The sequence below is a fragment of the Theropithecus gelada genome, chromosome 4 (genome assembly GCF_003255815.1).
Source record: "Theropithecus gelada isolate Dixy chromosome 4, Tgel_1.0, whole genome shotgun sequence".
Classification (NCBI taxonomy): domain Eukaryota; kingdom Metazoa; phylum Chordata; class Mammalia; order Primates; family Cercopithecidae; genus Theropithecus; species Theropithecus gelada.
The window spans coordinates 39,240,672-39,310,620 of NC_037671.1; the positions used below are offsets into that span (position 1 = coordinate 39,240,672).

At 50.2% G+C, this 69,949-nt stretch overlaps 2 protein-coding genes across 4 annotated transcripts; one reads left to right on the forward strand and one right to left on the reverse strand.

Annotated features, from left to right (window-relative positions):
• Nucleotides 1–12,194: 12,194 nt before the first annotated feature.
• Nucleotides 12,195–28,724, forward strand: PI16 (peptidase inhibitor 16). 2 transcript variants are annotated; one of them, XM_025384459.1, is made up of 9 exons: nucleotides 12,297–12,336; nucleotides 14,947–15,004; nucleotides 18,554–18,805; nucleotides 23,033–23,254; nucleotides 25,312–25,421; nucleotides 25,747–25,835; nucleotides 26,804–27,502; nucleotides 27,714–27,863; nucleotides 28,277–28,724. In XM_025384459.1, exons 2-8 carry the CDS (start codon nucleotides 15,002–15,004, stop codon nucleotides 27,833–27,835), a joined length of 1,497 nt encoding a protein of 498 aa, XP_025240244.1. In that variant the 5' UTR covers nucleotides 12,297–12,336; nucleotides 14,947–15,001; the 3' UTR covers nucleotides 27,836–27,863; nucleotides 28,277–28,724. The 2 variants fall into 2 exon arrangements, with proteins under 2 accessions (XP_025240245.1, XP_025240244.1); XM_025384460.1 differs by lacking the exon at nucleotides 14,947–15,004 and having other exon boundaries at nucleotides 12,195–12,336; nucleotides 27,714–27,853.
• Nucleotides 28,725–32,269: 3,545 nt separating this feature from the next.
• On the reverse strand, nucleotides 32,270–50,678 carry MTCH1 (mitochondrial carrier 1). 2 transcript variants are annotated; one of them, XM_025384462.1, is made up of 12 exons: nucleotides 49,981–50,678; nucleotides 45,764–45,848; nucleotides 42,635–42,741; nucleotides 42,214–42,291; nucleotides 41,769–41,826; nucleotides 41,344–41,395; nucleotides 39,741–39,800; nucleotides 36,784–36,877; nucleotides 34,765–34,812; nucleotides 34,524–34,591; nucleotides 34,164–34,239; nucleotides 32,270–33,103 (listed from the first exon to the last, which is right to left on the reverse strand). In XM_025384462.1, the coding sequence occupies exons 1-12, from the start codon at nucleotides 50,299–50,301 to the stop codon at nucleotides 33,032–33,034; spliced, it is 1,119 nt and encodes a 372-aa protein (XP_025240247.1). In that variant the 5' UTR covers nucleotides 50,302–50,678; the 3' UTR covers nucleotides 32,270–33,031. The 2 variants fall into 2 exon arrangements, with proteins under 2 accessions (XP_025240247.1, XP_025240246.1); XM_025384461.1 differs by having other exon boundaries at nucleotides 36,733–36,877.
• Between the last annotated feature and the right edge of the window lie 19,271 nt (nucleotides 50,679–69,949).

Consider the following 69,949-nt stretch of genomic DNA (forward strand, 5'->3'; position numbering starts at 1 on the left):
GTCTTTTTGGTTTTTTTTAAACAAGATCTCACTCTGTTGTTCATGCCAGCCTCAAAGAATCCTCCAGCCTTAGTTTCTCAAGTAGCTGGGACTTCATTTTATTTTATTTTTATTTATTTTGTTGAGGTAGAATCACACTTTGTCGCCTAGGCTGGAGTGCAGTGACGCAGTCTCAACTCACTGCAGCTTCCGCCGCCTGGGTTTGAGTGATTCTCATGCCTCAGTCTCCTGAGTAGCTGGGATTACAGGCAAACACCATCGCACCTGGCTAATTTTTGTATTGTTAGTAGAGATGGGGTTTCACCCTGTTGGCCAGGCTGGTCTCAAACTCCTGAGCTCAAGTAATCTGCCCCCATCAGCCTCCCAAAGTGCTGGGATTATAGGCATGAGTCACCCCACCCGGCCTTCATTTTATATTTAAACTGATTTTGTGGCTCACCACCAGTATTTTTGCCATTGCTTCTTCATTTCTGAGTTGTCATTTTTAAACTGTTGATTGAGAGCCAGCCACAGTGGCTCATGCCTATAATCCCAGCACTTTGGGAGGTCTGGGCGGGCAGATCATTTGAGTTCAGGAGTTCAAGACGAACCTGGCCAACGTGGCGAAACCCTGTCTCTACAAAAATACAAAAAATAGCTGGGCATGATGGTGGGCGCCTGTAATCCCAGCTACTTGGGAGACTGAGGCAGGAGAATAGCTTGAACATAGGAGACAAGTTGCAGAGAGCAGAGATCACACCACTGCACTCCAGCCTGGGCAACAGAGCAAGACTCCGTCTCAATAAACAAACAAACGAACAAACTCTTGATTGACTGAATTGCACCATTAAGAATGACTCAGTGATGGCTCACGAATTCTGTATTTTCTGCGTTAGGGAATGTTTCTGTGGTCTTTATAGTTGCGTACACCTTGGCTGAGTAAATATTCTTGCATGACACCTTCTTTTGCTCAGAATTTGGATACATTTCTCCATTGTCATCTGGCATTGACTGTTGGTAGGGACAATACTGACGCCAGCCAAAGAATCCCCTCTAAGAGGATATCCTCTATCGAGATATTCCCTTGGCTTTTTCTTTCTTTTCTTCCTTTCTCTTTCTCTTTTTAAATCTATATGTCTGAATAATTCTTTCTTGTTCTTTATCAGTTTTTCCTGGAACAAAGTGTGCTTTTTAGAGTTGCAATTCTATTCTTCATTCTAGGGAAGATGTCTTGTATTTTCTTTATGAATACTTTTCTTTTCCATGTGTTAGTTTTTCTGTTTTAAATTCTATTTTTATTCTTTTTTTTTCATTGTTTTGATCTTTTTTATACCTTTCATAGCTATCTCTCTTTTTAATGCATGTCTTCTTTCTTTTCATTCACCATGATTATCTGAGGCCTTTCCTCGGTATCAGATTGATTTTTAGCCATATCTGTTCCTTTTCTTGCTATTTCTCATGTATGAGTTTTGAAGAAGTGCTATCAGTTTCTTTCCTTGTTATTTCATCTGTTTCAGCTTTGAGTGCCTACTTTCTTGAATTCATGTTGGTTTTACATTTTTCTATAGCTCAGACTACTACTGGGAATTTTTTTTTCCTGTTCCTTGGATTACATTTTCTTCTGGACTTGGCTCTCATCAATCACATGCATGTTCCTTCCTTTCACTGTTTTCCTTTCATATGTTTGTGTATCTGCCATGTCATTTCTTTTATATGTCTCATGCTTCTGGCTCTGGCCAGACGTTTTGTTTGCTTCTGTAAAATATGGGTACATTCCTAATTCAACAAAAGTATCTGTAGCCACTACTTAGATTTAACAAATGTTAACATTTTACTGTATTTTAAAAGTATTGCGACCGGGCGCAGTGGCTCAAGCCTGTAATCCCAGCACTTTGGGAGGCCGAGACGGGTGGATCACGAGGTCAGGAGATCGAGACCATCCTGGCTAACACGGTGAAACCCCATCTCTACTAAAAAATACAAAAAACTAGCCAGGCGAGGTGGCAGGCGCCTGTAGTCCCAGCTACTCAGGAGGCTGAGGCAGGAGAATAGCGTAAACCCGGGAGGTGGAGCTTGCAGTGAGCTGAGATCCCGCCACTGCACCCCAGCCTGGGCGACAGCGCAAGACTCTGTCTCAAAAAAAAAAAAAAAAAAAAAAAGTATTGCTTTAGGCAACCCATTGAGTACTTGCCATGAAACGCCCCCCCCCCCCCCTGCCCCGCCCCGCCCCGCCCCATTTTTACTCTTTTGTAACTGAGGCATCTCCTCAGCAGGTAAACAACTGAAACTGTACTTCCCTTCCTGACCTCCAGTTGACTTTCCCTTTCTTCACTCTGTCCTAATCAGCAGGTAAGATTTTCTTCACTGCCTACCATTTTCTATCTTCACTTGTTTTTTGTTTTTTGTTTTTAAATGATTTTGTGGCTCACCACCAGTATTTTTGCCATCACTTCTTCATTTCTGAGTTGTGGTTTTTAAACTCTTGATTGAGGGCCAGCCATGGTGGCTCATATCTGTTCATTAAAAAAAGAAAAATCCTTATTTTTCACCCCCACTAAGGAAAATTACCGAGAACCAAGTTAGCAAAAACCTAGCAAATAGGCTGGGCTCGGTGGCTCACGCCTGTAATCCCAGCACTTTGGGAGGCTGAGGCAGGCGGATCACCTGAGGCTGGGAGTTTGAGACCAGCCTGTCCAACATGGAGAAACCCCATCTCTACTGAAAATACAAAATTAGCCAGGTGTGGTGGTGCATGCCTGTAATCCCAGATATTCGGGAGGCTGAGGCCAGAGAATTGTGTGAACCTGGGAGGCAGAGTTTGTGGTGAGCCGAGATCGTGCCATTGCACTCCAGCCTGGGTAACAAGAGCGAAACTCCTTCTCAAAAGAAAAAAAAAAAAAAAAAAAAAAAGCCTAGCAAATATAAGAAACACAGCACTAATCTAAAAACCAACTCAATAACCCCTTCCTTTTCAGCCACTCAGGCACATACCCAGACACAGGGCCACTTACCCTTCAGGAGCCCACCCACCAACGTGGAGGCCTGGGGACTTAGGGACCAGAGGCCTCAGTACAAATCCTAGCTCTGGCTTACCAGGTGAGTGACTTCGGAGGGTTCTGCCAATCCCTCTGCTCCTTGGTTTCCTCACCCCTAAATCAATGCAGCAAATAAATGCCATTTTCAAGGGGTCAGCACAAAGATACCCAAGACAGTGTGTGCAAAGTGCCCAGCTGTGTCCCAGCACAGAGCAGGTACTTGACGCCAGGCTGCTGTCCACTTTCCCTTTTTTTTTTTTTTTTTTTTTTGAGATGGAGTCTCGCTCTGTCACCCAGGCTGGAGTGCAGTGGTGCGATCTCAGCTCACTGCAAGCTCCACCTTCCGGGTTCACGCCATTCTCCTGCCTCAGCCTCCCGAGTAACTGAGACTACAGGTGCCCGCCACCACACCCAGCTAATTTTTTGTATTTTTAGTAGACAGGGTTTCACTGTGTTGGCCAGGATGGTCTTGATCTCCTGACCTCGTGATCTGCCCACCTCGGCCTCTCAAAATGCTAGGATTACAGGCATGAACCACGGCGCCCAGACAAATACCCTTTCCCTCTTATCAGCCTACATCCCCCAGTGTTTGCTTCTGCCCTCCTCTGTGGACAGCCCTCCTCCAAGCCACCAATGGCAGAGCTGGACTAGACCCAGAAGATTCTCTGACCACCCCTTCCTTCCTTATGAATAGGGAAGAAGCTGAGGCCCATAGCTGGTGGCTGAATGAGGAGCAGAACTCACCCAGTTCTCCTCAGTGTGTGGAAACACCGTCCGTGTCTGCTATCTGACCCCCTCATAGTTCTCTCCTTGCCCCATTCCATCCTGAAGCCTCTGTTCAGGATGATATACTCTCTGGATATCATCCAGAGGATATCCAGTCTCCCCACAGCCCCAAGCTTAACTCTTATCCTCTTTGCTGATGACTCCCAGCATTCAATGCTTTTCTTCACCTGTCTGGCCTAGGTTTGAGGGGTGAGGACAAAGCTCATTCGTTCGGTTGCGCCCATGCCTAGTTCCTTCTAGGGGCTGGGCCCTGAGGTACTCTTCGGAGGTGCTCTGTTTCCCTCCTGCCCTCTTGTTCCCTCAGGCAGCTCACAGGAGTGGAGACAGCCACATTCTCCTTCCACCAACACAGATCCCTTTTTGGCTGAGGACAAAACTGAGGCTGTACAGCCCTGACTGCATGCTCAGGAGGCCTCGGGGAGAACTATCCTGGCCCAGAAGATACTGCTCAGCTCCCAGCCACCCCACACCCTCTGTGCTTGCCAGTCTCTAGGCATCCCAAGTCCAGAGCAGAGCAAAGCGTCAAGGGCTGTGTGTGTTGGGCTCTTGTCCAGATGTCCAACTTTGGGCCAGGAAGGAAGATGGTCCTGGCCCCCTAAGGTTTTATAATCTTGTTGAGACACAGGGGCAAGTGTAAGGTGCATTGTAAGAACTACACATTGGGAAGTAAGATGCTGTCTAAGAATTAAACCATAAAACAATACAAAATGAATCAGAACAGAGATATACAAAGTCACCTTAAGATATGATTTCCAGATTCAAGTGGTCAGAATGGAGCTACAGCACAGAGGAATGTTAAAGATGATGCCCATCAGGGCCAGGCGCAGTGGCTCATGCCTGTACTCCCAGCACTTTGGGAGGGCGAGGCAGGCAGATCACAAGGTCAGGAGATCGAGACCATCCTGGCTAACACGGTGAAACCCCGTCTGTATTAAAAATACAAAAAATTAGCCGGGTGTGGTGGCGGGCACCTGTAGTCCCAGCTACTCAGAGGGCTGAGGCAGGAGAATGGTGTGAAACCGGGAGGCGGAGCTTGCAGTGAGCTGAGATCGTGCCACTGCACTCCAGCCTGGGTGACAGAGTGAGACTCCGTCTCAAAAAAAAAAAAAGCCGGTGCCCATCAGAAGAGGGGGACAGTAGCCACCAATGGAAGCTCAGAAAGGGGAAACCTCATGGACAGAGGCTGGCAGTGGCCATCTGATCAGGAGACAGTGCCCCTGGGTGGCTGGCATTAGTGTCCTGGCCCTGGCCAGGCCTACTCTTGTTGCATGGATGGTGTCACAGGTGGCGATGCCTCAGATTCTATAGCAAGCCTCAAATTCAACAAGCTTCAGATTCTATAGCAAGCAGCACTTTCCTCTGCCTTCCTGCTCACTAGGCAACCTTCTAATAAATTGGTATTTTGTCTGTTTGGGCTGCTATAACAAAATTCCGTAAACTAATTACTTATAAACAACATAAACTTATTTCTCACAGTTCTGGAGGCCAGAGATCCAGGCACCAGCGGATGCAATGTCTGGTGAGGGCCTGCGTTCTGGTTCATAGATGGCAGTGTCCTCACTGTGTCCCAACATGGCAGAAGGGGAGGGGCAGCTCTCCGGGGTCTCTTTTATAAGGGCACAAATCTCATCTATAGGGGCTCTGCCCTCATGACCTAATCACCTCCCAGTGGCCCCTCGTCTTAGTACCATCACCTTGGAGATGGGGTTTCAACATACGAATTCTGGAGGGAAGCAAACATTTAGACTATAGCAGTTGGCTTCCCGCGTAGTGTGCCTCTGGGAAAGAAGTGTCATCTGCACCCTGACATTCCTGCGCATGGAGTCAGTCTCTTGCTTGGTGGTGCTGACAGGATCACGCACCTCCAGGCTCTCGGCAGTGATCCTGTGATGTAAGGGCCGGTCCTGCACTGGGGTTGATCTTCCCACCTCCAGGCCCCCTTTTCAGGTCTCCTGGAAACCAGCCACGCCCAGCCCCCCACTCCTGTTGAACCCTAGCCATAATCCCAACCCTGATCTTCTCTGGATTCCAAAGCTTCATCCATGCTGAGCTGCAAGGGGAATGCAGAGAGCTGGAAACTGGGGCAGACTGGAGTTGCCAGCCAAGGCCGGGCTGTGAGCTGCATGGAGCAGATGCTGTGGCCATCCTGCCCCGGCTCTAGTCCCAGCCCCAGACCAGGGCCGGCACCTGGTAGGCTCTTCATGGGTGCTTCCTGAATGAATGCTGCAGAATGAAAATCTACCCCAGAGGAGGCCAGGCCTGAGCTGGGCCCTGAAGGATCTGAGTGGATTGAAGTAGGTGGAGGAGGGGCAGGAAGCGAAACATTCCAGAATGAGGGCATGGGGCTTCCCGTCACAAATGAAGGCACAGAGGTAGGAAAAGTAGGATGTGTGCAGAGCACCAGAAGGAGGTTGGCTCAGTGGAGGCTGAGGGAGGATGCTGGGAAACACAGGGAGTCATAAGGTAGGACCCGATGGTGGGGGCCCGAGGCCAAGCAAAGGGCTGAGGTCTGATGCTTCGGGCAATGGGAGCCGTGCTGGGTTCCTGAGCGGGAAAGGCACAGGATGAAAGTGATATTCCAGAGTCATCACCCCAGCTGCCTGGGCTGACGAGTGCCAGGGGAGGAGTGGGTGTGGGGTCGGGGGTGGTGGCACAAGAGACCTGGGCTGGGCAGACACCTAGGAGGCTGCTGAGTCACCTGGGCATGGGGTCATGGGACCGACCACCGTCGGGGGAAATGAAGATATTAGGAGAGGCGCATGGAGACATATACAAAAAGATCGTTGCAGCATCATTTGTATCAGCAAAAAACAAAAAACAAAAAAACAGAAACAAAGAAAAGAGCCCCATGTCCATCAGTAGGAAAATGGATAAATAGACGGCCGTATATTGAGACGATGGACCACACAGCAGGGAGAATGAATGGTGTACATCTGCATGCCTTGACATCAACAAATCTCAAAAATGAAGAAAAGGAAAAAAAACAAGGTTTAGAAGTATCTAGGCTGTGCTGTTCAGTGTGGTAGCCACTAGCTACATGTGGCTATTTAAAGTTTAACAAAATTCAAAAGGCAATTCTTCAGTCACACTAGCTACATTTCAAGTGCTCAAAAGCCATGTGCCGTCTGTGGGTCTGTGGCTGCTACACTGGACGGCACAGACAGAGAACATTTCCAGCATCACAGAGAGTTCTGTTGGACAGCACTGATGTTTTGAAACATGCAAAGCAACATTACATAATGTATATGGATACGGAAGAGGCTCACAGAGTTTCCACGAACAGGTGTCACCTCAGTTGGCTGTGGAGCTGACAGGAGGGAGGTGCTGAGGGGTTGTCAGGGTGATGGGAACAAGGGAGGCAAGGCTGTAGCTCCGAATACAAAAAGGCAGAGGCAGCTCAACAATCCAGGAAGTGCCACCGTGAGGGGGATGGGAGACGCTTCTAGTCTCTGTAAGGATCCCAGACATAAGCCCTGTAATGACAGCAAAGACTAGCCTTTAGGGGGGCCATTCCCAAATTGTTCCCCTCATGGTTACTTCCCAACAAGGCTGGACAAAAGGAGTCTTGGGAAGGGTCAGACCTGCCCAGGTGGTTGGTGCATGACAAGCTGCAGACCTCACATCTAGGGCTTGCCTCAAAGTGAGGGCTAAGGAGAAGGGCAGAGAAGCGGGAGCAGAGAAACCAGAGCAGGAGCAATACCACAATTCACGAGAGAGGGAAAAGAAAAGGAGGCAGGGTGGGCGCAGCTGTCTCAGAAATACAGGTGTGAGGCCGGGCATGGTGGCTCACACCTGTAATCCTAGCACTTTGGGAGCCCTAGGTGGGAGAATCACTTAAGCCCAGGAGTTCCAGATCAATCTGCAAAACCCCATCTCTTCAAAAAATACAAAAATTGGTTGAGTGTGGTACACACCTGTAGTCCCAGCCATTTGGGAGGCTCAGGCAGGAGAATTGCTTGAGCCGGGGAGGACAAGGCTGCAGTGAGCTGAGACTGCATGAAAGCACTTCAGCCCAGGTGACAGCACAAAATTCTGTCAAAAGAACAAACCGAAGAAAGAAAGAGAGAGAAAGAAAAAAAGAGAAACCAGAGAGAATGAAAGAGTGAGAGAGAAAGAGGAGAAAAAGAAGGAAAGAATGAAAGAGAAAGGGAGGAAGGAAGGAAAAGAAGAAAGAGAAAGAGAGAGAGAAAGAAAGAGAAAGAAGAAAGAAAAAAGGAAGGAAGGAAAAGAAAGAGAAAGAAAAAGAAAGAGAAAGAAAGAAAGAAAAAGGAAAGAGAAAGGAAAGGAAAAGAAAGAAAGAGAAAGAAAGAAAAAGAAACAAAGGAAGAAAGGAGTGAGGGAGGGAGGGAGGGAAGGGAGGGAAGGAGAAGGGGAAGGACAAAAGGACAAGACAGGTGTGAAAACCCGAGAGGGAAGTAGTTTCCAGGTGAGGGGTCAGCCTGGGTGTAAGGGAAGAAGCACCTGCCTAGTGGGTGTAAGGAATGGAGGGCTGGCACTTTCTTCTCCATGACCCCCTTGCTCAGAACGACCTATTTTCAGCATTTTGTGCAGACTGGCTTCCATCCATGGCCCTTAGGCATTGTTCTCTGATGCTATCTGAGGCACTTGTCTGTCCTTTAAAATAGTCTCTGCATTTTTCAAATGACTGCTACCACTGGTTTGGAGTTTGCTGTGATAGAACCAAAGGAAAATCTCTTAGTGACTCCACTGTTGCCGTGCGGTCAAGCATCTGGGACTGGAAACGCCGGGTTGCTCGGGTGGTTTGCATTCAGTGCTGCTGACCTTTGGTTTCCGTGAGAACACAGAATGTGGCCAACCAGCAATGTGGTCTGACCTTGATGCCTAAATTCTAACGAAAGAGCAAGTTGAACTACCATGGTGAGAATGGAAACTAAGAACATTCTATCCAAAATGTTTGAAAAAGCCTTTTGACCAAAGGTGAGTGACTCAGAGTTTCTGTAAGACCCTGAAATGGGTGATAACATCATGTCTAACCTTGGGAATTGGCTGAGTAAATCTCAGTACAGCTGCTCTATGGAAGGTTTGCAAACCTTGTAAGTGGTGGTTATAAAGATATGGAGCAAGTTGGAGAAATTATTTATAATAAATTATCTGGGGAAAAAAGTCAGGACCCAATATGGTGCAGGTGCGGTTATTTCATTAAGGTAAGAAGACGCTAAGACTGCTTCTCAAACCACCAGCGGTGATTGATTGACCAGTTTGATTTTGTAAAATTTCCAGTCCATCTCAAATGTAAAGTTTTATAAAATATCATAAAAATAAATGATTAAATGCATATCCATCAAAGGACTTGTATCTAAAATAGGTAAAGAACTCTCTCTCAAAACTCAACAGAAAAAAATCCAAACAGAACTAGAAGACATGAACAGATACTCCACCAAAGAAGATATGTGGGTTGCAGAAAACACAGGAAAAGATATTCAATATCATTACCCATTAGGAAAATGAATGTCCATTTCCTAGTTTGTGTACTGTATTATTGTTATATAAGATGTCACCATTGGAAGAATCTGGGTAAAGGGCTCATGGGATTTTAGGTACTTTTTTCATGATTTTCTGTGAGTCTATTATTATCTCAAAATAAAAAGTTATCGGGCCAGGCTTAGTGGCTCACGCCTGTAATCCCAGCACTTTGGGAGGCCAAGACAGTGCAGGTGCAGATCACCTGAGGTCAGGAGTTCGAGAACAGCCTGGCCAACATGGTGAAACTCCGTCTCTACTAAAAACACAAAAATTAGCTGGGTGTGGTGATACATCCCTGTAATCCTAGCTACTTGGGAGGCTGAGGCAGGAGAATCACTTGAACCTGGGAGGTGGAGGTGGCAGTGAGCAGAGATTGTGCCACTGCACTCTAGCCTGGGTGACAGAGCGAGACCCTGTCTCAAAAAATATAATAAAATAAAATAAATAAAAAATAAAAATGAAAAGTGGATACACGAAATACAAGCCCAACTTTTAAATCATAGATTCAACAGGCAGAAAACAACCATGTTACAATTAGAAACTGTAAGAGTTTCTAAACATTCACTCCCATTTTCTGGGCCTGTCATACTGAAAACCAGTGGTGAATCCCCGGCAGACCAGCACCGGGCCGTGGACCACACTTTGAGTGGCTATGGACCACCTGCTCAAAGACTAGAAGCAAATGCCAGAAGTGGAATTATTTTTTTTCCTCTTTGGCTTATTTTTTTATGACGGAGTTATACTGCTGTTCGAAATAAAACGATTTAAAATATACAGAAAGAATAATACAGAAGAAAATCTATTTTCCCCAAGTCTGGATTTATGGATAAAACACACCATCTACCCTGATGCTGTCTTCTCTTGCTCCCTCTCACCCTCACCTAACTTCACCTCCTCCATTCCTCTCTCTCCTCCACCTGCTTGCCTTAACCTCTCTCTTTTCCTAGTGGCAGGTCCCTGGCTCTGGTCCCACCACTTTGTCACTGCTCCAGATCCTCCCCGACCTATACTGGGGAAATCACCTTACCTTTCTGAGCGTCAGTTTCCTTATGCAGGTGACAGTGAGACCCACCTCGGAGAGCCATCCTGTGAGGAGTGGGTGAGGTCACTCAGGTGGGAGAAGCTCTGTGAGCCAGGTATACGTGTGCACACGCAGAGTGGACTCTGTCTGCACACCTGGGTCCCCACATGCGTTGGCTGGCTCTGGTCAGCCTCCCAGTCTTCATTCCCATCTCACCCTCCCGTCTCAGGCAAGCCAGGTGTCTCTGCCTCCACATAAATGCCCTTCCCAGGAGGCCTCCCCAGCCCACATCTTGGCACCACTTACACCTGTGCCCCTGCCCCTCAGAGTGGGGTGTGTCCTCACTTCCTAGGAGCTCCCCCAGGCCAAGGCAGCTCCTCCCCAGGGGAAAGGCCAAGTCAGGTTGCTGTATTTGTTTTTCTTTGCTATAGCCTCAAGCTATGAAAACTTTTCCACCTGTGGGCGGAAGATATATAGTAACGAATACAGTAAGTTCTCACTTAAGTTGCTGAGAGATTCTTGGAAACTGCAACTTTAAGAGAAAACCAATTTTACCTTAGGCTAATTGATATAAATGAATAGAATTCCTGTGATATATTTCTGGTGACAAAAACATCACCAGACTTCTAAAGATCAAACACTTCTAATATTAAACACTGAAATGAATGTGAGCTATATATACATTTAAGAAAAACTAAGAAAAACAAGATAATTAGGCCAGGTGCACTGACTTAAGCCTATAATCCCAGCACTTTGGGAGGCCCAGGAGGGAAGATCAACTGAGGTCAGGAGTTCAAGACCGGCCTGGCCATCTTGGTGAAACCTCATCTCTACTAAAAATACAGAAGTTAGCTGGGTGTGGTGGCAGGCACCTGTAATCCCAGCTACTCAGGAGGCTGAGGCACAAGAATCACTAGAACCCGGGAGGTGGAGATTGCAGTGAGCTGAGATCGTGCCACTGCACTCCAGCCTGGGCGACAGAGCAACACACCATCTCAAAAAAAAAAAAAAAGAAAGAAAGAAAGGAGAAAGAGAGAAAGAAAGACAGAAAGAAAGACAGAAAGGAAGGAAGGAAGAAAAGAAAGAAAGAAAGAAAAGAAAGAAAGAAAGAAAGGAAGGAAGGAAGGAAGGAAGGAAGGAAGGAAGGAAGGAAGGAGGAAAGAAAGGAAGAAAGAAAGACAGGAAAGAGAAAGAAAGGAAGGAAAGAGAAAGAAAGAAAGGCAGGTAAGGTAATTATTTACCCAATTATTCCAGTTCAGGGTCGTGGGTGGCTGGAGCCCATTCTGGCAGCTCAGGACGCCAGGTGGGAACCGACACTGGACAGGTCACGGTGCTCACACACCCATACTCACTCGCACTGGGACCATGCAGACTCGCCAATGAGCCTAGCGTGCACAGCTTTGGGATGTGGGACAAAGCCCATGCAGATGTGGGGAGAATGCAAACACCACGCAGACAGTGGCCCCTGCAGGAATCGAATTTTTTTCTTACCAATGTCATGACGAAAAGACATGGAACGAAATGACGTTATTCAAGGACCTGCTGTATGTGAATACTGGCTAACTCAATGAGCACTTACTATGTTCCGGGGGTGATCACAGGCCCTAACCATGTACTAACTCATTTAATGCTCACAACCATCCTAGGAGGTAGGTTCTGTTCCCCAGTGTACAGATGTGGAAACAGGCCAGTGAACAGAGAAATCACCTGCCCCAGGCCACCCAGCCGGTAAGCCCCACACTCTCGTCCACAACACTGCCCATGGTTGCTGGTGGATTTCCTGCTCTTGTTCACCCAGCTCAGCGCTTGGCACAGTGAGAAGCTCTGTAAGTGTTTGTTGAGTGAACGAATGCTGCCCATTGTCCTGCACCTGCAGAGCTGTTTTCCCTGCTATTGAAGGGGCATGACTGGAGGCAGAGGCCACAGAGGTGACCACACCAGGGCAACCTGTAGTACCAGCACCTGGTTCCAGCCGGGGAGCATCTGAGAACTGTGTCCTTCCACTCCTGAGTCCAGCACTTCCCAGGTCAGGTCAGCACTTTAACTCCTTAGGAAGTCTGTGTTTATTTTATTTTATTCATTTTAATTTTTTAAAGTTTTTAGAAATAGAGAAAGGGTCTCACTTCGTTGCCCAGGCTGGTCTCGAAATTCTGGGCTCAAGCCATCGCCCACCTCTACCTTCCAAAGTGCTGGGATTACAAGCCTGAGCCACCACACTCAGCCCTGTGTTTCTTTTTCTTTCTTCCCTTCCTCCCTTCCTTCTTTCCTTCCCTTCTTCTCTCCTTCCTTCCCTCCTTCCTTCCTCCCTCTCTCCCTCCCTCCCTTCTTGTCTCCCTTTCTCTCTCTCTCTCTCCCCTTCCTTCCCGCCCTCCCTTTCTTCCTTCCTTTCTTTCTTTTTTTTGTTTTTGAGATAGAGTCTCGCTCTGTCACCTAGGCTGGAGTGCAGTGGTGAGATCTCGGCTCACTGCAACCTCCGCCTCCTGGATTCAAGCGATTCTCCTGCCTCAGCTTCCCGAGTAGCTGGGACTACAGGTGTGCGCCACTATGCCCAGCTAATTTTTGTATTTTTAGTAGACACAGGGTTTCACCATGTTGGTTGGCCAGGATGGTCTTGATCTCTTGACCTCGTGTCCTCCCCCAAAGTACTGGGACTACAGGTGTGAGCCACCGCGCTCGGCCTTCTTTTCTTTCTCTCTCACTCCTCTCTTCTCTCTTCTCTCTCTCTCTCTCTCTCCCTTTCTTTCTTTCTTCTCACTGGAGTCTTGCTCTGTCGCCCAGGCTGGAATGCAGTGGTGTAATCTCTGCAACCTCCGCCTCCCGGGTTCAAGTGATTCTCCTGCCTCAGCCTGCTGAGTAACTGGGCCCACAGGCACACACCACCACGCCTGGCTAATTTTTGTATTTTTTGTGAAGACGGGGTTTCGTCATGTTGGCCAGGCTAGTTTCCAATTCCTGACCTCAGGTGATCCGCCCACCTTGGCCTCCCAAAGTGCTAGGATTACAGGCATGAGCCACCGCGCCTGGCCACTAAGTCCCCTTATTTCTATCTCAAGCCCAAGTTGTCAGGAACTCACTGAGTTCTCCCATCTATGGAGGAAAGAGATCCATCTCATGGTTCTGCCACCTGAACACCCTGGGACAGCTGCCCAGGGGTCTGGGCTGTAGTCTAATCTGGTCAGTCTTCTTTCCTCCACTCGGATTTTTCTCAAATAACGTCCCTTTCTTCCCAGACTCACTCATTTTCCTGAATTCTTCTGATTCTCTTCCACACCTTGTTCCCCTCTACCCCCAAGTCTTTCTTCTCCCCTTTTCAGCTACCCATTTATTTCCATATTCATTGTAAATACAGTTATTCGAAGTCTTTTCCAGATTGTTCTATTATCTCAAGTTTCGGGAACAGAAATTCTCCTATTGTGATGTATGCTGTCTGTCTGTTGCTCATGGTGACTCAGTTCCTGATGCGTTTGATACTTTCTGATTGTGAGCTAAAGTCGGAATTTTTTTTTTTTTCTCATGGTGGCTCAAGTGGCCTGAGTTGTGAAGGCTCCCTCCAGACACGATTTTTCCTTTGTCACTGTACTCCGGGCCAATTTAAGAATTCCTGTTTTTGTGGTGATAGTCGTTACTGTGGTAAAATATAGAACATAAAATTTACCATCTTACCCATGTTTAAGTGTCCAGTTCAGTGGTATTAAGTATGAATATTCAAAGTGTTGTCACCATCACCACCATCCATCAACAGAACTTGTTCCTCTTCCGAAACCAAACCTCTACACCCACTAAACACTAACTCCCCATTCTCTCCTTCCTCTAGCCCCTGGCAATCACCATTCTATTTTCTGTCTCTATAAATTTGCCTACTCTAGGTACTGCATGTAAGTGGGATCATGTAAGATTTGTTCTTTCCTGTCTGGCTTAGTTCACTTAGCCTAATGTCTTCAAAGTTCATCCATGTTGTAATATGTGTCAGAATTTCCTTCCTTTTTAAGACAAAATAATAGTCCATTGTATATGTGATCGTACATTTTGTGTATACTACTCTATTCATTCATTCATTGATGAACATTTGGGTTGTTTCCGCCTTTTGGCTATTGTGACTAATGCTACTATCAACACTGGTGTAGAAATATATTTGTTTGAGTCTCTGCTTTTTTTTTTTTTTTTTTTTTTAGACGGAGTTTCGCTCTTGTTGCCCAGGCTGAAGTGCAATGGCACAATCTCGGCTCACCGCAACCTCCGCCTGCTGGGTTCAAGCGACTCTCCTGCCTCAGCCTCCCGAGTAGCTGGGATTACAGGCATGCGTCACCACGCCCAGCTAATTTTGTGTTTTTAGTAAATCCATGTTGGTCAGGCTGGTCTCGAACTCCCAACCTCAGGCGATCTGCCCGCCTCGGGTTCCCAAAATGCTGGGATTACAGGTGTGAGCCACCGCGCCTGGTTGAGTCTTTTGGGTATATACCCAGAAGTGAAATTTCTACCTCATATAGTAACTCTGTGTTTAATTTTTTGAGACACCATCACACTGTCTTCCACAGTGGCTGTACCTTTTATATTCCCAGAAGCAATGTACGAGGGTTTCAATTTCTCCATATCCTTGTCAACACTTGCTATTTTCTGTTTTGTTTTGTTTCTTAATAATAGCCATCCTAATGAGTGTGAAGTGGTATTTCACTGTGGTTTGATTTGCATTTCCCTAATGGTAAGTGATGTTGATCATCTTTTCATGTGCTAATTGGCCACTTGTATATCTTCTTTGGAGAAATGTCTTTCAACAATGAATAACTGCATGAATAATTGAAAAAGTAAACAGTGAATTTTCAAGTCCTTTGCCTATTTAATCAATTTTTTTTTTTCTTGAGACAGGCTCTCCCACTATTGCCCAGGATGGAGTGCAGTGGTGGGATCTCGGCTCTCTGCAGACTTGACCTCCTGGGCCAAAGCAATTTTCCCACCTCAGCCTCCCTAGTAGCTGGGACTACAGGTGCATGCCACCATGCCCAGCTGATTTTTGTATTTTTTGTAGAGATGAGGTTTCACCTTGTTGCCCAGGCTGATCTTGAACTCCTGGTCTCAAGCGATCGGCCCGCCTCAGCCTCCCAAACTGCTGGGATTACAAAGTGCTGAGCCACTGAATCAACTTCAAATTGTTTTTGTTGTTGTTGTTTTAAAATATATTTTATATTTTAAAAATATATCCTATATATTGGCCAGGTGTGGTGGTTCATGCCTATAATCCCAGCACTTTGGGAGGCCGAGGTGGGCAGATCACTTGAGGTCAGGAGTTCAAGACCAGCCTTGCCAACATGGCAAAACCCTGTCTCTACTAAAAATACAAAACTTAGCCAGGTGTGGTGGCGCACATCTGCAGTCTCAGCTACTTGGAAGGCTGAGGTGGGAGAACCACTTGAACCCGGGAGGCAGAGGTTGCAGTAGCCAAGATCGCGTGACTGCACTCCAACCTGGGTGACAGAGCGAGACCCTGTCTCAAAAACAACAACAAAAAACAAAATATATGTCCTAGATATTAATCCCTTATCAGATACATGATTTGCAAATATTTTTTCCCATTTCTTGGGAAATTGTGTCCTTTTTTTTTTTTTTTTTTTGAGTCTCTGTCATCCAGGCTGGAATGCAGTGGCTGGATCTCGGCTCACTGCAACCTCTGCCTCCCAGGTTCAAGCAATTCTCCTGCCTCAGCCTCCCGAGTAGCTGGGCTTACAGGTGCCCACCACCACACCCAGCTAATTTTTGTATACATAGTAGAGATGGGGTTTCACCATGTTGGCCCAGCTGGTCTCGAACTCTTGACCTCAAGTGATTCACCCACCTTGGCCTCTCGAAGTGCTGGGATTACAGGCGTGAGCCACCACGCTCGGCCCCTGAAAGTTCTTAATTTTAATGAAGTCCAGTTTATTTTTTGTTTTGTTGCCTATACTTTTGGTGTCATATCCAAGAAATCCTTGCCACCTCCAATGCCAGGAAGTCCCTCTTATATTTTCTTCTAAGAGTTTTGTAGTTTTAGCTTTTATGTTTCTGTCTTTAATCCATTTTGGAGTTAATATTTTACTATACTTAAGGTAAAGATTCTACTTCATTATTTTGCATGTGGAAGTCCAGTTTTCTAAGTCTTCTTGAAAAGACTTGCCTTTCCCTCACTGAATGGTCTTGGGACCCTTGTCTAAAATCATTTGACCATTTGTGTAAGAGTTTATTTCTGGGCTATTCTATTCCATTAGTCTAAATGTCTGTCTTTATACTAATACCACACTATTTTAATTATTGTAGATTTGTGGTTACATATTAAAATCAGGAACTGTAAGACTTCCAATTTTGTTCTTTTTCAAGATTGTTTTGACTATTTGGGGTCCTTTGAGATTCCATATAAATTTTAGGATGGGTTTTTCTGTTTCTATAAAAATATTATGATTTGCATTTCAATAGGGATTGCATTGAATCTGTAGATTGCATCAGGCAACATTGACACCTTAGCAATATCAAGTCTTCTAAACCATGAATATAGGATGTCTTTCCATTTATTTGTGTCTTCTTTCACTTTGGCAACATTTTGTGATTTTCAGTGTACAAGTCTTTTGCTTCCTTGGTTAAGTTTATTGCTAAGGGCCAGGCGCAGTGGCTTACACCTGTAATCCCAGCACTTTGGGAGGCCGAGGCAGACGGATCACGAGGTCAAGAGATCAAGACCATCTGGCCAACATGGTGAAACCCCGTCTCTACTAAAAATACAAAAATTAGCTGGGCATATTGGCAGGCACCTGTAGTCCCAGCTACTCAGGAGGCTGAAGCAGGAGAATCACCTGAACCCGGAAGGTGGAGGTTGCAGTGAGCCGAGATTGCGCCACTGCAGTCCAGCCTGGGCAACACAGCCAGACCCCATCTCAAAAAAAAAAAAAAGTTTATTGGTAATACTTTTATTCTTTTTCATTGCTTTTATAAATGAAATTGTTTTCTTAGTTTCCTTTTTGGATTTTTCATTATTAGTGTATAGAAACAACTAATTTCTATGTGTTAATTTTGTATCCTGCAACTTTGCTGACTTTATTAATTCTAATAAGTGTGTGTGTGTGTGTGTTTGTGTGTGTGTGTGTAATCCATCTTGGTTTTATTTTTACTTTTACTTGGAGACTCAGGCAGGGACAGGTTTTCTTGTCATCTTCCAAAGCCAGTGGGTAGGCTTTTTCTAGGTTCCTATTCATTGAGGAAGCAGGCTTCAAGGATCCCAGCTGTCTTCAAGAGTACTGGTTTCAGCTTCCTGCTTCATGAAGGCCAAGGCCTAGGTCAAGGCCCCTGCAAGGTCAAGGTCATTATAATGCCAGCACCTGGCTGCTAAGCCTATTTCCCTTCCAATACCCTCCCCTCAGAGCTCCTGGTGCATCAGCTCGTTCAACCTCCTGCTTTTCTGCTCTCTCGATTTAAGAAACAGACACATTATATTTCTACATATTCAGAGCACAGGAGTCCCAGCATCCCACTTCCAAATGAGCATGTCAAGCACCTGCATTCAGAGAGGACACGTGGAAGCCAAAATTTTGCCATAGTGAAAGGCCTTATTCCCGAATACAGGTAGAGTGGGGAAGACCTTGGCCCCTTCCCACACAGGCAAGAGTGTTGCCTCCCCATGGGGCTGGTAGCCTGCTAAGGCCCAAGCCACATGGGTGGGTTGTCTACTGTTACTGAGGGCCTACTCTGTGCTATATACCATACTAGGTGCTTTACATACATTATATGTCATTGAATCTTCCCTCCAGTCCTATGAGGTAGGTACTATTATTGTCGCTGATTCACTTGAGAAAGCTGCCAAAACACAGATAACAAGGGGCAGAACCAGGATTCTGATTCAGGTTGGCTCAGCCTTTTATCAAATACATGTGGTCTTCCTCTGTCCTTTCAAAAGCCTATAGCTTCCTCATCTTGTCCACTCCTCTGCGGGTAGGGTCTGTGGTTTCCTTTCTCTTATCTATCCTCAACACACAGTGGGTGTGACCTGGGTGCAACCAGTCACAGCTCTGCAGAGGTTACTATGATTTTGCCCCTGAAGGATCTGTCCACAACTTAGGAACTCTAACAGCTTTTGGCCTGAGCCCCCGTTACCGAGAGAAAGGAGCTTTTTGCCAAGGACTCCAAGGGGAGTGCACTTGATGCTGGTCGGGACCCAAGGCACCCAGCCCTCCTTGAGACATTGTGTGAGTCGGGCTGGGCCTCAGACACAGCCCCCACTGCCCCACCCCAGCCAGGGTGGTGCTTGTGTGGGAAGGACTTTAAATCCAGCTGCCAGACCCCTGCACGGGAGAAGGAGAGACGGCTGGCCACCATGCACGGCTCCTGCAGTTTCCTGATGCTTCTGCTGCCGCTGCTGCTACTGCTGGTGGCCACCACAGGCCCCGCTGGAGCCCTCACAGATGAGGAGAAACGTCTGATGCTGGAGCTGCACAACCTCTACCGGGCCCAGGTATCCCCACCGGCCTCAGACATGCTGCACATGGTAAGTGTGGCCACGGCACTTGCTGGCTGGGATAGAAGGGGTGCTGGCCAGGGTCTGTCACCAGGCCCTCTTACCCTGCTCCACATGCTGAAGCTATTTCAGAATTCTTCTCCTTTCTCTGGTCAGTGACAGAGTCCCTGAGTCCCTGACATTATGTTACATTACTTTTAACGGCAAAAACCACAATTACTTTTGCACCCGCCTAATAAAATTCACAGGCCCTATAAGCAACCTCATAATACAGATGAGGAAAGTGAGGCTCAGAGGGACTTGCTGGGGTCACACAGCTGGTAGAGCCAGACCCAAAACCCTGGCTTCCCACTCCAATGACCTTTCCCCAGCACTTCCTCAAATGCATGTGCCCTCGGTGGGGGAACCCGGGAAGTTCTTAACACCTTTGTGAAAACAGTCTTTCATATGCCTGCCAAGAAGAGGACAAGAGGAAGCAGGGCAGCAGGATGGGCATGGGCACCTGGGGTAGGATGCAGGTGCTAAGGAGGTAGGTGACAGCAGGATCCAGAAGCAGAGAGGGCTCTGGATCACACAGTCCGAATTCTGTCTTGGTCGCCTACAAAACCTGTGTGATTCGAGGCAAGTCCTTTAAACTTGCTGATCCCAAGTCTCATCTGTAAAAGTCTGTCAGAATTAGAGCTACATATATACCAGTGTGGACTGAATCTCACAGATATCATACTGAATGGGGAGGAAATAAAATCTCTAAAAAATACACAGTAGGGTCTCTTTACATGAAGTCTGAAGACATGTAAAAATACTATTTATGTCCGGTGAAACACGCAGATGTAGTAAACATACATGTACATGCACACAGGAGACAGAGCCAGATTTAGGGCTGGTTACTTCTCTTAGGAAGAGCTATTTATGGCAGGGTGAGAGGCGGGCTGTCTATATGCAGGATTAAAGGAGATAAAGTGAGAAATTCACCGCCTTCCTGCCCTCCCTGAGGGCTGAACTAGCCTGTCCCCTCCACCCACCCTCAGATGGCTGGGGAGGTTGCTGGGCATTGTTTAGGGATCAGGGACCCCTGGAGCTGGTGCCTGAGAGAACAGATGCACCTTGGGGAACACAATAGTGAGCCTGGGGCCCAAACCTAAGTTCTAACCTCAGCCCCATGTGATCTGACTGAATTAACTCTGGGTGGACCCCTTTCCCTTCAAAGGCCTCTGTTTCCGGATGGAAACATGGGGCTGGCGATCCCTGCCCTGGGCGTCAGACAGGATGACATGTGATAAAGATCTAGGAAGAGCTCTGCACACACATGCAGCACTGCCGTTCACAGCTGTGCCAGCCTGGGCATCCAGGAAAGGTAGACAACAAACCAGGAGTCGCAGACGCAGCTCTGTCAACAGCGCGCTGATTGAGGCCTGTGACTCATGGTTGGGCTTCAGTTTCCCCACCTGTAGATCCCTGATGCCTACAGTCTTGCTGGCTGAGATGGGGGCCACACAGGCTGGGAGCCGCTTCTCAGACAGAGGTGCACCTTGGAGCGGGCCAACATTCTGGGAGGCAGTTGGGATACTGAGGGGATATGCTGCTGCCTAATGGGGAGTGTTTTGAGGAGGAGGAGATGAGGCTGGGGCTGGGATGCCAGGAAACATTCAGGACAAGACTCAGGTTCAACCTCAGTAGTGGCGAGGGCAGGGACTCTGCAGCCAAATGGCCTGAGTTCAAATCTTGCCTTTGTTACTTATTAGCTTTGTGACCTTGGCCAAGTTAAACTCTCGGTGCCTCGGTCTCCTCATCTGTAAAATGGGGATGATAACAGTGGAATAATTCCCTTGTAGCTATGGTAGTTGTAGGGTTAAATGAGTGAATATGTGTAAAGCACTCAGAAGAATGCCTGGCACACAGTAAGTGCTCAATAAGTGTCTGATTAACACAAAAGAGGGAATGGATCCAGGGTGAGGCAGGTGGGGGTTATCATGAACGCTTCCCTCTCAGCCTCCAGGTCTAATCAGTACCAGTTTTGGCCCCCTGAAGGTTCAATTGTCCTTGAAATCTAACCCTTCCCCCACTCCCTTCTCTTTTTGGCACAACCCTGGTTCAGGGTTCTTTCATTCTTGAACCCAAGGACTCCTAGGATAGCTCCTACCTGTTCCCCAGCTTCTGGCCTCTGCTGTCAGAATGAATAATCCAACACATGGGCCTGACCCTGCTCAAAATCCTTCAGTGGCTCCCGCAGCTCCCTACTGCCTCAGGATAAAGCTCCGGCTCCTGAGAAGGCTCTGTGTGTTCTGGCCCCTGCCTATTGCTCCATCCTCCTCTCCCGCTTGCCCTTTATTCTTCTGTAACCTGAACAGCTTGTCTTTTCCCAGCCAAAATGTTTCCCAGCTTCATGCCTTTGCTGATGTGTGCCTTCTGATTAGGACGCCTCTCCCTCCAGCTGGCTAATGCCTCATCTTTTAACACTTAGCTTGGTGTCTCCCTCTCCACCTTTGGCTGGGCTAGATGGCCCTCTTTGGTGCCCCTATAGTACTTGTTGCACATCTGTCATTTACCATGTGGTGGCCCAAATGATTTTTCTGTCAATGGAAGCTTGGGCTTCTTGGTTCCTGCTGTTGTCCCAGGGCTGACACAATGCCCAGGACTGTTGAATGAATGAATGAACAAGTGAATGAATGAATGAATGAATGGGCTTGCTTCTAGATGGTGACCATGTGGCCAATGTGGGTGGATGCTGAGAGTCTTACAACTCCACAGGGGGCTCTGGATGACTGACTGAGAATCCTTAAGACGAAACTAATGACGCTAATGGTGGGGCTCCAGGTATTTTGTCAGAATGGAAATTACAGGCAGACTCTGTAGGGGGACACTGCTTTAAGCAGGGCCCTGTCTCAGTCATCAATAGTTGACAAGTATCTGTTGAGCACCTACTATGTGCTAGTACTGCACCAGACACTGGAGATCCATCCATACCTTATCCTGACGGCACTTACAGTCCAGCCTGGCACCTCACAGGTCATCTCAGACACCCTGACCCTGGTCGCCAGCACCCTGCCCCTTTCCCACTCCCAATCTCCCACTGTTGCCAGAGTTGAGAGAATCTCAGGGACCAGTGATTCAGGACAAAAATGTCCAGAGAGGGAAAGATACTCACCCAAGGTCACAGCTGTGGAGCCATCCCAGCCAGGTGCACCCATCCCCATGCCAGGCAGCGGCTCCTGAAAGCCTTGAGCGGGTGGGGAGTGGGTGTGGCCACACAGCCACCTCCCCTCAGGGTCACCCAAGCTCTTGGCGCTTTATGGGCTGTCTGGCTCCCACAGCTGGCTGGGCCCCCATAGGGTGGAGCAAAAGCTGCCTCCAGGCCATGGATTTCCAGGAGAAGCCAAGGACAGCATTTAATGGGATCCAGGCTTCCCCTCCTCAATCCTTTGGGTTGGATGCCTTGTTAATCCCTCTTCCCACCCACACTCGGCCTGCCTCTCAGCCAGGGACACAATCTCAAAGGCCCTGAACCTAAAATTTCCCCTCCCACCATCTCACCTGAGGTCCCCACTGGAGAACACTGTCACTGGGGTTGACGGTGGGTTACCAAGGCTCTGAAAGTAGGCCCCTTGGTGAGAGGCCTGTGACATTCAGTGTCACCTACAGACACTTAATTTTCTTGGAGAAAGGGGGTTGTCATTGACAAGGGTTGGGAGCAGTTAGGAACAGCACTGGGGAGGGAGCCTGCAGAGGGTAAAGGCATGGGGGCTGGGTGTCCCAAGGAGAGGGTGGGGGCTTAGAGGGAGAGGAAGGTGCCAGCCCTCAAGTCAGGTTCCTGGTTGAGTGGGGGTGAAATGGGCTGAATAAACAACCCAGCCCCTCAACATGGATCTCACCAGACATCCTGTGCTCTTCAGAGAAGTTCAAGGAGGCCTGGGAAGTAGGCAGGGGCATGTGTGGCCACTTTTTTCACATGAGGCTTTTTATGTGACACTGTCACCAACACCACCTCATCCACTCTTCTCAGCCCTCTGAGGGTGCAGAAAGGTTAGACAATCCGTGCAGTCACACAGCTGGTGAACGGTCCAGCTCCACGGCCTGGGGTGGCGTCCTCCACCTCCCCACAGAAGCCCACGCAGAGCAGAGACCTGTTCCAGGCCATGCCCAAGAGTCACCCCGCTAAGGAGGTGCCGGAAGGATTTCCCCACGACTTCCTCGACCTTTTGCTTGGTCCCCACAGCATCTGTGGGCATCCTCACCTCCCTTCTCTCACCTGCCCTGCAGAGATGGGACGAGGAGCTGGCCGCCTTTGCCAAGGCCTACGCACGGCAGTGCGTGTGGGGCCACAACAAGGACCGCGGGCGGCGCGGCGAGAATCTGTTCGCCATCACCGACGAGGGCCTGGACGTGCCGCTGGCCATGGAGGAGTGGCACCACGAGCGCGAGCACTACAACCTCAGCGCCGCCACCTGCAGCCCGGGCCAGATGTGCGGCCACTACACGCAGGTGTGGGCAAGTCGGGCGGGGCAGGGCGGAGCCTCGCGGCGTGGGGGTGGGGCCACGTGCTCCGTGGGCGGGGCCACCTCTGCCTTCACCGTTCCTAAGCGTCCTCGCTACAAGAGGCGGGCCTCACTCCAAGTCCCCTCAGATACTTTGCAAATCTTGTCCTCTCACTGCAGCTAATACGCTGTCTAAGCCTCTGACGGAGTCGGCTTCTCTACAGTCTTTTGAAAACCTAGGCCGCTAGGCCAGGCGCGGTAGCTCACGCTTGTAATCCCAGCAATTTGGGAGGCCGAGCTGGGAGGATCGCTTGAGGCCAGGAGTTGGAGACCAGCCTGGGCAACATGGCGAGATCCCTGTCCCTACAAAAAAATACAAAAAACTTTGCTGGGCGCGGTGGCGCTCACCAGCTACTCTGGAGGCTGAGGTGGAAGGATCACTTCAGCCCGGGAGACTGAGGCTGCAGTGAGTCGTGATCGCGCCCCTACACTCCAGCCAGGGCAACAGAGGGAGGCCCTGTCTCAAAAAACATAAAATAAATAAAAAGGGGTGGGGGCGGTGGGACATGTTAGGTGTCACAGAGCCAGTTTTATGGATCGTGGTTATTGACCTAGGCAATACTGTACGGTGCTCCAAGTGGTCCTGCCCCTCTTCCCCCAGATAGTGCAGAGCTGTTTGCCCCAGCAGCAGATAGTCCCTTAACTTCTCTCTGTGGCTCCTTCGCATTTATTATGGTGTCTAATTTGCTACTTGTCATCTGCCAGGGACTAATAAAGCAAATAGACAATTTTGTCTAGTTTTTCTTTTGCATTTAACAATTATGCGTAATGATGAACAGCAAATTGTGGCTGAATGAAGGCTTCAGGGAGATTTCTGATAGAATTTCCTGCTCCCCAGTCACACTTTGCTCCTGTCTGGATTCTCACTGCATTTTGAAAGTTTGGGCTTGCAGATATGTGTGTTTTGTGTGTGTGTGTGTGTGTGTAGGTGAATTAACATTAGTGTAACTGAATTATTTTTTCTCCTCCCAGTGCTTATGTGTTGTACAAATAGTAACATGACAAACAATTAAAAGAAAAGAAACCAACCATCTTCCCACCCACATTCACCAATTCCATTTCTTTTTTATGGTATTTTTAGTCTTCATCTTTTTTTTTGTTTAGTCTTCATCTTTAGGGAGGAAATCTCAGCAGCACCCACCCAGGTCAGAAAGTTGTGAGGGCCCAGCACCCTTCCTGGCCCTTTCCCTCTGGATCCTGCCACCCCTCCCTCTCCCTCCACCCTCACCCACTTGCTTGTGCAGGGATTGTTATCAGGACCCAGCAGGGAGTAAGTCAGCGCAGCTCCACCCCAGCTTTCTCTGGGGCTGAGGGTGAATGTACTCTGGAGTTGTTTCTGCCCAGAAGGTGTTCAACACCGGGGAGACCTTCAGCTGATTTCAGCAGAGATTCCTGGGCATATTGGGCCTAGAACCAGCAAGGAAAGGCTGCTGGTCTCACCCCATGGCAGCACACAAATGTTGTTGGATTTTTTGTTTGATAAAGACAGAAGTCATTCTAGCAGCTAAGAGACCCACACTGAGAAACAACCAGAACAGGTCCTGCTCACCTGTGATTTGGGGGAAGTTCCACTTTCAAAATGGCTCCTCCTGCTCCCCATCTTGGACTTTCCTTGTTGCTGAGGTCTAAAATTCTACCATTTGAGATTCTTTCCTTTGCATATACCCTTCATTTAAAATGCAAGGGCCTCTAGGAAGAGCCCACAGAAAAAATTAATGAGGGTGTATCACAGTCCTGGAGCTGAGGGAAGGTTTTGAGAGGAAAAGAGGCCTGGCAAAGTGGTATGTGTGGTTAGCAGAGGAGAGTAGACCGTTAGGGACAAACTCCCCCATCCTTCCCCCTGATCAGAGTTTTGTCCTGAACCTGCATGGCTTTGGGAACGTGAACGTCACAGGCTATAGGGTGCCTCTTCTCCCCACCCCTGTAAAGAGGGTGTAGTGGGATGCCAGGAAGGCACCATGCCACCTCGCATGGGGCTGAGCTGCTAGGTTTGCCCTCCTTCAGGTGGTTTGGGCCAAGACAGAGAGGATCGGCTGCGGTTCCCACTTCTGTGAGAAGCTCCAGGGTGTTGAGGAAACCAACATCGAATTACTGGTGTGCAACTATGAGCCCCCGTGAGTGCTGGGGGGAACCCTGGAGATGGAGAGGGGGAAGGCACAGGCAGAGCCAAGGGGAGGGCAGAGTTGGCCACAGCCTGAGGGAGTGGGAGAAGAGGGGTCAGTCTGCAGCTATACCATCCAGGGAGCTGTGAAGGCTCCGATGGTGGTCGGCTCTCATCGGCCAGAGAGGGCCAGGAGGAGCCCAAGATCGCCTAGCAAGTCAGTGGCTGGCAGTCAGGAGACCCAAGGGCACGTCCAGAGTAGATGTGTGTATAGGAGTTGGGGAGAGGGTTGGGAGAGGTCGACCCCCTCCCCTCAGCATCCTCCTGACCTCCTGTAGGGGGAACGTGAAGGGGAAACGGCCCTACCAGGAGGGGACTCCGTGCTCCCAATGTCCCTCTGGCTATCGCTGCAAGAACTCCCTCTGTGGTGAGTCCGCGGGTGGATGGGTAGGGGCGGGGAGTGTGGAAGGGATGCGATGCAGACTGGATGGTCTAAGAGCCTCCCTGGACTGAGCGGTACGTGGGCAGGGGAGGGGCCGGGCGGGATGCGACCACCGGGGGTCCCTGGCGGCTCCCTTAGCCCTCCACACGCAGCCACTTTGGCGCCCTGTCGTTCCAAGTGGCCGGATTTCAACCCTTCAAAGGGAGGATGTTAGAAAGTCTGGCGGCTTCGGGGGGCCCGCGTGAGGTGGACGTGGCCAATCGTTAGGGTCTTGAGGAGCGGGCGGGGCCAGGCCGGGGGGGGGGGGGGCATGGTCAGGTAACTGGCTTCAAGAGGGCGGGGCCGGCCTTGCCGGAGCCGTGTGAGGGACCGGGATCCCGCTGGAGAAGTGCCCTGAAAAAGGGCAAGTATGAATGTAGAGAGACTTGGACCAGGAGGTGGAGAGAGGAGCAACTGTGTCAATCACCAGAAGTAGCGTTTCTTTTCTTTTCTTTTCTATTTTTTTTTTTCTTTTTGACAGAGTTTTGCTCTTGTTGCCCAGACTGGAGTGCAATGGCTCGATCTCTGCTCACCTGCAACCTCTGCCTCCCGGCTTCAAGCAATTCTCCTGCCTCAGCCTCCCAAGTAGCTGGGATTACAGGCGCCCGCCACCACACCCGGCTAATTTTGTACTTTTATAGAGATGGGGTTTCTCCATATTGGTCAGGCTGGTCTCAAACTCCTGACCTCAGGTGATCCGCCTGCCTCAGCCTCCCAAAGTACTGGGATTACAGGCGTGAGCCACCGCGCCCTGCTTGTAACTTTTATTTTCAATGAGGGGCATATCCGCTGGAGAAGTGTGTGTGTTTGTGTGTCCTAGTAGGACATTTGATCGGGTCGCTTGGTTTGCGGTGCGGTGAGAGATGTGAGGTCCTGCTTGCAGCACTCAGGCCAGTTCTCCTCTGTCTTATCAGAACCCATCGGAAGCCCGGAAGACGCCCAGGATTTGCCTTACCTGGTAACTGAGGCCCCATCCTTCCTGGCAACTGAAGCCTCAGACTCTAGGAAAATGGGTACTCCTTCCCTAGCAACGGGGATTCCGGCTTTCTTGGTAACAGAGGTCTCAGGTTCCCCGGCAACCAAGGCTCTGCCTGCTGTGGAAACCCAGGCCCCAACTTCCTTAGCAACAAAAGACCCGCCCTCCATGGCAACAGAGGCTCCACCTTCTGTAACAACTGAGGTGCCTTCCATTTTGGCAGCCCACAGCCTGCCCTCCTTGGATGAGAAGCCAGTTACCTTCCCGGAATCGACCCATGTTCCTATCCCAAAATCAGCAGACAAAGTGACAGACAAAACAAAAGTGCCCTTCAGGAGCCCAGAGAACTCTCTGGACCCCAAGATGTCCCTGACAGGGGCAAGGGAGCTCCTACCCCATGCCCAGGAGGAGGCTGAGGCTGAGGCTGAGGCTGAGGGAGAGGCTGAGGCTGAGTTGCCTCCTTCCAGTGAGGTCTTGGCCTCAGTTTTTCCAGCCCAGGACAAGCCAGGTGAGCTGCAGGCCACACTGGACCACACGGGGCACACATCCTCCAAGTCCCTGCCCAATTTCCCCAATACCTCTGCCACCGCTAATGCCACGGGTGGGCGTGCCCTGGCTCTGCAGTCGTCCTTGCCAGGTAAGGCCCGTGGCATCAGTCCCACTCCCCTCCTGGCTCTGGAATGGCAGTGTCCTGCCCCAGCTGTAGGTGGTATGAGCACGGTGGGGCATGCGCCCTGTGAGTAGGAGCTTCCGCCCTGGCTGCTGCCCCACCTCCTTGCATGGTGGGGTGGGTGGGACGGCAGGCACAGCCGTCTCTAGGCTGAGGCAAAGCCTCTTTCTTCCCACAGGTGCAGAGGGCCCTGACAAGCCTAGCGTCGTGTCAGGGCTGAACCCAGGCCCTGGTCATGGGTGGGGCCCTCTCCTGGGGCTACTGCTCCTGCTTCCCCTGATGTTGGCTGGAATCTTCTGAAGGGGATACCACTCAAAGGCAAGGCCTGGTGCGGGGGGCCCCGGCCTCATGTCCACCTAGATTGTCTTCCTCCAAGTAAGTGGCCACAGCTTCCTGGGCAGGTCCTGCTCTGTGGCCCAGCAGCCCCCCTTCACCCCAACTTCTGGCCAGATTCCAGGCTAGCACTCTTATCCTCCTGGGAGGCGTCTACAGGGGCAGCCCCTGGCACTGCCCCAGGAGTGCCTTGGATCTGGGTAGGCCCATCCCTCAGCTGGCTGCAGACTGTTCTGAGTGGTATTCACACGTGCCCACTCTCAGGTTGTCCTGTGGCTATTAGCTTCTCTCCTAGACAGAGGATCTCAGGCTTCCCAGGAACCCCTGGGCCCCTTCCAGTCCCCTGGCCTCTTCCTTGAGCCATCTGAGTCCAGGACTGTTCCCCAGAAGTGCCTCTTGCCTTCTCAGGGTGAAGAGGTCAGCTGTCCTCCTGTCATCTTCCCCACCCTGTCCCCAGCCCCTAAACAAGATGCTTCTTGGTGAAGGCCCTCTGGAAGGGAAAGGCTACGGGGCATGTGCCTCATCACACCATCCTGGAGGCACAAGGCCTGGCTGACTGCGAGCGCACGGGGCCGCCTGAGGACTGCACACCAGGCCCACACCTCTCCTGCCCCTCCCTCCTGAGTCCTGGGGGTGGGAGGATTTGAGGGAGCTCACTGCCTACCTGGCCTGGGGCTGTCTTGCCCACACGGTATGAGTGCTCTCCCTGAGTGCCTGTGTAGCTGGGGACGGGGATTGCAAGGGGCAGATGAAGGACAAGCCCCACTGGAGTGGGGTTCTGTGGGTGGGGAGGCAGGGACAAGGGAAGGAAAGCAACTCCTGACTCTCCAATAAAAACCAGTCCAACCTGTGGCAACTGTTCCTTCTCTTTCACATCCCCCTCCTCTAAAACACTCCATTTAGTGTCTCCTCTTTGGGACGCACCCTTCTTTTCCTTCCTATAACTCTCCCCTCCCCCTAATCACAGGCGGCCGCCAGGAAGGGGAAGAGCCAAAGGAAGGCCAAGGGTGCTGGACTGACTCTCCCAGCTTCAGGAGTCACCAGCGGGGCCTAGACGGGTTTGGAGCCCGGGATCAAAGCATGGCATGCGGCCTCTTCACAAGGGTGCTGCTGCCTAGGCCTGTCTGGGACACAAGGTCAGAAATGTACGTCAGGCAAGGCTCTGCCAGCCCCAGGTGCTTGGAAGAGTCCTAAGAAAGGGATCTGGAGTCCCAGACCCTCCCCAGGGGAGCACAGGAGGACCGTCCAGAGGTGCTGAGGATCAGAAAGGCACATATATGTTGGGGTAGCAGTGGTGGGTGACTGAGGGTGGCTTGGATGGTAGGGAGGGGCAGGGCAAGTCTCCAGACCACCACTGGAGGGTGAGCAGTCAAACAGGACACCACCCAAGTCAGGGCAGGGCTGGGAACCAACCTGTAACCAAGGAGGACACTTCCCTCTTTTACTTTTTTTTTTTTTTTTTTTGAGTTTTTTTTTTTTGTTTGTTTGTTTTTTTTTTTTTTCAGACGGAGTCTCGCTCTGTCGCCCAGGCTGGAGTGCAGTGGCCGAATCTCAGCTCACTGCAAACTCCGCCTCCCGGGTTCACGCCATTCTCCTGCCTCAGCCTCCCGAGTAGCTGGGACTACAGGCGCCCGCCACCTCGCCCGGCTAGTTTTTTGTATTTTTTTAGTAGAGACGGGGTTTCACCGTGTCAGCCAGGATGGTCTCGATCTCCTGACCTCGTGATCCGCCCGTCTCGGCCTCCCAAAGTGCTGGGATTACAGGCTTGAGCCACCGCGCCCGGCCTGAGATAGAGTTTTGCTCTGTCACCCAGGCTAGGGTAAAGTGGCGCGATCTCGGCTCACTGCAACCGCCGCCCCCCAGGTTCAAGTGATTCTCCTGCCTCAGCCTCCCAAGTAGCTGGGATTACAGGCGCCCGCCAACACACCTGGCTAATTTTTGTATTTTTAGTAGAGACAGAGTTTGGTCAACAGCTGGTCTTGAACTCCTGACCTCAGGTGATCCACCCACCTCAGCTTCCCAAAGTGCTAGGATTACAGCCGTGAGCCACCACACCTAGCCTACTTAGTATGTTTTTTCCAGCTCTATTCAGATATAACTCATAACATAAAATTCACCCATTTAAAGTATGCAACTCAATGGTTTTTACTATATTCACAAGGTTGTGTAACCATCACAATTTTAGAACATTTTCGTCACCCCCCCAAAAAAAACCCATACCCATTAGCAGTCACTCCCTATTTTCCTCTAACCTCCCCAGCCCCCATCAACCACTAATCTATCTACATGGATTTGTCTGTTCTTAACATCCCATATAAATTCTTGCTCTCATATATGTTATGGTCTTTTGTAACTGCTTCTTTCACTTACCATATAAATATATATAATTTGTTTTAGACCAGGTCTTGCTCTGACACCCAGGATTATAGCTCACTGCAGCCTCCAACTCCTGGGCTCAAGTGATTCTCCCATCTCAGCCTCTTGAGCAGCTGGGACTATAGGTGCATGCCACCATGTCCAGCTAATTTTTAAATTTTTTGTAGAGACAAGTTCTCACTATGTTGCCCAGGCTGGTCTTGAACTCCTGGCTTCAAGCAATCCTCCCAAAGGACTGAGATTATGGTTGTGAGTCGCTGCTCTCAGCCAACATACTTTCAAGGTTCATCCATGTCGTAGCATGAATCGGAACTTCTTCATTTTTATTGCCAAGTCATATTCCATTCTATGGAATATTTGTTACATTCTATAGAACATTTCCATTTTATTTATCTGTCATCGGACACTCAGGCTGTTTCCACTCCTGAGCTACTATGAATAATGCTACTCTAAGCATTCATGTACCAGCTTTTGTGTGAACGTAAGTTTCCAATTATCTTGGGTATATACCTAGGGGTATAGATAAGGAAGTCCCCAAAGGCCTGTCAGAGGCCTTTTAGCTTTGCCCATTGGATGAGATTTCCCAGGAGTGCAGGTGATCAGCTCTCCACAGGACACTCCTCCTCCCGTCACCCCTCCCTTTGCCAGCAGCTGAGCTCTCCTCCTGCCCAATCCCACCCAATCTCCTTTCTCAGATGAGGACCCAGCATCCTAGTTTCTAGGACTAGTCAACAGGAAACATGCCAAGTGCTAGGAAGGCAGACGAACAGGGCCTCAGCCCCCAAACATCAAAGGGTCTAGAAGCATTTCACACACACAAGAATTTGAATGAACTGAAAACTTCCTGTTTTATTGAAAATCTGTACTTTGCTCAACCAGTAACTGGGACACAGTATCAAAAGACATTTTCATGCCATTTCTGGGTGTGGAAGATGGCTTGGGAAATGAAGTTGAAACCCCCAAATTCAGGAAATTACTTGGGAGACAACAGCAGCCCTCCCTGAGGTGACTGGCCAAGGCCATCAAAACCTTGCTCTGTACTCCGGGAAGCCTCTCTGAACTTCTGGGAGGAGCTCTTCAGATCCAGCTTAGCTCAGGCTCCAGAGATACAGGTGCCCCTCAATCTAGGGAGGGCCTTAGGAACTAATCCATGCAAAAACAGGATCTGAGGGTGGAGCAACAGGAAGAAAAGACACCCCAGAACAGTGGTCTGTCTCTGGAAAAGCACACTGGGCTGGAGAAAGGCCACGGGGCAGACTCCCCTCTGAAGGACCTGGGAACCCAAGGTCCTCTACAGGCTTACCCTGCCCACCCCCACATGTGTTCCTCCCACTACCTTAGCCCTCTGGGGTGTTTCCCTAGAAAAGTTAATATGGGTGACAAAGTTATGAGACCTTGGTGGCCTCAACCAGTGTACATTTACATAACACCCACACAGGCACACTTCTGTGTTCCTGGGAAACGAGGACATGTGAAGTGAAACTGTCCGTGAGTCCACTGTTAAAAGCTACCAGAACCCAGCTCTCACAAGCCAGGATACCTTGAGCAAGGGCAGAGAAATACCTGGGGGAACCTAGCTGGGCCTCAAAATATATGTAAGCTTTGTCTGCTTACAGACCCCAGTGCTGGGCAAAAACCATTCGATGGAAGGGAGGTCTGCCCGTTCTGATGTAACCATGGTCACTATACCAAGTGACACTTCGTAAAACCTGAAGATACGTCATCCTTGAACAGTGCTAAGATATGACAGTCAGGGGTGTGGGTGGAACACTTTCTGAAAGGCCTATCTCCCTGGCAACAGACCTGCACACTGGTTGCTGCTGTGGAAACTGACACCCCAGCCTCATCACCCAGTGTCTCCCCGGAGACTGAGCTACACCAAGCTCTGGTACCTACATCTCCCATCGGGCAGCCCCCTGCCCTGCCTCTTTACAGCCCCTTCTCACACCAACGGGAAGGACTTGGAAAGACAGACTCTATAGATAGATTTTTAAGCTTACAAAAATAAGAGACTCCCCACAAAACTCCAAATCACCAATACATTTATTTGCGGGAGATGGGGTCAAATCTTACCATGAACTTTAAAACTGGGTGGGACTGGAGACACTGATGTGCCCAACCTCTGGGTATTCACAACTGCACAGGGAACCAGATCCTGTACGCGAGGCATCACCATTAAACATGTGAGCATTCGATGAGGAGGACACATTCCGAGTCGTCGCATGATTTCCCATTCAGAGGCAGGTGCTGCCCTCATATCAGAAAAGTAGTGTTGAGAAAAACGCAGGCAGAGCCTGGCATTTGCCTCCTAGCATAGGCCTAGACATGATGGTGGCCATGTGCCAGGGGATCACGCCCTATGTACAAAGCAGGAGAATGATGCTCCCAGCTGAGCTGCAGGATGGGCGCTGAGCTGACTGGAGGGGTAGAGGGGGTGGGGTCTGACCCCATTAGCCTTTCCCCATCCAACCTGGGCCCCCATAAGCCATTCTCTGGCCCTTTGCACAAGACAGACTCAGCAAATCTGGGAGGTATGGGGATTCTCCCAACTCCCCACCTCGCCTCATCTTCCCCAGGTCTGCCAGGTGACCCAATCCACTGGGTGCAGCCCCATCCCCGCCCAACCCCACATCTGGACAGACACATGGCAAATATGGAAACTGAAGCCCGGCTGGGCTGGAGCACATCTGGTTGTTGTTGGTTTGGAGTCGTCTTGCAGGTGTCCCAAGGTGGTCAGGCCTCACCCACGGTGGCCAGGTTGAGACCGTGTTTTTTAGATGATTCAGGTTACTCCAGGGCAAAGCATGATCCTGATGACACCCGGCGGAAAAGCAGGCTGGAGCCTCGGAAGAGCTGGCCCTGGACCAGAAGGAAAAAGAGGGTGAGTGAAAGGGAGGCCATGCTTCCTTGTCCCTCCGAGAGGAAGGCCAGTGTCAGGCAAAGAAGGGTCCAGGAGCTCAAAGACCTAGCTCCGGGGTGGACAGCCTCGGCCTACATCCCTGGAGGGCAGAATCTGCCTGTGTTGAAGCAGACGGGAGCGGTTCATGTCCTGCCCAGGGGTGTCTTTGGGGCTACTCTGTAGGAGAGCCCAGAGACGAGGCTCATTGCCCCTCTTGCTTCAGAGCCCAAGTGGTCTGGGACTCTTTCAATGCTCACAGGGAGGACGAGACACACTGACACTGACCAGGGCCACTGGGAAGAACTGTGGCTCTCCTCCCTGCTTCCCTCCCATCTGTCCTCTTCTCAGCCTTGAGGCCAGTCAGCGCTCTGGCTCCCTCCAGGCCACTGCCCCATTTCACTGCGAGGCAAACCAAGGCCAGGAAAAGGCAAGGTTCTGCCCTTGACCAGAGCCTGGACCTGACTGCTGGGCCCAAGATCTCCAGCCAGGGAGAGGTAGCTTCGGCACAGAACATGAGAACCCAAGGCTGGTACTGCTGCCAGGTCCCCACGTGGCCCAGCTCCACCCACAGGCTTTCCTGGGCCAGGAATGTCCTGCAGGAGGGAGGAGTTGGTCTCCAATGCCAGCTGCCCTAACAACCCAGGAACTCAGCTCAACTGGTTACAGCCCTCGAATTTGCAGCCCATGTTACTTGAAGGAGAAGCAGTTCTTGGGCTTTGCCACCTGCCACCTGGGCCAGAGTTCTCTTATCCTTATCCTAAGAGTCTTTAAGACTCAAAGAAGAAAAGATCTTGTATGATGTTTAATCTTAAAATAAACCCACACTTAGCCACCTCAAATCCTTTCTGAAATTAGGTAAGATGAAAACTTAAATGCCTTATAGACACCAAGTGTCTCCTCACAATATTAGATTCCATGAAACCACTTATCTTTGCATGCCATGAAGCATCCACAAAATCATTTCAGCTGAAGGATGTGGCAAAGAACAGGGAAGACCTCCTCCGTCCAGTGCTTGCTCACCTGCACACTCAGGTACTTCCAGCAGTGAATCCAGGATTTGAACACCGGGGAGTAAGGGGGAAGCCCAGCCTGCAGCCTGCCCAGGAAGGAGAGTGTAGATGCAGAGAACAGTGGGAGACAGCCAGCCATGGGAAAGCCACTTCAAGAAGGAACGCCTTCGGGCTACCACCCGTCCACACCCTGACACCATAGTTCACCCCAGGGGGTGCTGGGAAATCCCAGCGGAAGCCAGGGTGCCTGGCAGGCTGAGCCTATACACAGAGCAGGTGGGAGGGGGCAGAGTGCTGCAAGGGCTTGCTGGGTCTCCCCCACCCCACAGCCTTGGTAGGTAGAGTGGCAAGTAGAAGGGCGCACACCTACCCGCAGTTGTTCACAGCCATGAGGTCGCCGACTAGCAGGAAGGGGTAGGTCAGCATGCTCACTGCAATCTGAAACCCAGAGAGGCCTGAGTGCCAGTAACCCACCCCAGCCTGGCGAGCAGAGACACACCACGCCAACACCCTGTACCAAGACTTGCCTCCAGCCATTACCAGGGTTGGCCTCCTAGACCCCACTTGGGTCCGCAAGGCAGTGGGAAGGAAGGGCAGCTGGCTTGACTTACCCCCATCACGAACTTGGTATAGCTCCGGATGGCCAGGGCCTGGCTGAACTGAGGAGACAGAAAGGAGAAGCGGTTTGCCACAGGCACCTCAGGACGCAGACTTCAGATCCACATGCCCTCACCCCACCCTCTGTGCTCAGCTCCTCGCAAGCACGCCACACGTGCCTTTCCTGTCGGGCCTCACAGTCACTGCCCAGAGGAGGCCTGGGGGCAGAAGCAGGGTAAGTGGACTGAAGGGAGTCCTGAGAAGGACACCCGGTAAGAGGGATCAGCTGCCGCTGCCTGTGCAACCCCACCAGACTGTGAGCCTCAAGGGCTGAACCTGTGTCTGCCTGATCAACATCCAGGGCTTGGCACGCAGTCGGCGCTAAGACACACATGCACCCTAACACCCAAAGGCAAATCCTGGCCTGTGGGGTGAGGTGAGGGCAACTCCAGGCTTACTGCCACCTCCACCTCGGCAAGCTTTTCCCCCTTCAGACCCCAACTCCTCAAATCCTGCTTTGCTGAAGCAAACAGCTCCTAGTGAGGAAAGGTGGCTCCCCCAGCCTCAGCTTCCTGTGGAGCGGCCATCCCACCAGATCGATGCCCTGGGGCCTTGGGCAGAGATTTGCTCAGAGGTCTGCTTGAGTGGCTTTGATAGCCCGGCAGCCTCATCTCAGCCTTTAAGCCACACACAGAAAAGCACTCTAAACACACTTTAAACAAATCTGTTGACTGCTGTTATTGCTGATGTAAGCACAGCAGCCTCTGGTCAGACAGCTGCCCACCTAGATGAGAAACATTGAGCTGTGCACTCCCGGCCACCCTTGCTCTGTATGTGACAGCACAGCTTACCCACCCACAAGGCCCCCAAGAAAGGCAGAACTGCAGGAATGTGCCACTGTGATTGTAGATGGGGTGGGTCTCTATGGAGCCACTTTAATTTGCTTACACTGAAAGGCCAGTTAAGACTCACCTGCCCAGGTCAAGTGGCCAGTCTCCCTGCAAGCAGAGGCTCCCATCTGGGATGGGGCACTCCTCACCACACAGAACAGACAGGTGCCAGACACACACATGTGGAACATGAACCCCTTCCCACCCAGGCGATTCTGGCAGACAGGTCCCCAGGCCCTCCTAGCCTCCTGGGCCTGGCGATCCCCACTGTGAGAATGTCTGGACACTGCGATCCCCAGCCATCGCTGCTCCCCACCTCTTATCTTGGTTCAGGCAGAACCAGTCCACCCCTCAGGTACCTGGACGGCCTTCTTCAACTAGTGCTGTGTAGAAGGACCAGGCAGGCCTTCCTATGCCTGACCTGACCTGCTGAAAGGTCTATGTATACTAGGCTGTGTAGACCACAGCTAACAAAATAGGAGGGTGAGCCTGGGCTGTATACTCCCTAGCCGATCTGAAAAAACTCAGAGGAATGTACCCTTAGCCTGGCCAGGGATCTAATTCCAGCCCTGTCAGTTCTAGCTGAGTGACTCTGGAGAGCCCAGAGTTCTCTAGAATTTGTGATCTCTGGGTCTCAATTTCTGTGTTGGTAAACGGAACATTATACCTGCCCTGTTCCCTTCACAACTAGGATGCCGTCAGATCAAAGGCCACAATGTTCACAAAAGGGTTTTGAAAAGCAAAAGACGTGATGCAATGGTCAAAGGGTGCTCAATATTAGCTGGTCTATCTTCTGACTTCCTGAGCCCTAGTTGGGTCACTGCCTCGGAGCAGCCTTAGATAAGCTGGGGTTGGTTTCTAAGGCTGCCCAGGGACAAGCATTCCATTAATTCCTTCCAGGTCTGGGTACTAATCTGGAATCTCGCCTCTCATGGCCATACTCCCCTTAGACAAAGATGACCCCAGGGACAATGAGAGGTCCTCTCTCACCCTCCGGGCCTGATGCTCAGAATCCCAGAATCCTCGACTTTGTCCCAGACCCTGGGCATCAGCAGTACACGGAAAGAAGGACAAGTCCTTGTTCCAACCAACCTGGGAACCTGGATTCTGGTCGTTTCCCAGCCCCCCTGGGGTGTCACTCACGCTGTCATCCACCAGGTAGGCATTGATGAAGTGGGCCAGCAGGTTACAGCCCCACAAGAAAACCACATCGCCCAGGAGGTGAGGGATTAATCCACTAAAAAACAAGGTAAGCAGAGATGAGCAGGAGAGGGAGAGGAGCAGTTCCTGGGGGCTCCACACCCAGGAAGCAGGCAGGGATGTTGCAAGTTCAAAATCTTAGCATATCCAATGGCACAGCCTTAGAAAGGAAGCCTGCAGGGGCCAGCAGCTACGCACACTGGGAAGGTAGTGCTCCTTTCCCATGGGGAGGTGTTCTATGGCACTTTGGATGCCACAAATTAGTTAACAGTCTCAAGCAGTTTTCAAACCACAGAAGCCAGGGATCAAGATGTGAATACTGCCAAATTTGCAATTTCCAAATGCAGATAACAACAGTGTCGACGTGTTGGTAATTTTTTCCTGGCCTCTTTACCTAACCAACTCCCAGAAGACACATTGCTCAATGCATCTGTTCTCTTCGCCCCTGAAAATATTCTATCAAAAAGATTCTATGCAAGCATTTACAAGGAGGGCTAACTTTTTAAGTGATGGCCTTTAAACTGCTAAGGAAGGTTCCCCAAGATGCAGTGCTGAGGGTAAAAGGCCAGTTTGAGGTCAGTGGGTCCCACGTGCCTCTTGTGTGTTTTTCAGTGTATTTGCTTGTTTAGGTACAGAGTGCCCTGGGAGGCTCTCCAGGAGAAGGATGGCTGTCTCCTGGGAGGAAAAGCAGAATTATTATTTTTGAATTAAAAAAATATATATATTATAAAATATTTGAAAAACTCAAAAGAATATATGTAATACATCCATAAGGAGTATTAATAAAATGAACCTCTGTGAATGCAATTTCTAATCTTGTCGTTCCTGCTTGTGCTCAGATTGACTATGTGCTATATACCCTTTGGTGCTTTCTATGCACTGTAACATGTATGCATATCACCTGTTCCAAAATCACATGGCGAAAAAGAACCCAAAGAGTAGGCATCTGTTGTGTGGGAATCCTATTCACACACCAGAAGAGAACTACGCAATGTGAAAAATGCCAGAGGTGGTCATGTGCAGTGTTTCAAGATGGGTGGCTGTTTCTGTAGAGCAGTCATTGGCCGGGGCCCAGGGGCTACCCTTTTGGCAGGGCACACGGTCTCTGAGGGCCACAGATGCCCTGCACTTCGTCACCTCACATCCAACTTACTTCACCTCTAAAGAAAGCGCATACTGAAAAGACTATGTTCAGAAAGAATAAAGCACAGACGGAACCCAGAAGCCAGGCTTGGTGAGTCGTTTTTTGATTTGCCGTTTTAAGGTCTAGGTAGTGACATACATGCTGATAGGCATGTCACGAATGTTGGTTTGTTACCAGATACATGCGCAAATATATATATGTATAAATATTTATGCATACATATATGTGTGTATGAATATAAATCAGAGTTTCTCAACCTTGGCACTATTGACATTTTGGGCTGAATAATTTTTTTTTCTCCCCAAGAGACAGGGTCTCACTCTGTCACCCAGGCTGGAGTGCAGTGGTGCAACCATAGCTCACTGCAGTCTCCAACTCCGGGGCTCAAGCCATCCTCCCATCTCAGCCTCCCAGGTAGCTAGGACTACAGGTGAGTGCTTCCACGCCCAGCTAACTTTTAAAAACATTTTTATAGAGACAGAAGTCTTGCTATGTTGCTCAGACTGGTCTTGAACTTCTGGCCTCAAGTAATCCTCCTGCCTTGGCCTCCGGACAGCTGCAGAAACCACTGAGACTAATCCTGAGTAACTGGGATCACAGATGCAAGCAACCACACCAGGCTGAATCAGTCTTTGTTGCGGGGTTGTCCTGTGTACTGTAGGATGTTTAGCAGCGTCTCTGGCCTCTACCCACTAGATGCCAGTTGTGACAACTACAAGATGTCTCCGGACACTGCCAGTGTTCCCTGGGGAGCAAAATCATCTCCTGCTGAGAACTGTATATATATTTCTGTATTATATACACATACATGCACATGCACCTACAAGTAGTCATTTCTTGGTTAAACAAGGGGCCATAAATAAAAAACATCTGACAAACTGGAAAACCATGATATAAAGACTTCTTATGAATAATATGGAGCCCTGTGTCTAGTACAGCGGACACTGCTGTATACCATGTGTCTACCACATTTGTGACGTACCTGTCAGCATATACGTCACTGCCTAGACCTTAGAACAGCAAATCAAGAAACAGCCATCAAGCCTGGCTTCTGGGTTCTGTCTGTGCTTTATTCTTTCTGAACATAATCTTTTCAGTATGCGCTTCATTTAGAGGTGAAATAAACTGGACGTGAGGTGACGAAGTGCAGGGTGTCTGTGGCCCTTGGAGACCATGTGCCCTGCCAAAGGACCAGGTCCTGGGTCCTGGCCAATGGCTGCTCTACAGAAAGAACTACCCAGCAGGACAAGATTTTCTGACTTTTCAAAGAGATGCTAGAAATGTGGAATTTTGTGCAACATACCTTAAATGTCAACGTCAACAACTAATTTATCAGAAAAGCAATGTCAAACAGAATCCACTGGCTGTGGTCAGCCTGTGAGCTTCCAGAGCTCCACCCTCAGTCCAAGTCAGATATTCAGTCATGTTTTAGCAGTGAGGCCAAGGACTATGCAGTGACTTAGCTCACGAAGACCAGCCCCACACCCACCGCAGCTGGATGAGGCCCAGTGGGGCTGATCAGTTCATCTCCCCCATGTACTAGACACACAGTTCCACTTTTACATGAGCCATGGCCTGAAAAGGGCTAAGCAGTCTGGACATGCCATGGAGCTCTAGAGAGCTGGCCACAGCACTTGTGCTAGGGCAGGGCCACGTGGTTAGTCCCAGGCCAGCAGCTGTGGTCTGAGAGGTTGAGGACACATGTGTTAACAGAGCCAGACCCGTAGCCAGTTATGGGGTATATAGACTCACGTACACAAAGAATCCCAGCAGCCCTTCCTCTTTGAAAATTTTCCCAATGGAGCTCAGCACACCACTGTGAAGAAGACAAGACAGAGATACAGGGTCATGCAGTCACCTACCGGAAGCCCACCCCTTGGTGTGGGGCTGAGCCCCCGAGCTCTGCTCATATCCAGCCAGTCCTGGTGGGGTGGGGAGGATTATTACCAGGAAGAACCAAGTAGAAAGGCACAGAGAGCGCCTGGTCGGGGTGAGGAGGAGTTTACACAGTTCACGGAGACTGGGGAAGCCCAACCACCCATGAGAGCAGCCCACTAGCAGTCCTATACTGGCGTTTTCTGTGAGATCGGAGTTTAGGAATGCATCTCCTGACTTCAGCCACTGCTGCAGAGATGGCAGGCCCTTCTCTTACCTGGCCCTCACACTTATCTCTGGTTAAACAACACTCCACCAGAGGAGCCCACAGGCCTGCCCAAGAGAGTAAGAGTAGAAGGCGGTAGTGAGCCGAGAGAATTACTTTCCCAGAGGGCAGAGAAAGAATACAGGGCCCTGCAGGAGGAGGCACTGGAACCAGCCTAGGAGAAGACATCTGGCACTCCTGAGCAGGGAGCCGGGGATTCATGCCCTGGCCACTGCACCCTGTTAGAGATGAGAAGACAGGCTGCGGGTTCTTAGGCGTGAAATGCCAAGGAAGCTCAATAACAACCTTTGTGACCTATGGCTGGAAATGACAATTGGCTTGTCCTGAATGGAGGCTGCACAAAGCCCAGGTGGAAGGGGCAACCTAACAGAGGAAGCCAGTGGAAGGCAAAGCCCTGGGTAGCCCTGGACCCAGATCATCCCAGCCCTGTCAGGCCCGGCCCCACCTCTCAAAACAGTGGTTGCCAGATTATACCCGCCTGGTCCCAACTACTGACCTCATACTTCAGTCTAGGGGAATGGGCCAATTTCCCATTAATGACCCCAAAATGAGGCACCATGGCAGCTGAGCTTCCTGGGGTGGTGGCTCCAAAGGACGGCTGCAAAAAACGCTGACCCCAGGAAATGAGAATCTTAAGCGAGGAAGGGCAACCCAGGTGTGTCCTTCTGCCACATGCCTCCAGGACCCACCTCTGTCAACACATATGCCCCTGGCACCTGCCCAGGGCTGCACACAGCAGATCTAGGTGAAGGTCTGGTACACAGTTGAAGGAATGAGCCCCAAGCCCATGGGGTGGATGGCTTCTTCACAGGGGATAAAAAGAGCTATCAGCCTATGACGGCCGGAAAAATCATGACAGCATTACCTTGGGAATCCAAGAGGAGACCCCAGCTCAGTCCTAAGTGGCAGAATCAGCTCTGGTGCCAGAAATCCTAATCCAAGCTGACTACAATCCCACTCACCCCTCTGCAAAGGCATCTAGGCTCATCCAGGGCTGCCCTTGATAAGAGATGGAGAAGAGCAAATGCCCCTGGACAGACTATGGAAGCCACTGCAACATTCCTCAGAAGCCAGGCAGCAGGCTGAACTCACACAGGACTAGAGCAGAAAAGGTGCAGCAACCAACCCCAGCACAGCCTGCCCTGGCAGACTCTGAAAAGGTAACAGGGCCACTCTGCCTGTCCCAAGAGTTACCCACCTGTACTTGGCCTCCCGTCCCACAAACTGGACCATGCAGCGCATTGAGATGACTGAGGAAAAACAAAACACACACAGGTGATGTGGTGGGCCAAACCTCATGATGCCCCAGCCGCCGCGTGCCGGGTGCAGAGTGGCCACTGAACAACATGGCCTGTTCAGACAGCAGGAGAGGAAGAGGGACTTTGGGGTTCCCTGTCACATATCATGACCACAGCGCCCCATTTCTTCTGCCTGGGAAGAGCCCCACCTCCCTTTGGAAAGAATTCCAATCTCTCCTCAGTGGGGTGGGTTCCAGTAGAATACCTCCCACCCCACTACCACTTCCCAACCGGTCTAAGACTGTCTATCTACAGTCCACGAGGGGGCGCCCCCACCCCACGCCCCCACCCCGGCTTAGAGAGTCTCAGGGAAGGGGGGGCTTACCGTGCAGGGGGTGGGCCAACATGCGGGACACACACTGCATCATCATCTCGTAGGAGGTCTGGAAGACAGCATGGGGTGGGGACTCGCCACCCGCGGCCTGTCTCTGGAACTGGCCCTCGAGGGGAGCTACAAGTGCTTGGGAGGGAGAAACCCGTCCCAGGGACTGCACGTGGGGTCGGTCTGCCAAGGATGGCTCCACCTGTTGCCCCACTCCCCAGTCCCCCACCCAGGAGTGCTGCCGGGTCCCAGGCTAGGCCCAACAATGGCTGAGAAGGCTTTCCGGGGTTCCCTGCGCACCCAGGCCAGGGCTCCTTCCCTTACCATCCCACCCATGCATGCACGAGGACCCAACTCTTCCACTTGTCAATGACCTGCCCAACTTGGGGGTGAGAAATCATTAGGCTCCCCGCCACACGCCTCTCCCTCTCCAACTCTCAACACCCACCTCCTTCACAACTTTCTTCAGGGAAGTCTTCATATCATCCTTGTTGGAAACCTGCTCAATCTCATCTGGAGGGAAAACCTGAAACAGGGAAGGGAAAGAACCAAGTTCAGCTACGCCTCTTCCATGGAACTCTTTGGGGACTCGGGCGGCAGGAACCAGCTCCAAATATTTCCTCTGCAGTGTCTATTGGCTGGGCCCACCTCAGGTGACCTCCAGGTCAGGTCTGGAGCGTGGGGGAAAAAGAAAGCCACCATCTGGTGTCACAGCTGTGGGAAAGCAGACCTGTGGGGTGGGAGCTCTCCCATGGGGCTTCCAACGGTCTGGGAAGAAGGAGGCAGGACCAGGGTAACTGGCTGCTGCAGGAGTGGTTGGGAGTATGAGGAAACCTCGGGCCACTGTTCCTGGTTTTGTGTGGGCTCACCTTCTTCATGCTACCCCGAGTCACAGTGGAAAGGGCGTTGGACATCAGCCGGGGACTCAGGCCTCGGAACAGCCCTATCTTACCATCCACTTGCACAATGTACTTGGCTGTAAGAAAACAGAGGTGGTAGAGGAGTTACACCCAGTTCAGGGGCACCCACTCCTGGGTCACACACACCCAGACCAGGCTCGGCTTGTCCCTCAGGTAACTGCTGACTACAGGCACAGAAGGGAGCATCTGTCCAGGACCTGGAAGCAGTCAGGCCCTAACCCCCAAATGTCTTCTAGCCCATTTCTTTTAGTAAAAGCCTCAAAATCTATTTCTAACAAACAAGTTCATACATTTTCCTTCCTTCCCTTCCCTTTCCCTTCCCTTTCTTTTCCCTTTCCTTTCCTTTCCTTCCTTCCATTTTCTCTCCCTCCCCCTTCCTCTCTCTCTCTCTCTCTTTCTTTTCTTTCTCTTTTTGCTTTAAAAACTCTACTTGGTAAACTCAGTCGTGATTTCTCAACTCAGCAACTTAAATGCTGCAACACAGAAAACAATTCTGTTGCTTAAAAGTTATGTTTTTCTTGACGAAAAGAAAATAGGAAACACAGAGAAACTGCCCACAGGGAATGATGAAGTCTGCAACCTAAAGGAGGGAAAAAGGAAAAGGAAGGGCTCCCAGAAGGCAGGCTCAAGAACACCCTTGCACACGCGACGGCGGGTAGTCTCCACCCTGCTACTGTGCTACACCCAGGACACCACCTGGCACCTGCTGGCATTTATTAGTCAAGGGAAAAACAAGTCTATGGAGAAGTAACTAAAACAGAAGTACCAATGAACAATTCCACAGAATAAACTTAAATGTTATGGAAGCTAGACCCTACCTGTGTGAGTTAGTGTTTCTTTCACTAGGGTCTCTCTTTCTAAGGATACAATTCATTGTTTTCTATCAACACTTTAAACATGTTTTAAATGGCAGGGTGGTATTTTTATAAACCTGTGCATCTGGAAGCTAGCAGAACATTCTCTCAGACAGCATGCTCCCTCTTTTAGACCATGACTTTAGCTCTCTGGCACCGCGCAGAGGCAGGAAGAAGCAAATATGCCTTTTGCTCCTCCCAGATGTCTGCCAGCCCAGCAATTCAATGTCACAGCTAGCATGGGTTTTTCACGAGGCTGAGAACACCTGTTACCTGTATATGTGATTTCCTGAGATGGGGCTGGGCTGGCAAGAGAGGAGGAGGAAGGGAGGGGATGCTAGGTGACTTGGCAAGGTGCCCTACTTCACAGACTGAACAGACAGAGGAAAATTTGCTTTGGGGGAGGGTGGATCCTAGAGAGGAGAGGGAGCCTCAGGACCTCTGTGTGTGATCCTGAGCAAAACATCTACCCTCTTCCATCTGACCACCTGAAAAAAAACGGAATAAGGACCTTCATTTCTCTCCATTTCCGAGGAGCCTGGGGAACAAGTGAGAGCGGAGAGAGGCATGCTGAAACGCCTGCAGGGGCCTCTGTGGGTCCTAAGGCCTCAGGCTGGCCAGGGCCCCCCTCATTCCGGGTCTTTCTGCAGTGCCTGGAAACCCTCTGGGAAGTTCTTTCTTCTACACCAGAGAATGTCACGACAGCTGCAGTACTTTCAGCCATGACAAGTAGAGGAGCAGACACTGTCCACACTGTACCAGAGAGCCAAATGGCGGGTCCCCTCCCTGACTCCAAAGTAGGCCTAGTGTCCGGAGATCCCCAACGGACATCTGCTCACCCCTAGATTAAAGCTACATTTATATAAACAAGGCTGGGGGCACACCTCAGAACTCTGTTCATCCTCACAAGAGGCAGTAAGATGAGGGTCAAGTTCCCTCTGCTCTGTGTCCTTTTGGGAATGGCTGTGTCACATGAATAGAGATGATCTGGGCTCTAATCTCACCTCTCAGAACATAGCACGTGCAACCAGATCCAGAGAAGGCCCCGTGCAGGGCCGCAGCCCTCCACCTGGGCTGCCTTACCTCTCTGTATACTGCCTCACTACGCAATGGTGGGGTGCCTTCCTACTTCTGTCATTCCCCACCCCACTACGCTGACAAGTTTTAAGTAAAAAACAACACAAACACATTTCCTCACAAGATGACACATTCCACCTGGCTCTAGACTCTGCACTCAACAACACAGGGACAAAACTGGAAGAGAAATATCACACCCAATTCTGCCAACAGCATGTGAAGTGGAAAAGGTAACACAGAGGCCAAGCCCCAAGTTACTCAACAGAAAGATAGATTCTGGAGAACATTCTCAGGTAAGAGCAGAGGTGCAGGAAACTTGAGGGGACTCGCCTGGAATGGAACTCCAGCTGTGAACATGGAGAGAAAGGGCACATTTAAAGAAGGCCCTCATCATGGTCATCTGGTGAGGGTGGGGACCGGGAGAGGAACATGACAAGGCCCTGGCCAGCCGGCACCTGTGGGCCAGGGGATGGGCAGCAGAGGCAGCAAGGTGGGCTTCTTGATGACAGATGGGGAGCCTGCAGGAAGGCCCGGGCAGGAGAAGCTGACCTTACTTTGCAGACAAGGGGTGCAGCCGGGCCACAGCAGGTAAGTGGCCCGCCCAAGCTCACGCAGCACACAGAAGTGAAGCTGCAATTCACTGCACACCATTCTGTAACCAACAGATGGAGACACCAGAGCAAGTGAGCACCACTCACTGCCTGAGGAATGCAGGGGAAACAAGACACCCAGGTGGGATGAAAGAAAAGAACGCAGGAGGAGCTCCACAGGCCTTCTACTGGAGTAGCAGGGCCAGGCTGCTCACAGGGCAAAAGGAAATCACCCCCACGCCTGTTCCAGGCACAACCCGGGGCAACAGAAATAACAGGGACCAGTGTCCTCTCTCAGGCACCTGTGTCTGTCCCCTCCTACTGTCTGGGCTGGCAGCTGGCGGTACAGGCAGAGGAGCTGGACGAAAGTTGTATGGTTCACCTGCTCCCACCCCGACACCATGCCCTCTCTGGGCATGCTTAGATCCCCTCCTCTGTGCCAGCTCAACTCTGCATGCCGTGCTGCGTGGTGGGTTCCCCAGGGCCAGCTGGTCCTGCTCCCCACTTGAGGCCTCTTTTCTGTTGGTGTGGGCTTCCTGCTCGGGAGGCACACTCACCGTAGGTGAAGAAGCTCGGCAGATAGAGGACCTTCCTCCCCAGCACATTGGTCCCAAGGGTGGGGGGCATCGGCTCATGACCCACCTTCAGAATGAACAAAGACAAAGGGACGTTCAGCCTCACCACCTCTCCTTACACCTCCTGTCCCCTTTGCCTTACTCTTCTCCCACAAATTCTAATGTGGCTCTTGTTTGTGTTTTCCCCATCAAAACACCAAAAAGCTCGTCAGTGTCTCTAACCACAGGCAGCACGTAATCTCCCAATGAACAGAAATGCCTGGTCCCAGACACTGCCCAACCACAGTCCAAGTCACACCCACACCCCAACATTCTTACATTCAAATCCCAGATATTCCCAGTAGAAACCTCTGTATGTACTTCAAACGCTACTCCCCTCTCAGAACAAATCTCAGTTATTCTCATCTCCCAATGAAAAACTTCACTCCAACCTCAATTCCAAATGTGGCAATAAGAAAACACATCATACCTAAACCTCAGACAGGTCAGCCATTAAGTCGTCCATTCCAAAGTGCACGCCAAACTCAAATTTCTTACCAAATCTACTGCAGACACCTCCACGTCTATTCCTCCCATTCCCAGGCTTAGCAAACTATTACCTCAAATTCCAGGTGCTCCTCAAACACATCCTCAGCTGCGTTCTCTCCTCAATCACCCTACATCCCTGTGAAAAAATGACCCCCTCATTTCTGAAGGGCTATGACAGTTCTTGCTGTACAGATGCTTCTTATATCTGAAATGTTTATTTATGTATTTGTTGATTTATTTTTGAGACAGTTTAGCTCTTGTTGCCTAGGCTGGAGTGCAATGGCATGCTCTCGCCTCACCACAACCTCCGCCTCCCGGTTTCAAATGATTCTCCTACCTCAGCCTCCCGAGTAGCTGGGATTACAGGCACCCGCCACCATATCCGGCTAATTTTTTATATTTTTAGTACAGACGGGGTTTCTCCATGTTGGTCAGGCTGGTCTCGAACTCCCGACCTCAGGTGATCCACTTGCCTTGGCCTCCCTAAGTGCTGGGATTACAGGTGTGAGCCACTGTGCCTGGCCTGAAATATTTATTAAACCCATGGGTGGGTGAAGGACCATCCATATCCATGTGAGGAGGAGGAGGAAGTCCCTGTCGAGGGGTGAGAGCCCCTGATGCCAGGGAGGAGGCAAGGTGCCAAGGAGACCAGCACCTAGGTGGGGAGTGAGAAGGCCCCTTCCTCCCTTGGCAAGGGGCCAGGATACCAGCCCTGTGCCATCTAAGCAGGCCAGCTGGGCCCATGGACCAGAGTGATTCCTCTGAGATGTGGGAGGGGATTTGGCCTGCAGCTGTGGGAGGCGCTAGAAGTGGCAGGTTTGAAAGTGCTACCTTGTAAACTGGATTAGGTATGCTTCCAACGCTTTCTGGGATCACCCCTGTCCCCTTTTGCCTTTATCAAGCAAGTGCTTTTGAAAGTTCAGGCTATCTCCTATGGATGTGATTCTGAGATGCCTAACAGATCAATGATTGTAAATTTAAAAACTCCTCTATGATGGGGACTGTCTTTAAATGAAAAAAATTTTGACCCAGTGGAGCTAAAGGAGGAAAGGGGTGAGTCAGCTGACCCAGGCAGTGAGTACTTTCCTTCTAGACCTTTTCCCTTCTGGGTTAAAAGCTCCACGGTTGTTCTGAGTTAAGTTCTGTCTTGATCTGTGTTCTCTTAAATACAGATGGTACTCCTTTATACCTCCACTCCAAATCGCCATTACTGCTCTTTTGCCATCCTTACCCAGTTCAGTCAACACTATTTGGGAATCCCACTGACCCCAATTTCATCCTTAAATCTGTAACATTATCCCATATCCCCATGGCTCCCAAATCTGTTGAATCTACTTTCTTCACTTCTATTGGGTTATCATAGGCACGCTGGCTGTATCTCATCTGCATTCCTCTCGCCTTCAAGTTTTAATTATTTGTTCCCAAGTCATTAAACCCAATTCCATCCTCAAATCTGTTAACCCAGTCCTAACTATGGCAAATGCTGTGGCCCTGTATCAGATACCAGCAGGGACAGTCTGTCATCTTAAAATCTCCAGCTCCCAACTGACAGCCACATGCCCTGATGTAAGGCACTGCATTCTTATGTACCTAATCCCCAATCTGTCACTCCACTCCTGACACCTCCACTCCCAGTAATTTGCCTTTCTGCAAGATATTACTCTGATTCCCAAGCTATACCCATTGAAGATCTTACCTTAATATATGTTACACTCAACACCAACGGGGTCCAAATCAGACAGGCACCTCTCTGGTCCTTCAACAGGGCTCATCCATCCTTACCTGCCCACCATCTAGTTCTTCTCATGCTTTAGAGTCCTTCATTACCCCATTCCCTTCCCAAACCACCCTTATTTCAATGTTCCTTCAAACCAGATCCGCCGTTGTCCAAATGATGAAGACACTTCTTCATTTCCCTCACATTGAGCCCTTGCGCTCTAGCATCCTTCACTCCACAGACTCTCCCACCTGTACCCTAAACTCCTAGCCCTCAGTCTCATTCCATCAGTTTCCAGAACCCTCACTTCTCAGGTCCCACCAGTTCCAAAGCACCAATTTATCTCCCAAACTTCGAGTTCAACTGCTGTAAATACAATCTTACCCCTGTAAGACAGCCCTCATTTCCAAATCACAACCAAATGCCAGTCTTGGTCTACACCTTCCGCCATCAACAGTTTTCAAATCTGTCACAATTAGGGTCTAGTCAGGCACCTTGATGCCCCTGACTGAATCTCCTCATTCCTTGTCATATTCCTGGTCACACCCACAAATCTATTACCATTCCTCAGATCCCAGATTTCAACTACTCTCATTCTCAAGGCCTTCTCATTCCAGTTGTATTTTGCATTCTCTCAGTTCAATTATAGAGATGGTAAAATCTGACACCCACCTGCCTCAACTGAAATCTTGGATGGGTCTCCACTTCAATTTTTAACCTTCCTCCTCCCACTCTTCTTAACTGGAACATTCTGGCCTAATGACCCCCATCAAAACTGTACCCATCCCAGCCACACCCACCTAATTCTCACACCTCCACACGCCCTTCATTCCAGCTCACTCCTCTCAAGCAGCACACTTCATCTGTTCCGCATTGCCGGCCACCACCAAATCTGCCAAGTGCCCATGCATCCCTCCGTTCTAGAGACATCCCTACCTCGGTCTCAATTTCTGGTAATCCCTACCTATCCTGCCACCTATGTCTCCACTGTCCTTTCTGCCCAATTTCAATACTCCCGTCCTCCTTCTCCTCATCTGCCCAGATACAAGCACTGTGATTCCTCTCTGACCCCAACTATTGACTTCCATTTCCTCCTCCAAATGCGTCATCCCCTTCCCCGCTTAAAGCCTGCTCCTAGCTTCCCTCTCTAGACAAATCGCTGCCACGCCCCTCCCCCAATGCTGGCCCTATCTGTTCCCCTCCCCCCATACGCGTCACCCTGTCCCCTCCTCCTACCAAATCTGTCGTCGCCATCAAATCCAGAGCCCCCATCTCTGGTAAACCGATAGCATTCCCCTGCAAAATTCTTTGCCTTCGCACTCTCCCACCAAATTAAATCACAATGAAACCCAAGACCTGTCTTCTCTGTCCACCCCCAGTCTGGTGTCCTTCTTTCCCTCCTAAATTTCTGGCCCTGGTGCCCACTTTGTCCCCACCCCACGACGTTTTACATCCATCTCTACCAAATCCAGAGCCCCCGTTCCCCTCTACCCCAAATATGTGCTCCTCAGCCTCTAAACACTTCGCCCGGGCCCCCAACCTTCCTCCCCATCTCTTCACCCAAACTTCTCGCCCCTCCCCCAATTATGTTGCTTCTTCCCTCATCCCAAATTTTTTCCCTTCCCTATTCCAAGTCCATCGTCCCCACTCCTTTATTTCCCAAATATGTTTTTCCAGACCATCGCCCCCTCCTTGGCACCCCCCAAATCGCTTGTTCCTTCCACCCTCTCCCAAATCCGCTATTACTCTAACCCTTTCTGCATTCTAAAACCCGTGACCTCTGCGTTCCCACACGGCTTCCCTCCCCTCCCACCCACTTCGGCCCCCCAAACCCGCCGTCTCCACCCCTCTCCCCAAATCCGTCGCCATTGACTCCCCGCCCCAATCCTCCAAATCCTGGCCTGTCACCTTCACATCAGTCTCTCATCTCCCTACGGCGCCTCTGGTCCCCCACCTGGATGAGCAGCTTCACGTAGAGCAGGGGATGACTGAGCGCCGTCACGCCCGCGCCCAGTGCCACGAAAAGAGCCTCAGTGGTCGGGGCGTTGTCCCCAGACCCCAGGCCCCCTGACCCGCCGTCCATCCTGCGGGCCGAGGGCTGAGCCGCAGGCCGAGGGTGGCGAGGATGTGCGCGGTGCGCGGGCGGTGGATCGCGAGCTCGGGCCTCGACCCCCGCCGCCGCTCCGCCGCGAGCTCCGGCTCCAGCTCCGGCTCCCGCCATCCCCGCGGCACCGCCGCGAGCCCAGGGCGCCACTTCCGGGTCCAAAGCTCCCATGGCACCCGGCGGCGAGGTCACTCCCTGTCACGTGACGGAGGCCGCGCCCCTCGCCGGCGTCAGGGGGCAGGGCCGGGGCGCACCACTCTCGGCCGCGGGGGAGCTCGGGAGCGTGGCGCGGCGGGTGGGACACGCCGGATGTGGCCCCCGGGCCGGTGGGGGCCTAGCAGGACACTGGGTTGCGGGCCGGGGATCAATGGTGGCGGGCAGCCGGGTCCCCGGGCTGGGGAGCTGTGGCGGCTGTCGCAGGCCGGGGCGCTCCCCCGGGAGGCCCAGAGCACGCGGGGGCGGGGTTCGGTGCCTCCGGCTGCCAGACGTCCCCAATATGGTCTGAGGCGCTTCCAAGCCCCCTCCCTGGCTTCGGGAGTTTTCTCTGCAGTTCTCTGCCCGCCCCTTTGCGGCCCAGATCCCAGTCGCCGCGGCCTGCGTGGAACTCTGTGCGAGCTGAATCTCCTGCTGCAGAACGACCCCGAACCCGAGCCCCTCCGCGGCCCCAGCCTCTTTGTCCGACCCCTTTCCCATCTCCCCTGCCAGGAATGCTCTCCCCACCAGAGCAAATCCAGATGTCCCCTCGGCGACTGTGGGCACCCTCCCCAACTGTGGAGCCTTCGCACGCCTTCCTCAGAGTCCGTGGTTGTAAAATTTGTTTTTCTCTAAAGTATTTGAGTGTCTCCCTCACTAGATCCTGAGGGTTTTAGTGAGTCCCTCGGTGTGAGCACACGCAGGCACTGCTGGGCGCCTGTAGTTGATTCTTACTTAATACAAGTGAATAATCACAACTAGACCTTAATTTGCAGGAACTGTGTGACAGGCACTTTTTAAAGTGCTTTACACGTGTTGATTCAAGTGTAATCCTCACAAGAATCCTGCGAGGAAGATAGGACAGCAAACAAGAACCGTGTTCCTGTTTGTAAACGTGCCTTACACCCTGCAACAATACCTACAACAGAACCTTGCTAGTTGTGGGGGTTCGCAATAAAAGTTTCTGTTTGAATGAATCCTAGAGTGTGCAGGGACACAGCAATGGAAGACCTGGTCCCTTTGTCTGTACTTACCCTATAGCCAGTTTATTGTGAGACACCTGCCTTCTGGCCACTTTTACTGTTAGTCCAGGTTTCCCGGTCTGTCCTTTCTGACTCCCTGCCTTACCTCCTAAAAAGCTACCTCCCCTTTTCCCACTCTTGATAATGAACACTATGCACTTTCCACGTTCAAAGCATGCCACACTCCCTGTCTCCCTCGCCTTGGCCTCCCTAACCCAGGCTTGTCCTAGTGAAATCACTTGCAAAGCCTGCCCTTTCAACTTGCTGTGTTTTATCCATCAAACACAATTCTCATCAAACATCCCCCAGGAGGACCTTAAATGACTTCCTTTTGCCTAGGTTCTGATTTAGCTTTCTCAATAAGGACCTGAAAGTCAAGTTCCTAGTGCCACACTAACTCTCTACCAAGAAGAGGCGATAGGTTTTAGTTTGGGGGTGGGAGTAGGGGAGGATGATTTACTTCCCCATCCTTCTGAAACTTCGTCACAGGAACCTTTTCCTTCTTTGGGCTTTTCGTCCCGGTTTTTCTCCAGCTGTCTGTTTTTCCTTCTGAACTTGGCTGTTCACCGTTGAGCCTTTTACTCTGCCTTACATGGTCACCTAACTTTGGGCCTATACTGTATTTGGCCCTTTCAGACTGTAGTTTCATGTGAAGCAGCAACTTTGTGTTGTCTTGCATTGTTTTGTATCTTCCACAGCACCAGATATAGGACTATGCACATAGTACAAGTTCAGTAAAGTATTTCTAAATGATCGAACAATTTCTCCAAGTGAAGAAACTGAAGAAAAATAGATCAGCTAAACCAGTTAGACCCGCAGGGTACCAAGCAGAAGCAAATGTTAAACTGCACGATGACTGTATTTCTACAACTCAGGGCTCACAGAGACTCCAAGAGAAAGTGTAGCAGGATAAGCCACAGATAAAACTCCTCAGACACTGGATTAAAGAAGGAAGACGTTTTTTATTCGGCCGGGAGCGTCGGCAGACTCGCGTCTTAAGAGCCGAGCTCCCTTGGCCTTTTTAAAGGCTTACAACTTTAAGGGATCCATGTAAAAGGGTCATGATAAATCAAGCAAGCGTGGAAAACGTGACGGGGGGCTACATGCATCAGCTAACAGAACAAAAAGTTTTACAGTGCTTTCTCATACAACGTCTGGAATTTACAGATAACACTAGTAGTTTTGGTCAGGGGTTAATATTATCATTATTATTTTAACCACCAGGGCCAGGTGGTGGTGCCAAGGTCGTCTAGCTATTTATCTTACTTCTGTTTCTTTCCAACTTTTTGCTTTCTTCCCCTTCTCCTGTCTTATAAACTAGGGAAAAGGGGAGACGGGGAAAAGCCCGGAAAGACAACAGGAGAAGTGGTGGTCTCATTCTATAGAAGAAAAAAAGAATCCTCACAATAAAAGTATGAGCCACTCAAAGAAACATGCCATCATGGGACAGAATGGACAAAACAGGAAGAACTTGAGGTAACGGTACTATCTCAACATTAAAAGGAAAAAAGCAGGTTTCAAATGAAGGCAAAGATAATAGGAGGTACTAGTAAATAGAATAGGAATTGTAAAGGAAACAAACAACAACAACAACAACAAAAACAGGTGTATTTGAAAAAGAGCCAAACAGAACATCTAGAAATGAAAAGTATACTCACTGAAATGATTTAATGAAAGAAAATCTTCCTCAGCAATCAAGCTAGTGAGCAGTCTGGCAGTAAATCTTTAGAGCTATAAAGGAGTTAGCTCTGCCAGGCACGGTGGCTCACACCTGTAATCTCAGCACTTTGGGAGGCTGAGGTGGGTGGATCACCTGAGGTCAAGACCAGCCTGGCCAACATGGTGAAACCCCTAAAAATACAAAAATTAGCTGGGCATGGTGGCGTATGCCTGCAGTCCCAGCTACTCGAGAGGCTGAGGCAGTAGAATCAGTTGAACCTGGGAGGCAGAGGTTGCAGTGAGCCGAGATCGCGCCACTGCACTCCAGCCTGGACGGTAAGAGTGAAACTCCATCTCAACAACAACAAAAAGGTTGTTAGCTCTGGGCTTGGGTGATGCCCCCCACTTTGGTGCCACCACCCTCTGCATATGCCACCTGACAGTGCTGACCACACTGCACTGTGACTGCCTGTTTTCTTGTCAGTCTTCCTTGTTAGACTGTAAGCTCTTTGACAGCCAGGACTGTTCTATTCATGGTTGAACCCCAAGTCTGGCTCAATGCCGGGCACATGATAGGAACACAACAAATATTACTAGAAAATGAATGACTAAGCAGAAACACTCTCCAAAATTGTACGGTTTTTTATGGTAGCACTAATTGCAGAATCAAAACTTTAGGAAGATCCATGTGCCCGATAGGATCAACCAAAAGAAAAAAAGTCAACAAGAAATAAGACTCTTGTAAATCTTGAGAATAGCCAAGAATATAGACCATCCCAGGTCCCTGGAATCCTGTGGGATATGTTGTAATGAAAAGTAAATGCAAAATAGTAAGTACCCACCATTGCAATTAATTTGACATCATACTGATCCAGTCAGGAGGGAACTGAGGTGATGTCAAGGGCAGCATGAGTGTTCTGGCCTCACCTGATGTTTTCTGCTGTTAACAGAATACTACAGACTGGGTAAGTTATAAAAAAAAAAAGAAACTTATTTCTCACAGTTCTGGAGGTGGAGAAGTCCAAAAACGTGGCACCACTGTCTGGTGAGGGTCATCCCATGGCAGAAGGTGGAAGGCGGAGTGAGCACACTAGACAGAGAGATCAAATGGGGCTGAACTTGTCCTTTTTTCTGAAGCCCATTCTTGAGATAACTAATCCACTCCTGAGATAGGAGCATTAATCTCCTCTTAAAGTTCCCATCGTTAATACCATTATATTGACAGTTAAATTTCAACAAGAGTTTTGGCAGGAATATTTAAACCATAGCTCCTGGGAAGGTGCACAAGGTGTAAGGAGAATCCACCTTGGTGTAAAGAAGATGGGCTCATTTCGATGTAGGATTCCTGTTTACTAGTTCTGGGTGAGAACTAGTTCTGGTTGCTGCCTCTGATCTTGCTTGTCTGGGGTGAGGGCAAGTTGGGAGTGGGAACACTGGCTTTTCTTCTGCCTTTGGATCCCTGGAGTCCCACACTCAGACATCAACCTCCCTCCAGAAGCCAAGCTGCAAAAGGAGCCAACTTTAGGTCCTGGTTCCAATTCCACTTGCCTCTGCCTCTCCCCACCCTCTTAAAAAGAAAACAACAACAACATAGGATTATACTGAACAACTATGTATGTATTTATGTGTTTATGAGAGAGTCTTACTCTGTTGCCCAGGCTGGAGTGCAGTGGCAAGATCTCGGTGCACTGCAACCTCCGCCTCCCAGTTCAAGCAATTTTTGTGCATCAGCCTCTCGAGTAGCTGGGATTACAAGTGGCTACCAGCACGCCTGGCTGATTTTTGTATTTTTAGTAGAGACAAGGTTTCATCCTGTTGGCCAGGGTGATCTCAAACTCCTGAGCTCAAGTGATCCACCCGCCTTGGCCTCCCAAAGTGCTGTGATTATAGGCAAGAGCCACCGTGCCCAGCCTGAAAAATTTTAATACATAAATTCAATTAATTATCTTATAGTCAAGGACTCTTCTACTAAGTGAAGTGAGGCAGCCTGCACAGGTGTTCAACTCTGTGCCTGACACTGTTGTTTGCTTTTCAAGTATTAATTCCTCTTACTATTACAGTATGGGGCCAGGGCTATGATGATTATCCTCATTCCACAGATGAGGAAACTGAGATCCAGAGAGGTTAAGTAACTTCCTCAGGATCACACAGCTAATAAGAGGTGGAGCCAGGGTTTGAGTCCAGCTCTGCCTGAATCTGATGCCCTACGCTCTTGAATGGAGGGCAAAGACAGAAAATGGACAAGCATGCAGAGTGATGACCCTGGACCTCCAGCTGCTGCTGCCAGGCAGTCCAGTGACTTCAAGGGTGTTGCTGACACAAAGGTCTTTTGGATGTACAGGCTGTGAAGAGAGCAAGATTTCGGCATTTGAGACACACACCCTGGTGGCTCACATGTACTAACGACACTCAAAGTGGGTACCATGTATATGCGAGCCAGAGGACAGCCTCACTCTGATCTTGCTCATTCATGTCATCATACCACCTGTGGAGACAGCACCTTCTTTTTTTGTTTGTTTTTTTTTTGGGGGGGGGTCGGGGGAGGGAATGGAATTTCAGTCTTGTTGCCCTGGCTGGAGTGCAATGGTGCGGTCTCAGCTCACTGAAATCTCCACCTCCCGGGTTCAAGTGATTCTCTTGCCTCAGCCTCCCGAGTAGCTAGGTTTACAGGCTCACACTGCCACGACTGGCTAATTTTTGTATTTTTAATAGAGACAGGGTTTCACCATGTTGGCCAGGCTGGTCTCAAACTCTTGACCTCAGGTGATCTGGCTGCCTCAGTCTCCCAAAGTGCTGGGGTCACAGGCATGAGCCACCGCACCTGGCCTGAGACAGCCCCTTCTTAAAGGGTCATTACTTTCCCTCTGAAATTATACTCTGCAGCCATGTCTGCCTTGGAGCTCTGCAGTTGCTCACTTCTCTAGAAAACAACCTATCTGGTGAAGGAGACCTGGGAATGGGAGTCAATGGCAGCTTGCTCTGAATCCTGGCATTGCTGCTCACAGCTGTGTGGCCCTGAGAGCCTCTCTGAGCCTCTCGTTCCTCAGATGTGCTGTAAGCAGTGGGGATAAGGGATGCTACAGAGTGGCAAGGCCACCACTCAATACATGCGTCTAAAATGCTGCAAAAACATCCAGGGGGAATGCCTCGTCTTTGGATTTAAGAATTTTCTCTGTAAATTGTTTTAAATATTTCCCCAGCCTCCCATCACTCCCTTCTTTGTGGATGGTTCTTTATTTGTACAACACAGCCCTTTTCTGCACAAAGCAGGTTGGTTAACTTGCTGGTGTGGGACCACTTCTACCCAAAGACTAATAGGGGGCTTCTTACTAGCTGGTGACAGCCCTGGCAGCTCCTCCCCCTCCACTGCCACGGAGACAAAGTCTTGCTTTGTCACCCAGGCTGGAGTGCAGTGGCACAATCTCGGCTCACTGCAACCTCCACCTCCCAGGTTCAAGCAATTCTCCTGCCTCAGCCTCCCAAGTAGCTGGGATTACAAGTGCCCACCACCTCGCCTGGCTAATTTTTTAGTACAGATGGAGTTTCACCATGTTGGGTGGGTTGGTCTCGAACTCCTGACCTCGTAATCTGCCTACCTCAGCCTCCCAAAATGCTGGGATAACAAGCATGAGCCACTGCACCTGGCCCAGCCCCGGGAGTTCTAAGGGGACACTCTGAATTAAAGAAGCAGAAAATTGGCCGGGCGCGGTGGCTCAAGCCTGTAATCCCAGCACTTTGGGAGGCCGAGACGGGTGGATCAGGAGGTCAGGAGATCGAGACCATCCTGGCTAACACGGTGAAACCCCGTCTCTACTAAAAAATACAAAAAAAACTAGCCGGGCGAGGTGGCGGGCGCCTCTAGTCCCAGCTACTCGGGAGGCTGAGGCAGGAGAATGGTGTGGACCCGGGAGGCGGAGCTTGCAGTGAGCTGAGATCCGGCCACTGCACTCCAGCCTGGGAGACAAAGCGAGACTCCGTCTCAAAAAAAAAAGAAGCAGAAAATTATTATGAGATCGAGCCATTCAATTAAAAAAATACCTCTTATCCTTATTATGCTAAAAGAAGATACATTAGAATTGCAGTCATCTCAGGAATTCTGGCATATCATGCAGGTCACCAGAAGTGTATTGGCATGAGGAATTGCTAAGTCAAATAATTGCAGAGTTTTTATTTATTTATTTATTTATTTACTTGTTTTTGAGATGGAGTTTCACTGTGTCGCCCAGGCTGGAGTGCAGTGGCGCAATCTTGGGTCACTGCAACTTCCACCCGCCGGGTTTAAGCGATTATCCTGCCTCCCTCCTGAGTAGATGGGATTATAGGTGCCCACCACCACATCTGCCTAATTTTTGTATTTTTAGTAGAGACAGGTTTCACCATGTTGGCTAGGCTGGTCTTGAACTTCCGACTTTAGGTGATCCACCCGCCTCAGCCTTCCAGAGTGCTGGGATTATAGGCATGAGCCACCACGCTTGGCTAATTGCCAAGTTTTAATGAGGAAACACAGAAGACAACTTGGGACTGAGAGGCCCAGAGACTTTGGGATGAAACTTACAAAAGCAAAGAAAGGAAGTGAGGGCCTTTAAACTCTGAGGAGATGTGGTACATTGCAATGAGTCCAATACTGTCCCCATGTCAGAAAGGATCAAATGCCTGGTTTGTGTTTTGCTCTGTCATTCTCTTGGTGGAAAAAGGCAAGTCCACCTAAATCTTCTGTGACTCAGTCTATTTATCCTAAGAGGTGGAAAGAAGTTTTCTTCTTTTGCGGCAATCAGTAAAAATCAAATTTTAATGGGCTCTTACATAGCATTTGGGTGAGTTTCAGGATTAAGATTTTATCAGGACCGTTAATTCAAAGGGAGACTATTCAGCAATAAAAAGGAATGAACTATTGATATAGGCAACAACATTATTCTGAGCGAAAAAAATCTAGACACAAAAGAGGACTTGCTGTGTGATTCCATTTACATAAAATTCTAAAACAGGCAAAATGAATCTATCAGGATAAAATCAGAACAGTGCTTGCCCATGGTGGAGGACTGACTGGAAAGGAGCATGAACAACTTTCTGGAAGAATGGAAATGTTCTTCATCTTTATCAGCGTGGTGGTTACATGGTATATGTAATAGTGGAAGTCCGTTAGACAGTACTCTCAAAATCCGGGCTTTTTTGTTTTGAAATGGAGTCTCTCTCTGTCACCAGGCTGGAGTGCAATGGTGCGATCTCGGCTCACAGGAACTTCTGATTACCTGGTTCAAGTGATTCTCCTGCCTCAGACTCCTGAGTAGCTGGGATTGTGGGCATGCGCCACCACACCCAGCTAATTCTTGTATTTTTAGTAGAGACAGGGTTTCACCATGTTGGCCAGGATGATGGTCTTGATCTCCTGACCTCATGATCTGCCTGCCTCAGCCTCCCCAAGTGCTGGGATTACAGGCTTGAGCCACCACGCCCAGCCAAATCTGGGCATCTTATTGTGCGAACATTATTCTTTAATTAAGGAAGAATATATTTTAATGTATTCTTAAAATTGTTAAAGTTTAAGAATACATTTTCACATTTTAGTGGGCATCTGGGGATTTTAAAGGGAAGGGACTGCACACACTCATGTAAATCCTAATGTAATCAGAAAAATGGACGACTCTCTTTACTGCTTCCCCACAACTCTTTGGCAAAGAGTCTGAATCCTTATAAGCAGTGCTGTGCTGGCAAGCATTTAACAACTGGCTATCTAGGGGGGAAAAAAAAATTCTGGTTTATAGCACTTACCAATTCATCTGATATAAATACTCTGGCCATGGCTGATTTCAAGCTGCCGATGTGATGTCACTGAGCATGAAGTTGGGAAGAGCTGGGCACAAATGAATTTCGCAAGCCAGTGTGAGCCAACTCTGGCACTTCGCTGCAACAACCCTTTATTTTGAAGGTTCAGGGATTCTTGGTGGAGCTGAGAATACATTAAACAGCGTCTTACTCTGGAGCAAATAACCATTTCCTATTAGTCTGAATGCTAAGGATGATGTAAAGAAACTGACATTGTCCTCAAGTGATAATATGAGGCCGGGCGTTGTGGCTCACGCCTGTAATCCCAGCACTTTGGGAGGCTGAGGTGGGCAGATCACTTGAGGTCAGGAGTTCGAGACCAGCCTGGCCAACATGGTGAAACCCTGCCTCTGCTAAAAATACAAAACTTAGCTGGGCATGATGGTGCATGCCTGTAATCCTAGCTACTTGGGAGGCTGAGGCAGGAGAATCACTTGAGCCTGGGAGGTGGAGGTTTTAGTGAGCTGTGATCACACCACTGCACTCCAGCCTGGATGACAGAGCGAGACTCCATCTAAAAAAAGAATAAAGAAATAAAGTGATAATATGAAATACCCCACTGTGGGGTCAGCCTTGCAAGGTGTGGCAGTTTGGATGAAGTTAGCAACCCATTTGCAAGATCAGGATTTTTAAGAAAAAAATATGGGTTATTTCATTTAAAATTCCTGAATCCTGATTTCTCTTGGGGAGAGCAAAGAGCAAAATCAGGCACCACAGTGTCTGCATCCCCTCTTGGTAACAACAGGTTATAACAGGGTAAAAACCTGCCCCGTGAGAAGGGCGTGGATTCTCCACCCATAATATCCGCGTCTTAACAATGCACCTGCTGCAACCTGATACATTATCTGTGTGATTCTAGTCATCGTTTGAGTTTGTAAATCCTGGCTGGGTGTGTCTGTGTCAACAGTTAACTTTTGGGTGAGCTGAAGAATACCCATGCACACCCACAATTTCCCCAGTTGGAGGAACCAGACTTGGCATCTTGGGGTACTCATGCTCACTCTGGGTGCTCCGTGGGACTTGGTACACAAAAGGTCGCCACCATCCAGCCAAGGAATTGCCTGGACACCCGATTCCCAATCCTGGCTGAGCATTAGAATCACCAAAGGAGTTGAGTGGTTGGTTATTGTTGTTATTGTTTTTAATATTAAATAAGCCCACTCCTCAGCCCAGAGTTGACTAAGAATCTCTGGGGATGAGGTCTGAAACTAAAATATTTGAGTAAGACTCTCTGGATGATTCCAATGTGCTGGAGGGTTGGGACCCGCTGTTCCAGACGAAAAACAATGGCGTGCTCAGAGACAAGGGCTACAGTGGCCAGGATGCTGGCTTGCATCTGACTGGCATCTTGCAACCTGAGAGTGATGTCTCCCAGGTTGGGGGAGTCATAGATGCACAGAAGATGACACTTTCAAAGAGAGACCAAGGAAGGCCCTCCCCGTTTTAGGAAGGCACCATTTAAGGTGCTTTTTCCTTTAGATTAAGGGAAAAGTCACATGTAGCATCCAGTTTTAAGTTAATTTCCCTAGCTAGGTTGTCATTCCTACCTCTAATAAAGGGGCAGGGCAGGAAGGGAAGTGTGGCTTGCCACACCTCAACCCCCACTGGGTACCAGGTGGAAGCTGCATCCTGTAATGGGAGACTTGGGCCTGCGGTTCCAGCAGAGGCCAGAGGCAGCATGAGCTTTGACTCGCAGTGAAGCTGGGTGTCCTGGAGCCTCTGTCCTGTGAGAGCTCAGGAGAGATAGAAAGCAAGAATTCTCCCGCAATTCTTTGACCCATATTCACCGTGCACCTATCACGTGCCAAGCACTGTTGTAGATGCTGGGGAAATAGCAGAGAACGAAATAGACAAAAGTGCCTGCCCTCATGGGGCTGATATTCTAGTGGGGAGACAGACAACAAATATAATAAATAAATCAGTATCTCGGAAAGTGATACATCAGAAAAATTAAGCAGGAGGGACACTGGGAAGGTGCGGTGCTGCTGCAGCTCAGGGAGTCTCCAGAGGAAAGGAAAGTCCAGTGAGATGGTGACATTTAAGTAAAGATTTGAAGGTGACCAGAGGGTGAGCCACGCAGATATCTGGTGGAAGAGAGTTCCTTGTTTTGGGGTGTTTTGAGATAGAATCTCACTCTGTTACCGAGGTTGGAGTGCAACAGCACTATCGTAGCTCACTGCAGCCTCAAACTCCTGAGCTCAAGCGATCTCCTACCTGGCTAAGTAGCTTGGACTCCAGGTGCTGACCACCACACCCAGCTAATTTTTAAATTTTGTGTAAAGATGTCTCACTATGTTGCCCAGGCTGGTCTCGAACTCTTGGTCTCAAGTGATCTTCCTGCCTTAGCTTCTCAAGGTGCTGGAATTACAGGTGTGAGCCACTGTGCCTGCAGGAAGACAGTTCTAGATAGGAGGAAGGACAAGAGCAAAGGCCCTGAGGTGGGAGTTTGGCGGGGTGGAGGGCAGAGAGAAAGCCAAGGTCCTGGAGCCAAGAGAAAGGGGAGAGTGACCTAGATGAGGTCAGGGAGTTGGACTTTGCAGGCCATTGGCTGTGGACATGGCAGTCACACCCAGTGAGACAGCAATCAGACTATCCTGATTCAGACTATCCCTAATGTCCTATAATCCCAGCACTTTGGGAGGCCGAGGCAGGTGGATCACCTGAGGTCAGGAGTTCAAGACCAGCCTGGCCAACATGGTGAAACCCTGCCTCTACTAAAAATGCAAAACTTAGGATTACAGGCAACTGCCACTTTTGAGGCTGAACCTGGGAGGCGGAGGTTGCAGTGAGCAGAGATTGGGCCACTGCACTCCAGCCTGGGCGACAGAGCGAGACTCTGTCTCAAAAAAAAAAAAAAGAAAAAAAAGATATATCACTAATGTAGACCAGAGGAAGGGACCCTTGAAAAGAGTGGGGAAACTGAGGCTAGAGTAGGGCCATCCAGCCAGCTTTCTTCCTGAGTTGCCCTGCAGAGGACTGGGAATGTTTGGGGGTTTTTTGTTTTGTTTTTTCTTCTGTTTCCTAGGAATCAGACAGAGGGAATAGGAGCGTGACAGAAGGAAAGGTGGCTCACTCACGTTGGAGCCCTGAGGCCAGAGCTGGTGGGAAACTGAGATGCATTTGTCAAGCCAGAGGCCCAGGCCCTGGGTGGGGGTGGGGGACAGGTCCGGGGCTTGGCTTGATGGGAGCTGGTCCAAGGAAAGACCAAAAGCCAGACTCAGGGAAGGCAAGAGGTGGAGGAAAGAGAACCTTCTGCAACCCCGTCCCGCATGCTGGAACGTCGTGCTCCCCCCAAGAAAAGAGGTGTGGAGGGCCTCCTGTGTGGCACGCACTGTGCTGACTTCTGGGGACCCAGAGATAAATGAGCCAAGGTCCTGCCTCTTCTGGGTCTTGTGAGGACTGAGGCCTCAGATGGGATTTAGGTTTCATTTCTCCTTGTTTCCCAAGGTCCCAGCACAGGGGCTATTTGCTGAGAGCAAAGAAGGAAGGGACCTGGTGGGAGGAGGGGTGGGAACTCGGCAGCTCTTTGATGGGTGCAAGGGTCTGTTAGTGGGCTTCTGTGTGGTTGTTACATAACAGCTCCCTGGAAGAAGGTACAAGAGGAGCCTAGTAACAAGATGCATTCACGCTGGAATCACAGGCAGAGAATAAGTCATGCTATTGTGTGGGAAGATAGCAGAGAGGTAGTGCAGGTGGGGAAATGGGTCGTGGGAGAAAGGTTGTGAGTGGGGAGGGCAGCGGGCTGGCTGTGCAGGAACAATTTGTTCCCTTTCTCCACTTGGAAACCTGTCAGTCCTCTCCAAGCCACTCATGTTTCTTTGTGAGCTGCTGTGAAGAACCAAGCAGTCAGGGCCCCGAGAAAGGCCCACACCTATTTGGATAGAGAAGGAGGCTGTCGCCGGGTGTGAGGCCCCTGTGTGGCGGCCGAGTGCTTGTACTCCGTGTGCCTTCTCGGGCACAGCCTGGCACCACTGCTGGGCTCTGGCCTTGCTTCACTGGCTCCCTTCTGGCGCCTCCTGCCCAGACCCCGGCCCTGGCTCTGCCAGGCCCCCTCTCCTCCCCTAGAAACACAATCCTTGCCTCTACCATCTCCCAGTGTCCCGGGGGCGTATCTCCTGCCAGCCTGCACATTCACTGTGGGTTCAGCCCGCCTCCGATTTCACTCTTGGTTTCCCTCCCTGGGCCCCACCTGATCTCTGCTGCTGGTGACCTTGAGTCCTTCCTGAATAGCAGGGTGGGTGCCAGGGCCTGGCACAAGCCCTGCCCAATCCTTGAGAATGCCAACTTTGAAACTAGATAGTTCACACGCTGAAGAAGAAAGAGCTGTTTATGTTCGTCACTGACATCCTCTGGCCACCCACGTCAGGCCTGACACCCCTTTGCTATCTGGGCTGTGCTGTCAGAGCAGATCCTCCTGGGCAGTGAGCCGCAAGGAGCCTATATTGAGAGAGGCGGGTTTTGCCTCCCTGTATTCCTCACAGGACTGAACCAACTCGGAATAATTCCACTCCTCAGGTTGACAATAACATTTAGGAACACCCAGGCCACAGAGGGTCAGGGGCATATAGCAGGCAAAATATAGCGAGGTTCCTGGAAAAAGTGAAAGCAGGAAGGCCGGCCGGCTCTCCACAGAAGGGGCCAGCACCCTCCCAGAAGAAAGCCTCGTCAAAGGGTGGAATTTCCGGCAGAGGGACAGAGTGGAACAATTCTGGCTGCTTGGGGGAGGGGACAGATGAGACGAGTCTCCAAGGGAGCCCAGCTTTGTTCACCTGCCTCCCTCCAAGCCAGGCATCAGAGGCCCTTGGTGTCCATCCCTCCTGTTGGCGGTGTGGCCTCCGCCCACCATGTGACTACCCAGACAGCGCCCTCACCAGGGCCTCCCAAAAGCAGGGGCGGGAGTGGGCAGGAGGAGGAGGTGAGGCGGAGACTGGGAGGGGTGGCGAGGGCTGCAGCAGCCTCTGGCACAGGTTTCAGCCAGCTGCCTGCATCCTCCCTGGAGCCACATCATCCAGCTCACAGGCCTGTCTGTCACGGGCCATTAAGCCCTCGGCAGGTGCTGTGTGCTTGACTGAGGCTGGAGGTGGGATGGTGGGCAAGGGGGAGCCTGGGAACACGCCAGTCTGTCCCCTCCCAGGCCTTGTCACCCTGAGGATAAATGCTCCTCTGGGAAGTCCTCACTGTCTCCTGAAAAGGCTACACCTTGTGAACCCCTGGAGATTTGCTACACACACACACATACATACATGCACATGCACACACACACAACCTACACACACACCAGATACACACACGTGTCACACACCCCACAAATACACCCATATACACTCATAGCTTCCTGATCCTAAGTTGTGACACTTCCTGCCTGGTAGCCTCCAAATGCCCCTTCTGCTTTCCCAAAGTCGCCCCAAGAAGTCGTTTGGGCGCCTCCAATCTGCGCACAAAGCCGCTCTGCGCCCCAGGGTAGAGTTCTGCCAGCTGTGGCCCCGCCCAGCCCTGCCGTTCTGCTTGGGCATCCCTCCCTCACCCTCCCTGCCACCTGCCCCCATCTGAGCTGCAGGGAACTGAGCTCTTCCATCTTCCCTTGGGCTTGAAAGCAGCAGAGAAGAGGAGAAAAAAGCAAGAAGTTTATTCATGCCAAAGACCCCAAGATCCCTGAAATGGAGACGTTGCCCCTGCCCAGAGGGAGGTCTGTAGACTGGATCAGGGTCTACTCTGCTGAAAACGCTATACTCACCCCCTAACCTTATAAGCACCTCCGTTTGGCAGACAAAGCCTAGTAGGCCAGGCTTCCAGGACCCCTTCTGCCACAGGTTCCACCATTTCCCAGGCCCTGGACACCCATGTGTGTGAGGCCCTGTGTTCTTCCCAGTCTAGCCATGGTCTCTCAAGCCTATATCCCTTTGCACACGCTGTTCCTTCTTGTTCCTTCTGCTTTGAATGCCCCATCCTGTCTTGTCCACACAGAGTTAACTCATTCTTCATCCTTCATCTTTTTTTTTTTTTTTTTTTTTTTTTAGACTCTGTCACCCAGGCTGGAGTGCAGTGGTACGATCTCGGCTTACTGCAACCTCCGCTTCACAGGTTCAAGCAATTCTCCTGCCTCAGCCTCCCGAGTAGTTGGGACTACAGGCACCTGCCACCATGCCTGGCTTTTTCTTTTTTTTTTTTTTTTTAATAGAGACGGGGTTTCACCATATTGACCTGGCTGGTCTCAAACTCCTAACCTCGTGATCCGCCCGCCTCAGCCTCCCAAAGTGCTGAGATTACAGGTGTAAGCCACCGCACACAGCCCATCCTTCATCTTTCATCATTCAAGGTCACCTCTGCCACAAAGCCTTCTGATGACCCTTCTTTGAATGTTCATAACTCCCTTGTTTAAAGCTTTCATCACATCCTATTTTAGTGGTTAACAGGCCCATCTTCCTTATTAGAGTTTGAGCTAAAGGGCCAGGGAATGTGTTTAATCTACAACCTCTACTATAGTATTGACACATAGTAGGTGCTCAAGAAACAGTTATCTACTGAATGCACGACTTAATGAATAGGGCAGAAAAGACAAAATTAAAGAGACGAACACGAAGTCTCTGAGGAGGAAAAGGAAATTCCAGCAGTAGGTATCAAGGAAGGCTCCCTGGAGGAAGTGAACAGGCTGTTGACAGACTGAAGACATTCTAGCCAGGGGCCCCGTAGCCTGTTAGGAACTGGGCCGTACTGCAGGAGGTGAGTGGCAGGTGAGCATTACCGCCTGAGCTCTGCCTCATGTCCCATCAGCAGTGGCATTAGATTCTCATAAGAGCCCGAATCCTGTTGTGAACTGTGCATGTGAGGGATCTAGGTTGCTCCATCTTTATGAGAATCTAACTAATTCCTGATTATCTGAGTGGAACAATTTCATCCCAAAACCGTCTCCCCCCCACCGCTCCCGCAACCCCAGAAACCAGTCCCTCGTGCCAAAAAGGTTGAGGACCAGTGCTCCAGGCAAAGGGAACTGATTGGTCAAGGCAGAGCGGAGCTATAGCAAAGGCTTCTCTCAAGAGTAAGAGTAAGAATGCTTGTAGCCAACAGTGACCGAGTGCCTACTCAGTACCAGGCCTTACTCTAAGCTCTTCTACATATTATTATCCCATTTAATCTTCATAACAACCACAGGAGGTTGGCAGTATAATTAATCCCATGTGGCAGAAGAGGAAAGGGACGTTCTGTTACTGGTCCCAGGTGTTACAGAGAAGCAGAAGGACCGGGAGTGACACAATACAGAAGATGGAAGAGCTCAGTTCCCTGCAGCTCAGATGGGGAAAGGTGGAAGGGAAAGAGTGTGAGGGAGGGATACCCAAGCCAGAACTGCAGGGATCCAATACAGGATACAGAATTTGACCTTATACAGTGTGGGAGCTGCTTAAAGAGTTAATGCTTCTGAGTCTAAAGTAAGCAGGGCAGGCAGTGGGGAGGAGAAGCTGGCAGTGAGGCAGGGGGAGCAAAGAGGAAGTAAACTAGTGAGGAAGAGCTGGGACTGTGGAGGATGGACAGGCGGCCACCTGCAAGCCATCAACTTTGATGACACAGGTTATCTTTGTCCTGTAGCTAAGCATGCACCCGGCCCAGGAGCTGGACAGCTGAAAAGGAAGATGATCAGTGGAGAAGAAACAGACCCACATCAACATGCGTGAGCTGCAACAGGGCTGGAGCCCTGCACCAACTCAGGAACCAAACAGGGCTGCTATATTCCCTCTTGCATCCATGGCTAACAGTAGTCCACACCATGCAGGGAAGGGGATTCTGGGGCTGTGGCTCAGCTTAGTTCAGTCACAGTACCTGGCAGGTCTGGATCCCAACCCAGATTGGGTGTGTGTAGGGAAGAAGTAGCTGAGAGTGTCAACCAGTAGGATCTTGATGGCTGCCCAGTGAGTTTGGGATGACTTCAGTGCAATAATGGTGCCGGCTTTAGAGAGTTGTGTGTTGAGTTGGAAGCAAAGGTAGGCATCTACCTGGTGATATCCTGAAGGTGTTGGACATATCCGCTGGGTAGAAGGGCAGGAAAAGGTACCAGTGGGACCTCCAGGGTAAATTCTGAATCGGATGGGAGTTGTGTGTGAATGAGGAGACCAGAAGGCCGCAGCTGAGCTTCAGGTGATGCCTGCAGGCACAGGCAGAAAGGCTGGCAGACTGTAAGGGGCCCAAGTCAGAGTGGCAGGGGACAGGGGAGGCAGAGCCCTGGATGATGAGGGAAGGTTGTTTTGGGGGTGTAGACATCTTGGCCTCTTTCTCCTGGATGGAAGCAGCTCTGATGGTGCCTGTGCCGTCTTCAGGGTTGGGGTATTGGAGGCCTCTTGAAGACCCACCTACCCACCCTCCAGCCCCCATGGGAGGGGCAGGGCCCATTGTTCAGGCTCAAAGCACTGGCAGCTGAGGGGTAAGACAATCCTCTGAGGCTTGGGGGTGATGTCTGTCCATTCCACATGCCTTCTGAGGCGCCCCTGTATGCAGGAAGGGCGCTGGGGTTGGGGACCCACCAGGAAGTGCACATGCTAAGGTATGCCTGCTTGGAGGGAGCAAGCCAGGCAGTGAGCAGACAGACTGGTGGGAGGCAGAGGAGGAAACCCGGGAGAGGAACACCAGGGAGGGAGGCACCCCCAGCCAGGGAAGTGGCATTTAAGGGTGATTCTGACCGAGCCTCTAGACCTAACTACCATCGACAGGAAATCCAGGCTATGGTGCTGCAGTGGGCAAAGTCCTGGCTGTGGGATCTATAGGACAAACAACCCAGTGTCCCCTCCACTATACTGTGTGGGAAAACAGAGAGAACCAGGGAAACCTGTGGATGAAAAGTGAATTCATCCATGTAACAGCTCAGGGAATGTGTGGACCTTATTTGGATTCTGATTTTTTTTTTTAATTTAACATTTATGAGGAATTGGCACTTGGAATGTTTCCTGGATATTTAATTATATTGAGGAATTACTGCTAAATATTTCTTGGGGTATGATAATGGTAATATTATTTCATATGTATATACACATGGCTATATCATGTAAAACATGTATGTCTGTATAAAACAATATTACTATTATACAGGTGTATATATGCGTATACATTTGTGTGTGTGTATATTTAGTTATTTAAAGGGTTCTTGGCTGGGCGCGGTGGCTCACGCCTGTAATCCCACTACTTTGGGAGGCCAAGGCGGGTGGATCACCTGAGGTTGGGAGTTCGAGACCAGCCTGGCCAACACGGTGAAACTCCTTCTCTACTAAAAATACAAAAATTAGCTGGGTGTAGTGGCTCACGCCTGTAGTCCCAGCTACTCAGGAGGCTGAGGCAGGAGAATCGCTTGAACCCAGGCGGGTGAAGGTTGCAGTGAGCCAAGATTGCGCCGCTGCACTCCAGCCTGGCAACAGAGCAAGACTCAGTTTCAAAAAAAAAAAAAAAGAGTTCTTATCTTTTAGAAACACACTAAAATGTTTATGGGTAATGTCATCTGACATCTGGGATTTTCTTCACAATGACATGAGAAGGCAGAGTTGATGTGACTGCAGCAGGGACAGGGGACTGGCTGTGAGTTGAGGTTTGTATGGTCTGGATTAGGGGTTCATGGGATGCATTATACAATTCTGTCTAGTTTTGCATATGTTCTAAATTCTCCATAATAAAAAGTAAAAAATAAAAACAGAGGATTAGTGAGACTTAGGGTTTGGGGCAGGAGCCCGGCATCTGGTGAGAGAAACCACTCAGGCAAAGCTCGGGGTGAGGGCAGCTGTTGGGCATGTGAAGCCCCAGGGGTTCACAGTTGCTGGAGCGCGAAGCTGTGCCAGAGCTTCACGTACCAAGAACACCGAGGCTCAGGCCCTGCATTTCAGGACAAATACCAGGCTCAATGGAGAGCCCTGGCTGGACCAGAGCCCAGTGGGAGGGCCCTGAATGGACTGTGGGGCTTGAAGGAGGGGAACAGAGGCAGCGGCCATTTGTTCTGCAAAGGCCGGGAGACCAGGTGGTACAGGAGGCCTCAGGCAAAGACAACCCAATGTCCTAGGAGCAGGGAGGCCTGGGGATGGAGCAGCAAGAACATGGTCATCCAGGCTCCCAGTGAACCTTTGCTGGAACTGTAGGACACCCACCTTTGCTTTGGAAATCCAGCTTCTCTGTTCTTCCTGGGTGACCTTGGACAAGTTACTTAACCTCTCTGATTCTGTTTCTTCCTATGTAAAGTGGGGATAAGAAAGGAGACCATTACTACTACTGCTGCCCTCCTTCCCCCACCTTGCCTAGTTCACAAGACAGGAGGAGAGAGAAAGCAAAAAGTTGGAAAAAAACAAAAGTAAGATAAATAGCCAGACAACCTTGGCACCACCACCCGGCCCTAGGAGTTAAAAAAAAGTAATAATAATAACATCAACCCCTGACCTAAACTACTTGTGTTATCTGTAAATTCCAGACACTGTATGAAAAAAGCATTGTAAAACTTTTTGTTCTGTTAGCTGATGCATGTAGCCCCTAGTCACGTTTCCCACGCTTGCTCGATTTATCACGACCCTTTCACGTGGACCCCTTAAAGTAGTAAGCCTTTAAAAAAGCCAAGAATTTCTTTTCCAGGAAACTCGACTCATAAGATGCGAATCTGCCGACGCTCCCGGCCGAATAAATCACTTCCTTCTTTAATCCGGTGTCTGAGGAGTTTTGTCTACGGCTCGTCCTGCTACAGGGATAGGAGTAGTACCTACCTCATGAGGTCGTTATAGGATTAAATAAGAAAATACTCATAAAGCACAAAAAAGAGTGTATGTGCCGGGCGCGGTGGCTCAAGCCTGTAATCCCAGCACTTTGGGAGGCCGAGACGGGCGGATCACGAGGTCAGGAGATCGAGACCATCCTGGCAAACACGGTGAAACCCCGTCTCTATTAAATACAAAAAAACTAGCCGGGCGAGGTGGCAGGCGCCTGTAGTCCCAGCTACTTGGGAGGCTGAGGCCGGAGAATGGCGTGAACCCGGGAGGCGGAGCTTGCAGTGAGCTGAGATCGCACCACTGCACTCCAGCCTGGGTGACAGAGCGAGACTCCGTCTCAAAAAAAAAAAAAGAGTGTATGTTAGCTGTTATTATCCTCTGAGTTTCAGGGAGGAAACCGCCCTC

Bases quoted from the DNA above. Each gene is read 5' to 3' on its own strand.
- PI16 (XM_025384459.1), top strand. The intron at 25,422-25,746 runs GTGAGTGCTGGG...GACCTCCTGTAG, and splicing joins GTGTGCAACTATGAGCCCCC to GGGGAACGTGAAGGGGAAAC. The intron at 27,503-27,713 runs GTAAGGCCCGTG...TTCTTCCCACAG, and splicing joins TCTGCAGTCGTCCTTGCCAG to GTGCAGAGGGCCCTGACAAG.
- MTCH1 (XM_025384461.1), bottom strand. From the start codon at position 50,301: ATGGGAGCTTTGGACCCGGAAGTGGCGCCCTGGGCTCGCGGCGGTGCC. The intron at 45,849-49,980 runs GTGGGGGACCAG...TTCATTCTGAAG, and splicing joins ACGTGAAGCTGCTCATCCAG to GTGGGTCATGAGCCGATGCC. The intron at 42,742-45,763 runs GTGAGTGTGCCT...GTTTTCTTACAG, and splicing joins GCCGAGCTTCTTCACCTACG to CCAAGTACATTGTGCAAGTG.